Source organism: Coptis chinensis, chromosome 4, assembly GCF_015680905.1.
Source record: "Coptis chinensis isolate HL-2020 chromosome 4, ASM1568090v1, whole genome shotgun sequence".
NCBI lineage: Eukaryota > Viridiplantae > Streptophyta > Magnoliopsida > Ranunculales > Ranunculaceae > Coptis > Coptis chinensis.
Genome location: NC_141459.1, coordinates 103,640,997 through 103,713,085, shown reverse-complemented (window position 1 = coordinate 103,713,085; position 72,089 = coordinate 103,640,997). Strand labels below are relative to the sequence as shown.

Genomic DNA, 72,089 nt, shown 5'->3' with positions numbered 1-72,089 from the left:
ATTCAATGGCGGAGCTAGGAAATTGAGTAAGGGTGAGCCAACCCCGATGTAAAGGTTGTATTTTGGTCAACCTCACTGATGAGAGATATTTATTTGGAGAAGATGTTTGTTTGAGGTTGATTTGACCAAGTTCGTATGAACGAACTGCTTACGTATCAAGTTCTCTCTTTGGGGAGGGGCGACTTAAATCAGGTCAGACATACTTCCTCATCCTCTTTATATAGGCAAGATGCTCACGCCTCCTGCTCTCCCTCATCAAGTCAGGTTCAAGTCTCCTTCCCATTGGCGAACCATGATGGTGAGTTATGAAGAATCAATGAGATGCGTGCCTGAAGCATCGGTCTTGAAAGCTATAATAAAGACATATGTTACAAGCCGTTATGAGATGGGATGAGTGAGCTTTATGGAGGTCATCTTCGGACGAGATCATCTTATCGACTTGAGTCACTTAGACATGAGCTCTTAGGTAGAATAGCTAAGATTGGTTGATCATTGTTTTGGTTGAACATATCGCTTTACCTGAGATAAGTCACTATGAGGCGAGCTCCTAGGTTGAACAACTGAGATCGGTTGATCATTACTTTGATTGAACATATTGCTTTGCATGAGATAAGTCACTATGAAGCGAGCTCTGAGGATGAGGATACGAAGTCGGTTGGTAGTTCTGTATATGCTAGACACGTGTGTGATATTTATTGGATGTGAATATTACTCCCTCACATAGCCCCATCTCAGTAGGTCGCTTTGTGTAGAGGAACGACCTGCTGAGAGAGAACGATATCACGTGTTTAGCACATGTGAGGATGCGAATAGTTGTGAGTAGAAATAGCAACTGCCTCGTTTTGTGGAATTTGAAAAGATGCTACATAAAGGTACGTGTCAGTCTAGGGTTTTAGTGTAATCATGACGTGGCTTGGGAACTAAAAGGTTTTTTCTTGAACAAAACCGTATCTGGAGAACTGGAGAGCCACTGTTTCCTCATTTTTCAGAACTTGCAAAAGGTTTTTAGAGTATCCAAGTTAGTCTCTCTGCCATTTTTGTTTTTATTGCTCTGTAGCCGTTCTCTTCTTAGTAGTGTTGTGTAGAGCTTTGTTGGTAACAAAACCCAAAAAAGAAAGTAACAATATGTCTGATTCAGATGATACACGATCTAATGAGATAGTGGTGGAGTCGGTAGGGTTTGAGAGTGGAGAAGAAGATGTTAGATTTGAGTCTGTAATTGCCATAACGAGTAGTTCAAACTATGCTACATCGTCCTTCTCTAGTGGTCTGCCTCCTAGGATTGTAGATAAGAATGTTGTAAATAGCTTTGTAGAGTTAAGGGAAGCTTGCGGTATAACTGTGAGCGAGCTGGCTATTTACGACCTGAGTCATGTGGAGAACGTTTTTAGTACGGAGTTCGTTCCAAGGGATTACGGGGTGGTTGTTTGTGAGGGACAGCTGAGGGCTGGGATGAGGTTACCATTTTCCAGGTTAACCTGTGTTTTTTTGAATTTTTATGAGAAAGCGCCCTGCCAGTTCGTTGGCAATACGTGGCGTTTGTTGAGGGTTTTCGACTTGTTAAATGAGAGTGGGGAGTATCAAATTGAGGTCGTTGATATTGTGAAACATTTTGCTGTGAAACGATCTACGGCCAATAACTTTAGTTCATAGACATTGACTAGAAAGTTGAGCGTCCTGGATGGGGTTAGTAATGAACCTTGGGAGAAGAGGCCGTTGCTGGTGATTGGAAACTATTGTGCTTCTGGGTTTAGTGTCCATACTAGGATTTGTAATTTTGCTAGTATGTTTCTGTGTTCTTTGTTATATATTGAGAAATATGTGCTATATTGAACTGACTTGTGTAATTGGTTGTCTTGCAGAGGTCGCTATTGCCAGGCGAACTAAGCGTGCAGTGATTGAGAAGTTTGCCAAGCTAAGTCAAGCTCAGAATTAGGCGAGGTTGCCCGAAGTAGCGAACTACTTTGTGGAGAGGGGAGGTTGGGAAATTCGGCTGAAGAGGAGGAACCAGAAGAAAAGTGTTCGAGGCCAAGCTGATAGTGAGGCGCCGACAAAGTCTATAATGGAGAGGGGAAACAGTGACATCGTTACAAGAGAAGAGAGGAACAAGAGTCGTGGTGGGTATGGGCATTTTATGGGCGGGGCCGGGACCTCGGGGTCTGGACGTGGGTCGGTGAGGTGACCTGTCCAAGGTGTCGGTGATGGTGTGGGGGTCACTCCACTAGATAGTATGAGGGAAGGCTCTCCGCTAGACCTAGAGGAGATCGGCTTCGTGACTCGCTGGCCAAGCAGCCTGGCCAAGTCGAAGGCCGATGCACCTGATCCTAGGGCCACCAAGGTGGCTAGGATCGTGGACCGCTCTACTGGGAGTGGGTCTGGTGCTGTGCTTGAGCGAACTAGGGGTAAGGGGTGAGGAGTTCGAGGTCTAGGGGAGGGCTCGATCTGGCCATACCTGACCTGGACAGTTTTGAGAAGGGGTTGGTTTTGACTGTTGATGTGGGGGGTAAAGGGAAGGGGAAGGTCGCTGCCACAGAAGCAGGCAAGACGACCTCCCAGAAGAGTAGATGTGACGATCTAGATCGGAACCTTGTGTATGTGAACCCGAAGTCTGGGAAGAAGCATCTGGTGAAGAGGTCATATTGTAGTTATAAATCTGCTCCTATTGCTGCATGTCTGCTTGCTGGTGTCGTTCTGGATGGTAAAGAACTGGATGAAAATCTAAGGGCGATGGATTTGGCCCATTGTTTGGTACGCCTTTAAACTTTTCTTGTAGTTGGTTGGCTATGTAAGTAGTTGTTGAACACTTGTTGTCTTTGTGTAGCTTCTAGCTGGTTATCAGAAGCTGAAACAGATGGCTCAGATAAGTGAGTCTGAGAAGGGAGAACTGGAGAAAGTGAAAGACGAACTGGCCAATGTGAGGGACGTTCAGGTGGCAGAAAAGAAATAGTTAGATGAGTTGAAGAAATTGTACAATGATACCGTTCTGGAGAAGTTGACCATGAGCGGCTTGATTGCAGAGTTTGAAGAGAAGGTAGCTTCTGTAACTGAGTACGCTAAAACTTGTAAAGCGGTTGCTCAGAGGGCTCAGTAGGCTTATGACGCTTTGGGCCAAGATTTCGACAAACTGGAGCAGATGTATTTTCAATTGAAAGAAGAGCATGAAAGTGGGGCTCCAGGTACACTTGTGAACGGCGTACCTGGAGATGCTAGTAATGCTTCGTCTGCCAGTATTGTCGTTCCTACTGAGTGAACTGAGGAGGTTGTCAATACTCTTTCTGCTGCCGTTCTTCCTATTGATGCCGATGATGCTATTCCTGACGAACTGGATCTGTTGCAGACAGAGTCCTTGAACAATGTTGCCTGCATTACTTCTATGTCTTTGAGATTTGTGAGGTTTTTGTTTGCTTCTTGAATTTGTAATATTGTTTGAAAGTGGTGGAGATACAATGGAGCTAGTTTCCTGGGATTGCCTGGGCAGTTCGCTTTAAAATGGTGGTGGCATGGGCCAGATACATTAAGAGCTGATAACTTGGGGTAACCTGGGCAGTTCGCTTTATTTACTACTTTTATTTTTGAGATTTAAACGAACTGGTTTCCAGGAATGTTCTAGGCAGTTCGTGATGGTGATGTTTGCGTTCTAACCGAGTTGGTTTTCTGGGATGTCCCGGCAGCTTGGTTAGTATATGAACTGGGTTCCTGAGTCTGTTCAGGCAGTTCATTTTTTACATTTATAAAATGCATGCGTGTTTGCCTTATTCCTTTTCCTTCTATCTTGAATGCAATTGCCTACTGTTTTGATATCCGCATTTTATTTGAACTTAAAAGTGTATGTTTTGCAAAATCAGTAAGATTGTGGCTCTAGAGAGATTTAGGCTCGAGTGAACGAGTAGTTGTGTAGTTTTTAGAGTTGGAGTGAGTGTTTTACTCTAGTGAGCATTTTAACCTGTGTAAGCGTGTTGCTTTCAGTGAATGTTCTACACGGAGTTGACCCTAGAAGTGTAGGTTTCCAACTAGTGAGAATTGTTAGAGCTATGAAGCCCTTGAGCTCGAGTGAGCGTTTTATCATAGAGAACGTTTTAGTTCAAGTAAGCATTTTGCTCTTAGAGAGTGAGTTGTGCGTCTGTTTGTTAACATTGATTGACTGATGTGCATTGATGCAAACAAGAACTATGTGTATAGTGATAAGAGTAAGAACTCGTGCAAATGGAATCTTTTATTGGTAAAATTTCTTTAACAAGAATGTATTCCAAGGACGTGGTAATGTTAATCCGTCTTGAGTTTTGATCCAATATGCTCCATTGTCAATGACTCATTCCACTATGTAAGGGCCTTCCCATGTTGGTGCCAGTTTCGAGTCATCCATAGCCTTTTTCAAGACTAGGTCGCCAGGTTAGAAACTTTGAGGGTTTACTTGCTTGTTGTATGTCTTTCTCAGAGTTTGGTGGTAGGATGCAACTCGAATGGCTGTTAGGTCATGGCGTTCTTCAAGTAAGTCGACCTCTCGAGCAAGAATTGAATCGTTATGACCAGATTCAACGATCTCAAAGTGAGTTATTGTAATTGTCAGCTCGGAAGGAATGACGGCCTCAGTATCGTAGCATAGTGAGAACGGTGACTCGCATGTACTAGAGCGAGCTGTCTTCCTGTAAGCCCATAGAATGTTTTCTAGCTGCATTGGCCACTAGCTCCTATTCTTTTCAATCTTCTTCTTTAAGTTCTCTATGATTGCTTGTTGCTGGCTTCTGCCTGACCATTGCTTTGCGCGTACTAGGGGGTGGAGAATGCATGAACGATCTTCCACTTGGCCAAAAACTCCTTAACTGTTTTCCCTTGAATTGGAAGTTATTGTCCATCACCAATGTGTGGGATACGGCAAATTTGGTAATAATGTTGGTCCATATGAAGTTTCTAACATTAGAGTTTTTGACATGAGCCAAGGGGATTACTTCCACCCATTTGGTGAAGTAATCTGTTGCAGCTAGGACGAACTGGAATCCGGTGCTTTTATGTGGAATGAATGGACCCATGATGTCCAAGCCCCACATGTGAAATGGCCAAGGGCTGGCAATGTTGATGAGTTCTCGCGCTGGCTGGATGATATTGTTGAAAAATGCACGTTACACGTATTATTTATATGTCGTTGTTTGTGTTACGTATCTTTTGCAAATCTTACTTAACCTATTAAATATTGATTAGTATAATGGCTAGCAAGGTATCAATCCTACTCTAAATAACTAAGTGATGATAATAGAAATTCCTAATCTAAGTTACTCTAATGGATGCAAGTAAAAGATGTGGATAAGTAATGATGAATATATAGTTGATTTGATTTGAGATGTAAACTAAGTATAAACTAAACTAAATTAAATATATGAATATGAATCAAGAGAGAGAATATCTTGGGAGAGATGAATCCACCAAAATCATAGAATTAGTCTAATAGATCTACCTATCATGCTTAATATAAATCATCAATAGAAACTCACTATACCTACAAACCTTATGCTCATAAATATGATGATAATATGTGGCTTTCAACGTGCTTTCTATCTTTCCATCAAATACTTCTTCAATCTCCAATGATATCTTCTATCTAACCAAATTGTGCTTTAAGTGGCATTCAATATACAACTCTAGGTGCCATGGAAAATCCACATGTGGCATTAACCATACAACTAATTGAGGTGCCATAAATAATCCAATCATCACACTATAACACTAAAAACTAGAAGAAAAGAATCTAAGGTTTGTGGTATTTGGCTCTACACAATTATGAATTACCCTAAGACCTTCTAACCTCCACAGGAGCATTAGATCAATGGATGAATAAGAAGAAACTCAATGAGGGATTTAAACTAAAACATGATAGAAGAAGAACTAAACTAAAACATAGGAAAAAGGCTTCATCTCCCCTCCCAAGAAAAGGGAGATTAGCTCCTCATACTATGCTATGAACACAATATCAAAAGGAATAATCTTTATAGCTATTAATGGTGAAAAGGTCTGAACTTTTTTCTCTCTTAATTCTAGATCTAAGATACAAACACTAAATTTCCTAGATGCTGTAAACTGAGGATTTTGTGCCTTATATATTGGCTTACATGCTTGTCTAGATAGAGTTCCAAATCCTATGTTTATTTGGTGTCAAACTCTCTGTAATCTTTCTAGAAGCAATCCTGGAAAAGCTAGATTCGTTTGCACAAAAGTGAGACATGGCTCACTTTTCCCTGGAGGCTATTCCGCAAGCTGCAACTTCTGACAGCTTTCTGTTTCCTAATTCTTGTGAAACTTTGACTTATTTTCCATGTTCATCTTCTCTTCCTATGTAGTCAAAATTAAGGCTTTGAGATCAGATTTAAGACTCTTCTAACTCAATTATTATCCTCTTTTAGAGTCCAATTAGGCTTGTCACTTATGGAGACAAATATGACGTTTGACTTCTTTTTGACTCCTTTTTGACTTGTTTAACTTCTTTTCCCTCCATATTTCACATTTAGGTTCTTTGACCTGCAAAACCTCAAATTGCATCATATTAGAATATTTAAATATAAAATGGAGACTAACATACACATAATTAGGGATATAAATTATTACTTTTGAGCACTTATCACAGCCCCCAACTAGTATTTTGCTAGTCTCTTAGCAAATATGTGTTATACTAGAGAAGTGTTCAAAGCTAACAATACTAATTAAATAATAAACTAACTCACTTTCGCAGACATCGCAGTTGCATTTACCATATGCAACAAGGCCTTAAACCTTTAAGTTACCCTTAAAGGACGAGTTATAGTTTCGCGAGGGTTTTCAGTTGATATACCCACAAAATCAATTTTACATATGAACTATGGTGAAATCTAGAGAAAACAACTTTTTCAGTTAAAATGTCTAAATCAAAAGGTTATTACTTATCACCCCCATGATCATAAAACATTAGGCTAAGGTTCTATTCATAAAAATAGAAAAGACTGACTAATCATCCTAACTAGAGCTTATTTATTTTTAACCATTTTGATTCCTTTCTCTTTTCCAAGCAACGTAATTTCTACCTCACCTTTGGATTAGTATTTTGACTTCAAATCTCACCATTTCATACACTCACAAGAAAATCTCTCTCAGATAAGTTTTCTTTTTTACCTCCATATGCAAGGAAATGAGTAAAAAGTAGAACATCCCACATATTTAGTCAGAAAGACGGAAATTTGCAAATATATAAATAAAGTCTCATGGAAAGAATGTCAATTACATTTGAAGTGTCGGGTCCTTCACTTTAGCATCCTCTCACCTATTCTACACTTCATATCATATTTTAGTGATAAGTCTGGGTATTAAAATGGGGCATAAGACATGTTAACAAAAAAAAAGGCTAAAAAGGATTCAAAAATTTATGAGAATATACTAAAGACTTTTTACTTTTGACCTTCTTGGAAAATTTCTTCACTTGTAGACTGCAACACTTGAACTCAATCACTACTTTTGCTCAATATTCTCAAAGAAAATCATACTAAAAAGATTTTTTCTTTTTTTCTTTTTTTTTTCTTTATTATTTTTTTTCTTTGAGAAAAAGGAATGATTTTCTTCATTTGACTTTGGTAAAATTTCCTTCAAAATCTTCTTCGTTCTAGTTTTCTCTTTAGTTATTTAGAAATCCTCAGAAATATGGATAAGGCTAATAATATGGGATATACTCCTTATCTTGAGTTGGGTTTAAGATGATTGGTTTAAGAATAAAAAGTGGTTAACATGATAATCCTACTAGGTGGGATAAAGGCTGATTGGTTCACTACTTAACTTATTAGTATGATATTCTGCTTGAATAGACTACAAGACCTAATGGCTATCTCTCCAGTTGATGCCACCTCGTAATTGACCAAATCAAGAATAAATGAGACTACACAACGAATTTAAGCACTGAAAAATGGTTGAGTCAACTTGGACTCAGATTTACGTAAAGACTCTCCAAGAAATTTAAAATTGAAAGGCTCAAGTCTCAAAGGTCAAGTCTCTGTACTAATCCTCTAGTTTGGTAGAAGTTTAAGTTGCTTTTTTATTTGAAATTCCTCTAGTGGTGTATTATATGAACTTACTCTAGACTAAGACTTTTATCAGTGAGATCTATTTATAGTAATAGAAACTTAGTCTAAAAGTTTTACTAATCCTGACTATGACTTATAATTTCCAATTTTCATTAGCCAGTTTAAATGATAAAAATATAATTTTCACCTAGAATCACCATAATTCACATATAAAATTTCTAAATATTGTAATTAAAATATTGCAAAATTTTGATTCTCACCCCCCTAACTAAATTAGGCATTGTCCTCAATGACTAAATAAAATAACTGAAAGCTTACCATAATTTAAATGATTAGAGAATGAGGGATATTACCTTAAATGCGTGCAAAATTACATCAGCTAAAATCTGTAGAATTTATATCCTTAACAAAACAAATAAGAGTGGTGATTCATAAAGATCAATAATTCCTACAACGACTTAATATTTGTCATGTGCTCAATCCGTAGAGTTATACGTCTCCAAAAAAGTGGAGAAAAGGTGCTAGAGTGGAATGTAATAGTCACATGTACAAATGACACGACTAAAAAATAAAAAATAAAAATTAAACAATGAATAATAATAATAATAATAACTTAAATTAATAGTTTCATTGTTGCACAGAATACACGATTTGTCTCTGCCTACAAATAAAAGTGATAAAACCCTAATAGACAATCAAGTACATGAGTGATCATATTATTTATGAATAATACTGGAATACATAAACCTAGATAAAGGATTCTATTTTGATTTTGGACGACTTCTCCTTTGAACTGATGTTTCAACTTTGTTATTCTGGAGTATAAGAATATGTTCCATCAACTCCTTATGTCGCTGAATACTCATCTCCTCCTTATTTTTCTGATAATTATACAATTTGTGCATACCCCTAAATAATGTTAAACCCATGTCTCACACATTTGGATTCATCTAAGCATCAAAGACACTAGTGTTTTCAAAATAAGGAGGTGAGGAATCAGGGTCGTGATGAGCTGGTGTCATACCAAAAACTGGTTCACCCTCGTCTGTCAGTAAACTAGGCTCCTAAAATCCAGGTGGACAGTGTAAAATCTGCCTGGGAATCTGTCCTTCTTTAAGTTCTATTCCTTCCACCTCAACTGTTTCTTCACTAAACAATTCTAACTCACACAAAAGCCTAGTGATAAAAGTTAGAAGGATGAGATACCCATGATTTGCATTCTTCCTCTCCATAATATTCCTCATTATAGTATTTCCCAAACAAATTTTGCTATCCCTTTTCATTAAAATAAATAGGATATGACCACCAGGTTCATAGATTGTAGAGAAATTACAAGACCCAATCACGTTATCACAAATCCAACAATATGTCAAAATTTGATTCACTTGAAGGGAGCAAAATCGAACACGATTTTCATAATCTACTTCTACCTTTTCTCCCAGCACATCTCGATAATCACATGATTGTTTTGCCTTTGTTTGTGGTCCATAGTGTGCTGAAATTCCCATTTTTTCTACTATAAAATCAGGGGTGATGATGGTGGGTTCAGAGTCATTATCCCAATACAATTCCATTTTCCCATTCATCTCTTCATAATCGATTCTGTAGTCGTAGAAACGTCGAACAACACCTTCATGATATTTATCACCCTTAGAATAAAAGAGACAATCCCAACCCCAATTTTCGCATTCTTGTTTAAAAAATCCATTCATGGCATTGTTATCAAACAACTCTCCATAACAGAGTTCTGCGTGAATCTTTTGTTCGGTTGTCATGTCCAACTTCTTGCAAACTTGTCCTTGAGCTGGCGTAATGTGTATGGCCAAACAGAGGGTAAGAGGATATAACGAAACTGCAGGAACAAAACTAAAACTTTAAATACTTGTTCTGTATAAAATCGTCTAGTACAACCTTCTTTCTGCTAACTCTTTTTCAAGTGCAAACTTAAACCAAATACCCAAAACCTCCTTATCAAAAGCGATATCGGATTCACCACGTAATCAAGAGAGTTTACACAATCAGAATCACTACTGTTTGGGAAATCGAATTCACCATGAAATCGGAATCACTACTGTTTGGGAAATTTGTTTACACAATTAAAAATTGGAAACTGATTGTGAACTAACCGGCGGTAGGTCTTGCCGATTAGCAAGCGCTGATAACGATGACTGAGCTGTGAATGCGGCTGGAAGAAGAAGATCGGTCTCTTTTGTTTTTGTTTCTAGAACCCTAGTTGATTGGGCTATTTGTTTATAGTATTCAGGCCCATTTTACTGGATTGATACTTAGAGTAGGATTTGGTTCCGAAACACAAAAGTATTCTACCTCACTTGACCGAAACAAAGAGGAATTTCACCTCACTAGTTCACGCAGTGATCAGATGCATCACATAACACTCTAGGCTCATATAAATTGAATTATTATTCATAAAAAAATAATAATAATCACATTCATAAATTATTGATAAAATAAGAAAAAAAAACAAACAACTAAGCCCATGACAGCAAGAAATAAACTTACTACTACTACTTTCTTCCTAATACTATACTATACCATAAGAACCAAAGATAAATTAATTCTGCATACTCTTGATACTTCATGTTTCTTCCTTAACCTTGTCATTGCTATCAATGTGCTCAAAAATTATCTTCCAAACTTCCTTGTCGGTACAATTTTTGTAAATATCTTCATCACTCCAATAACACCTCGACAACAACTTTCTTCCATATTTGATGTCCAACTTAACCGTATAATCCCAAGCCAAGAGTCTAGAGTGCCTAAGAATGATGTGTAGTGCATTGATTGTTTGAATTGGGATCCAATCTTTGTAGTGATTCTCTAAGCCTGGACACAAGTGACGTACCATCTTGCGAATAAAACGGGGAGCACTAGCTTATTGGTGTTCCTAAGAAAGACGTATACGATTTGTGTTAGCATTCTCTAGAATACATTGTAGAATTCACCGTTCTCCAAAGTCTTTAGTAAGTGTAGGCTATATTTATCAGCGCTTCTGGTGTATAAAGTAAACCAGTCCACTTTCTAACTTCTAGTTGATTTCCGAAGTAATGTCCTAAAGGGTTGTTAAACAAATCTTGGTAGCACTTCTCTGGTATGATCTTGGCATCTGGAGAGAGATTGATTTGGGTTAATTCCATAGTCTAGAATGTACCTAAGTTCATGTAATTCATTGTAGCACATGGTCGGTTTATGATTTGAGAGGTATTTGCGGTGAAAGCGGTGAAATATGGGGAGTATGGGTCGATTTCTTCTGACATGTTTTGGTGATGAGATACAGAACGAAAAAGATGTAGAAAGTATTGAAGTAGTGAATTCAGGAGACGCTACAAAATATAGCTTTATAGGAGAAGTTTTAGAAGTGCTCCACGTCTCTACCAGTCCTAATCGTAAAGCTACAGCTTCCTGACGCTGGGCAAATTCTAACTCCTATTTGAACTCGAATTCCAAAATCTATCACACTCTCCCTTTTTTTCCCTTGCACGAACTGGGTTAGTTATCCTGGTCATATTGGGACTTCCCTAATCCTCTATCATTGTTTGAATTGGATTTGGAGAAAACTAATCATAGTTAGAGATATAAAAATCTAAAGAATCATCAACTCACCGAATTCTTTAGCTTTATATTTTCAGCACAGGTTCAGGTAGGCATCTAATAATAATAATAATAATAATAATAATTTTTTTTTTTCATGAGCTACTATCTATTTAAACTACTTGGGTGGCTTCCCATAAGCGCTAAGTTTAATGTCGCCAGCCGATACAGAGGGGGAAACTTAAGTTTACCCCCCTAACTAAATTAGGCTCATCTTCTAATGTGGTCTGATTTGCTCTATCCTTCGTTTTCTAGCGGCAGAAAATAAGAAATGAATGGAGCTTATTGTAACTGGTTATGCTAGTACAAGGATATAATCTTGCAACACCGTGGGTAGTTTATCCCATAGATTGTTTTCCGGATCAGGTATGTCTTTGTATATTGGTTCTATAAGTAAAGTTTCCTCTATATCTCGTGTAGGTAGCTCTAAAAATGGTTTTAAACGGTGTGCATTTACTTTAAAACTAGTACCTCGTTTTGGATCCTCTAACTCTATTGCACCATAGTGTGTAACGTTTCTTACAAAGTAAGGACCTGTCCATCTAGACCGCAATTTTCTTGGAAATAATTCTAATCTAGAGTCATAGAGTAAAACTTTCCTCCTCTCGAAAGTAGAAATATTTCCTTAAAATTTGTTTATCATGGGCAAGCTTTATTCTTTTCTTATAGTTCTTTGAACTTTCATAGCGCTCTCTCCAGATTTCTTCTAACTCGCTTTAGTCAGAGCTTTCTTTGTTCTCCAGCCTTATCTAATTCGAAGTTCATGGCTCTAATAGCCCAATAAGCTCGGTGTTCTAGTTCGACAGGTAGGTGACAAGTCTTGCCATAGACAATACAATAAGGGGACATAGCTATAGGAGTTTTGAACGCAGTACGATAAGCCCATAAAGCATCATTAAGTCTAAAATACCAATCTTTCTTCGAAGGGTTAATTGTTTTCTCTAGAATATTTTTAATCTCCCTATTCGAAACTTCGGCTTGCCCATTTGTTTGTGGATGGTATGGAAGAGCAACTTTATGTGTTATGCCGTACTTAGACATTAGATTTCCAAATACCCAATTGCAAAAATGCGAGCCATTATCACTAATTATAGCTTTAGGAGTTCCGAACCTAGGTAAAATATACTCTTTAAGAAAATCTACGATCACTTTATGATCAGCGGTCCTTGTTGCTACGGCTTCTACCTATTTGGACACATAATCAACTGCCACTAGGATGTGTAGAAAACCATTAGATTGAGGAAAAGGGCCCGTGAAGTCTATACCCCATACGTCAAAATTTTTACATATGAGAATGGATTGTTGGGGCCATTCATTTCGTTTGGTTATTTTTCCTAAATGTTGGCATCTAGAACAGGCTTTACAATAGGTTATAACATCTCTAAACAAGGTGGGCCAATAAAATCCACACTGTTAAATCTTAGCAGTGGTCTTTCTTGGACCGAAATGCCCACCACAAGCTTGGTCATGACAAAAAGATAGAATAGATTGTTGCTGAAATTCCGGGATGCATCTACGAATTATCTAATCTGGGCAATACTTAAATAGGTAGGGGTCATCCCAAAAAAAATCTTTTACTTTGATAAAGAAAATATCCTTCTCTGGTTTGGTCCAATGAGATGGGATTTGATTGGTCACTAAATAATTTACGATGTCAGCATACCATGGTACTTGTGAAATATTATAGAGGTGTTCGTCAGGAAAGTTTTCTCAAATAGGTGGGGATTCTACAAGAGACTCACACACTAGCCTAGATAAATGGTCAGCAACTACATTTTCCTTTCCTTATTTGTCGTGGATTTCTAAGTCAAATTCTTGTAAAAGAAGAATCCAACGAATTAAACGTGGCTTAGCATCTTGTCTAACTAATAAGTGGCGAAGCGTCGCATGATCAGTATAAACTATAACTTTAGATCCAATAAGGTACGAACGAAATTTGTCAAGGGAAAAGATGATAGCTAACAACTCTTTTTTAGTTGTGCAATAGTTTCTTTGAGCATCATTAAGTGTTTTACTAGCATAGGATATTACATAAGGCACTTTGTCCACTTTTTCGCCTAGAACAGCTCCTATGGCATAATCGGATGCATCACACACAATTTCAAAAGGTAATCTCCAATCAGGAGGTTTGATAATTGGTGCAGTTGTGAGTGCATGTTTAAGTTGTTCAAATGCAGTAAGGCAATCTTCCCCAAATTCAAAATCACTATCCTTGACTAAAAGATTTGTTAAAAGCCATGCAATTTTGCTAAAATCCTTAATGAACCTACGGTAGAAACCGGCGTGTCCTAAGAAGGCTCGAATATCTTTTACACATTTTGGGACAGGGAGTTTAGCTATTAACTCAACTTTTGCTTCTCTATCCACTTCAATACCTGCATCAGACACGGAATGACCTAAAACAATCCCTTGTTTTACCATAAAATGACATTTCTCCCAGTTAAGTACTAGGTTGGTATCACGACATCTTTTTAAGACTAAAGATAAATGGTGTAGACAATCGTCAAAAGTAGGTTCAAAAATAGAGAAGTTGTCCATAAAGATTTCTATGAATTTTTCTACCATGTCACTAAAAATACTCATCATATACCGTTGGAAGGTAGCAGGTGCGTTACATAAGCCAAAAGGCATACACCTATAAGCAAATGTTCCAAAGGGACATGTAAATGTTGTCTTCTCTTGATCGTCAGGATGAATAGGGATTTGGTTATATCCAGAGTATCCATCTAAGACACAGTAAAATGCTTGGCCGGCTAATCTTTCTAGCATTTGGTCTATGAATGGTAAAGGAAAGTGATCCTTTCTAGTAACACTATTTAGCTTTCTATAGTCAATACATACTCTCCATCCGGTTTGCACTCTAGTAGGTACTAACTCATTGTGATCGTTGGCTACCACCGTTATACCTGATTTCTTTGGTACTACTTGTACTGGACTAACCCACTTCCTATCTGATATTGGGTATATAATATTGGCATCTAGAAGTTTGATTATTTCTGCAAGTACCAGTTCTTTCATGTTAGGATTTAGACGTCGTTGTGGTTGGCGAGAAGTTTTGGCATTTTCTTCTAGGTGAATTCTATGTTGGACAACTGAAGGACTTATCCCTTTTATGCTACTTATGGACCATCCTATAGCTTCTTTGTTTTCTCTTAGAATTTCTAATAGTTTAGTTTCTTGTTCACTAGTTCAGTTTGAAGCTATCACAACGGGTAATTCCTTTGCCTCATCTAAAAACACATATTTTAAGTTTGTAGGTAAAGGTTTTAACTCACGCCTAGGTGGTTCCTTTAATATAGGTGGTTCCATTATATCCTGTGTCTTTTCTTTAAATTTATTAGATGCACCTGGAATGTTCTCATCTAGCAATGCATTAACCTGACATCGAAGACTATCCTTTTCATAATCAGTAACTAATTGTGATAGGCACATTAAGAGTGGATCTTCTGGATAGGTTTGTTTAAATGTTTTGGACGCTAATTCCTCAATCATACACATATCATCTACCCCTTCGATATTATCAGGATGTTTCATAAGCTTAAAAACGTTTACTTCCACTTTTAGATTTCCAAATGTTATTGTCATGCTCCCATTCCTACAATTTATTAGAGCTTCTGCTGTTGTTAAGAATGGTCTACCCAAAATGATAGGAATTTGGTTTCCATTTGTAGGTAAAGTGTCAAGAACTATAAAATCAACGGGGTAATAAAAATTAGAGACCTTGATAATCACATCCTCTATTACCCCTCGTGGAATCTTAATAGATCTATCAGCTAACTGTAGTCTAACATTTGTTGGTTTCAAGTCTTTTAACCCTAGTTGTTTATACACTGAGTAAGGTAACAAATTCACACTAGCACCTAAATCCAATAATGCTTGATCAGTGTAGTCCTCTCCTATTCTACACATAACTGTAGGACCCCTCGTGGAATCTTAATAGATCTATCAGCTAACTGTAGTCTAACATTTGTTGGTTTCAAGTCTTTTAACCCTAGTTGTTTATAAACTGAGTAAGGTAACAAATTCACACTAGCACCTAAATCCATTAATGCTTGATCAGTGTAGTCCTCTCCTATTCTACACATAACTGTAGGACTACCGGGGTCCTTATGTTTTACTATGGCTTGGTTCTGTAGAAAGGATGAACAACCTTGTGCAAGGAAAACTTCTTTTGGGATATTTGTTTTCTTTTTTACTAGGTCTTTTATGAATTTGGCTTAGGAAGGCATTTGTTTAATTGCACTTAGAAAATGAATATTGATATGTAGATTTTTAAAAATATTCATGATTTCATTATATTGTGTTTCATTTTTGTTATCTTTTAACCTAGAGGGGAATGGTGCGGGTGGAATTTTTTCGGTTACCTGCTCTTTGGTTTTCTCAGTTTCAAGTGGCTTTTCCTTATCTTTTGTTATAACAACTTTATCAGAATCAGGTATGTCAACTTTGTTATCTACTTTCTTTCCTCGACCTAAGGGTAGATATCGAAGTTAACTCCCTCCGTGGATCTTGGGATGAAGGGTGGTTTCAACTTGATAAACATTTCTACCTTTTGGATTTTGTTCAGGTTGGCTTGGTAAGGTTCCTTTGGGTCTCTCGGCTAGACTAGCTAGTATCTAATTGAATTGTTGGCTTATCTGTTGAGTCATAACATTGAATTTTTGGTCAATTCTTTTGAATTCATTCTCGGTTTTGGTGGCTAAAGCTTTCATGGTTTCATCTATGGTGTTGGGTTGGGTTTGGTGATTAGCCATAGGATCAATAACTAATTCTCTGTTCATGTTTGTTTGTTGTTGTTGATTTTGATATTGAGGAGAAGGTACTACTGTGCCTCTATTTACGTATTGTTGCCTATTGTTCCCTTGATTACCTTGAAAACCATATTGGTTTTGTTGTGGAAACATATTTTGTCTTCATGAATTGTTTGAGTTATTTCTAAGATCTGGGTTATAATTGTTGTTGTTACTAAAATTATTTTGATAACCCTGTCTTTTGAATGTATTAAAAGCACAAACATCATCAATACCTTGAGCAACATACATAGAGCAAACTGAGGTGTCATGATCTGTAGTAAGGCAATTTTCACAAAATTGATTGACACTCATTGCTTGTTGAGGCTGATTATTCCTTAGAGGGTTTAAAGTGAATGAATCAAATTTCTTGTTTAAGTTTTCGATTCCTGTGGTTAAACTAACTAGTGTAGCTTTTAATTCTTGATCACTATCGTTTCTAACCTCTTACATACCTGGTTTATTAAAAATCATCCCCCCATCTACCCGTGCCATGTCCTCATGGTCACTACTATTAGCCCAATCCTTAGAACTCTCAGAAAAGTTTTGTAAAAAAATGTAGGCTTCATCAGGAGTAAGACTAGTAAATCTTCCTCCATTCATTGATTCAATTAACTGACGGTTCATAGGTGAAAGACCTTTTATAAAGTAATGTACGATATTAAGTATGTCAAAACTATGATGTGGATAACGGACAAGTAAATCATTAAATCTATCCCATGTTGTATGAAAATCTTCATTAGGTTTTCTTTTGAAGGTTGAAATAGCCAATTGCATGGCTTTAGTTTTACGTAAAGGGTAATATTGTTTCATAAACTTTTGTGATAGTTGCTCCCAAGTAGTTATAGAATTAGAGGGTAGGGATCTATACCAACATAATGCGGCATCCTCAAAAGTAAAGGGGAACAACCTTAATCTAGTTTCTTCAGGGGAAAGATGAGGTGTTTTAAAAGTACTTAATATGCTCAAGAACTTACTCAGATGATTATACAGTTCTTCATTTGTTTTGCCATAATATCTTGACAACATATTAAGAATGGTGGGCTTAATCTCATAGTTATTGTTATTGTCGGGCATCACTATGCAGTTCGGTGGTTGAACCGCGATAGGTTGAAACAAAGTGCTAAGAGTTCTTTGATCAGCCATGACGGCTAATGGTACTCTCTCTGGTGTATCCTCTAAGTCTACTAGTGGTGTGTGTGTTTCAGATTCAGAATCAGATCCTGAGTTCGATGGTGTGGTCTCCTCCAAAACCAGAATTGGAAAATTGTTACAAGAATTAGCTCTTCCGAAAACGTTTATTTAGATGAATCACGAAACCAAGTTTTCATGCACTAGATAATAAAGCTATATAAAATAATCTAATATGCACTTAATTAACTAAATTATATTATCAAACTATATGATGCTAACTATTAATGCTAATTATGAAACCGTTAACAGGGGATTCACGGTGGAAGAGAAGCACTTACTGTTATAGCAAGCAAAACAAGTCCAAAAATTTTGAAATTTTTATAACAACTATCTGATACGTCCAGGGAGTAGCCTGTAAAATATCAGAGCAATCGAAGCTTGCTAAGTCCCTCTTTTGTACTGTTTAATCCTGCAGAGTCCAGTGAAGAAGTTTTCTGCAGACACTATAAACAATCGATTGAATAAATAAGTAAAAGAGCACTAAAAATCACGAAATTTTTACTGGAGTCTCCTGACGTATCAGGGATGATCTTGTAAAAAGTTTAGATTATTTGGAGTTTTACAGATCCTTCTTCTCGACTGTTCTTCCAGAGACTTTGGTCCTGAAAAGCTGCAGAAGCACATTGAAAACAAGCAACTAGTTAAGTGGTCAAAACAGGTCAAACAATAATCAAATTTTTACTGGAAACTCCTGACAAATCGAGGTTCCTCCTGTAAAAAATTTAGAATTTTTGATAATGTGAAAATAACTCTGCTTGACTGTTTTTACAGATGCTTGTGTCCTGAAAACTGAAAATGGGGTATTGCAAAGACGATGTTAGTTACCCAGGGCCAGGTAAGACAAGTACTAAAAATTTGAAAAAATTCGAATAAATGACCGATACTGTACAAATCAACTCTGTAAAATTTCAGAATTTTTTGAAATTTATAAATATGTTTTCTGTACTATTCTTTTCTGTTAAACAAATACTAAACTTTATGAAAATACTTTCTACTATGCAAATCTAATTGAATTATGCTAAATATGCAATTTAAACTATATGAATTCCTAAATTAAAGTAATCTAAATTAAATATTCTATCACCTAATCAATTTAGAGCGGGCAGCGGCGCCATTGAAAAATGCACGTTACACGTATTATTTATATGTCGTTGTTTGTGTTACGTATCTTTTGCAAATCTTACTTAACCTATTAAATAGTGATTAGTATAGTGGCTAGCAAGGTATCAATCCTACTCTAAATAACTAAGTGATGATAATAGAAATTCCTAATCTAAGTTACTCTAATGGATGCAAGTAAAAGATGTGGATAAGTAATGATGAATATATAGTTGATTTGATTTGAGATGTAAACTAAGTATAAACTAAACTAAATTAAATATATGAATATGAATCAAGAGAGAGAATATCTTAGGAGAGATGAATCCACCAAAATCATAGAATTAGTCTAATAGATTTACCTATCATGCTTAATATAAATCACCAATAGAAACTCACCATACCTACAAACCTTATGCTCATAAACATGATGATAATATGTGGCTTTCAACGTGCTTTCTATCTTTCCATCAAATACTTCTTTAATCTCCAATGATATCTTCTATCTAACCAAATTGTGCTTTAATTGGCATTCAATATACAACTCTAGGTGCCATGAAAAATCCACATGTGACATTAACCATACAACTAATTGAGGTGCCATAAAGAATCTAATCATCACACTATAACACTAAAAACTAGAAGAAAAGAATCTAGGGTTTGTGGTATTTGGCTCTACACAATTATGAATTACCCTAAGACCTCCTAACTTCCACAGGAGCATTAGATCAATGGATGAATAAGAAGAAACTCAATGAGGGATTTAAACTAAAAAATGATAAAAGAAGAACTAAACTAAAATATACGAAAAAGGCTTCATCTCCCCTCCCAAGAGAAGGGAGATTAGCTTCTCATACCATGCTATGAACACAATATGAAAAGGAATAATCTTTATAGCTATTAATGGTGAAAATGTTTGAACTTTCTTCTCTCTTAATTCTAGATCTAAAATGCAAACACTAAATTTCCTAGATGCTGTAAACTGAGGATTTTGTGCCTTATATATTGGCTTATATGCTCGTCTGGATAAAGATCCGAATTCTATGTTTATTTAGTGTCAAATTCTCTGTAATCTTTCTAGAAGCAATCTCTATGTTTATTTAGTGTCAAACTCTCTGTAATCTTTCTAGAAACAATCCTGGAAAAGCTAGATTCATTTGCACAAAAGTGAGACATGACCCACTTTGCCTTGTAGGCTATTTCAAAAGTGCGGCTTCTGACAGCTTTCAGTTTCCTAATTCTTGTGAAACTCTGACTTCTTTTCCATGTTGATCTTCTCTTCCTATGAAGTCGAAATTAAGGCTTTGAGATCAGATTTAAGACTCTTCTAACTCAATTATTATCCTCTTTTAGAGTCCCATTAGGCCTGGCACTTATGGAGACAAATATGATGTTTTTGCCCTAGGCCTTTATCTGTAATTCCCAGTGACTCCTTTTTGACTTGTTTTACTTCTTTTCCCTCCATATTTCACATTTAGGTTCTTTGACCTGCAAAACCTCAAATTGCATCATATTAAAATATTTAAATATAAAATGGAGACTAACATACACATAATTGGGGATATAAATCATTACTTTTGAGCACTTATCAATTGTGGCCAAATGTTTGGCACTTAATGCATTTTAATACATACTTCTTGGCATCGATCTACATTCTTAACCAGAAATATCCTTGCAAGATCGCTTTGAGCCAAAGAGTGACCTCCTGCATGATTTCTGCACTCTCCCTCATGGATCTCCATGAAAATCATCTGACCCTGTTATGGGCATATGCACCTCAGATGTGGTCCTCCAAATGAACTTCTGAAAAAGTTTGTCGCTTTACTAAAGCGATGCTTGACTTGGTATTGAACCTGTCTGGCCTTGGCACAATCTGTTGATATTTTTCCTAGCTGGATATAATCTATGATAGGTTGTATTTATGTTTGACTCATCTAAGAGTCAGAAAGTGGGCATAGGTCGCTTATTTCTAGGACGTGCTCAATTTTGTAAGATGGTTTATCAATTATTTTGATAAGCAGTTTCCTAAGGTCATAGTTTGGTGTTTGGGTAGCGAGGTACGCCAAACTGTCAGCATGGCGATTCTCTTCCTGTAGGAAGTGATGTATGATGGCTTTCTTGAAAGAGGGTAGAATTTGGTGTACAACTTGAAGGTACTTAGAAAGGTTACCTTTGTTGGTGGTGTATTCATTGGCGACCTGGCGAACGACCAGTTGTGAATTGCTAAAGACCTTAAGTTCCTGAACTTTGAGTTCTAACACCATACGAAGCCCCATGATTAGGGCTTCGTACTCAGCTTCATTGTTGGAGGTCGCAAAATCAATGCGAACTGATTTTTCCACCATAGTGCCATCTAGTGACACTAGGACTACTCCGACTCCGCTACCACCTGGATTGCTAGCTCCATCCACGAAGAGTGACCATACTGATGCGTCATGTTGTTTAGAGGTCGATGTTGACCTTTGGCTCCCAGTTCAGGTCGTCAACTGGGAAGTCTGCTAAGAAATCTGCAACGACTTGACCCTTCTGAGATGTTCTCGGGTTTCAATGTGGTGTTCACTGAGTGTTTTTCCCATATTGCCATGCAAGTTGTTTTGTTGGCTTTAAGAAGGATCTTCTTTAGCCGTAGGTCGGTGAGCACTTTGATTGGATGTGCTTGGAAGTATGGTATGAATTTTCTTGATGAATAAAGTAATGCCAATACTGCCTTTTCAATGTGGGAGTAATTCTTCTCAGTTGGCAATAATGTCTTGTTTGTGAAGTAGATCAGTTTTTCTGCGTTCTGTTCCTCTTTAAAGAGAACTGAACTGATAGTGAAGTCAGACACGGCTAAGTATAGCCCCAGTGTTTCACCATCAATTGGTTTTGTCAACACAAGTGGTGTTGATTAGTAGTCCTTGAGAGTAGAGAACGCTTGGTGGCATTGCTCGTTCCATGAGAACTGTTCACCCTTCTTAAGAATTTGTAGGAAAGGTCGGCATTTGTATGATGCTCTCGATATAAATCGGTTTAGAGCTTCCACCATTCCTGATAATTTATGTATTTGCTTCTTTGTTTTTTAATCGGGTATGTCCTAGAATGCTCAAATCTGATCTGGGTTGGCTTCTATCCCTCGCTGTGAGACCTGATACCCCAAAATTTTTCCAGAGGACGCTCTAAAGAAGCATTTCTCGGGGTTCAATTTTATCTGAGCTAGTCGCAGTCTGGAGAACGCTTTTACGAGATGATCTAAGTGATCTACAAATTTCTTGCTTTTGACAACCATGTCGTCTATGTAAACTTCCATGGTATTTCCTAACATGTTTTAGAACATTTCTGTGACAAGTCGTTGGTAGGTCGGTCCAGCATTCTTGAGACCGAACGGGAGGACATTGTAATAGTAAATCCCTTGTTCTATTATAAATGAGGTTTTCTCTTGGTCCTCTTCTACCAAAGGGATTTGGTTGTAGCCACTGTAGGCATCCATGAATGACAAGAGCTTGTGGCCACAGGTTTGGTCTACGAGTCGGTCGATCCTTGGAAAGGGGAAACTATCCTTGGTAAGGTGAAGTCTACACAGAGAGGCGAACTGTGCCATTCTTTTTTGGGACTGCTACAATGTTAGCAATCCAGTCGGGGTACTCTACCTTTATAATGAAGCCCACTTTTTTTAGATTGTCAATTTTGCCATTTATTGCTTTTTAGAATCTAAGGGATAGTTTGCTTGGTCGTTGGCGATTTGGCTTGACATTTGGATTGACATTTAATTTATAACATGCAATACTAGGATCAATTCTAGGGACATTGATGTACGACCAAGCAAAAATATCTTTATTTAATGATAAAAAGCTTACAAGTTGTGCCTTGAGAGTAGGATCAAGATTAGCTCCTACATAAACAAACTTGGGGTTGTCCTCAGTTCCTAGGTTGACTTTCTCCTTGAGCTCAGGCTGAGTTGCCACATTAGTGGGCAGAGGGACCTCAGGGGTCTTCATCTCTTGTGTTGCATCCTTGACCAGAGGAGGTTGGGCGACCTCAGGGGTCTTGGCTTTTGAGGTCGCTTCCTTGACTGAGCCCCCAACATTGGCCTTTGGCAGGTCATTGCGGATAGCTTTATGAAGGGTTTTGACTTTAGCGATGAAGTCTTCTGCCATCTTGGTTTTGGCAATCTCTGCTTTGTTTTTTATTGAAGCCCCAAGCAGGTTGCTGACTAAGAGGATCTGGTTACAATTGTGAGCATTGAGCTGGTTGCTTTGAAGCTCCATCATGCCTCTGGGGCCTAAAAAGCGTAACACTTGATGTAGTGTTGATAGTACTGGTTGCATTTTATGGATCCAAGGTCGTTCTAGGATAGCAGTGTAGGACGAGTTGACATCCAGAACGCTAAAGCTCGTGTTGATGCTGATCTTGTCTTTCGCGCAACCCAACTAAGACAGGTGGAATGATGTCTCCTATTGGGTCAGCTCGAGATCCGTTGAAGCCATAGAGGGGGGCTATTGGATCTATTATAACCGACTTGGGCAAGTTCATCTCCTTGAGGGTCTGGTAGAATAGGATGTCACACGAATTGTCGGGGTCAATCAGGACGCGCTTGACTATCTAGTCGCTGATTTTGACGTGGAAAACCAAAGTGTCATTGTGTGGTAGGCACACCTTGTTATGTTCAGCCTCAGTGAAGGTTATGTCTTTGGAATTGCGGTTAGCTGTGCGTGGGATGGGGGCCGCTTGGGAGGAGAACTAGTAAACTTCCTGGAGAGCTCTTACTCATCTCATCTTCTCCCTTGAGGACGTAACAGAGTTGTCCAGAAATGTGATCATATTGATCGTTCTGTTATTGTCTCTGTTAGACGAATGTTGGCGGCGTTCATGGCGAGATCGCTCCCGGGAGCGTTCTTGGGCTTGGGAACGAGCTCGGTTGTTAGTACCTCGAGCTGGAGTCCAGCTTCGCTCTCTGCGAGCCATCAGTTTGTGACGCAGGTCACCATCGGTGATATCAGTGTAGTGTTTGATATATCCTGCTTCAACGAGATCCTGGAGGTAGTGCTTTAGCCCCCGACACTCGTTGGTCTCATGGCACTTCGCTTTATGAAACGCGTAGTACGACTTTCCTGGGGTGTCATCCGGCTTTTCACCCTCAGGTCGATAGTAAGAAGCTTTTTTGATCTTTTCCAGTATGTAATTGGGAGATCAGGTAAAGGTAGCGAACTCGCGCTTTGTGTGCGTTCTTGTTCCGGTCTTCTGCCCTTGTTGTCTGGGTTGCTTATTGGAGGAGGGGGCTGTGTCTGAGATCATAATGACCTTTTCTTTCTCGCTTTCACGTTCCAGTTCTTCTTGTAGATTGATGTACTTTCCCACGCGGGTGTACAAGTCTTCGAGGTTTTCAGGACGCTCTTTCATCAGTGACTTGGACAGCCAGGTGTGCTTTTGGATGGCGTTAGTGAAGGCTAAGGTTGCGAACGACTCTTTGAGGTCGCTCTCCATAGATAGTAACTCTGTCTTGAATTGTCCTAAGAAAGATCGGATTGATTCATCTTTCTTCAGAGACAGCTGGAAGAGTGAATCGAGGTCAACTCTTTTCGCGAGTGTTGTGGACATACTCGCCAGCGAACTGGTCAGTAAGCTTTTCGAAACTTTCGATCCAATTTGGTTCCAGAGCATAGAACCAATCCAGAGCGCCGTCTTTGAGACTGGCGGGGAACATGCGGCACTGTAGATGGTCCCACTCTTGGGCGCTATAGAGTGCGAGAATTTAGATATAGCGAGCTACGTGTTGACCCCGGGCACGTGCTGCCGTCATACATAGAGAATCTTGGCTAGATGAAGTCCTTTGGTGAGGGTTTACTGAGTACCTCGGTGGTGAATGAAGAAGCCCAATATGTTTTCAGTATCTTCTGGATGACCTGAGTAGCATCCTTCTTCACAATGCTTTGCTCGATTAGTTGGGATAGCTCGTTGATTTGTTAGTTTACTTCGAGGATGTCGTCCTTATTAGTGTTGTTGTTTGGTGTCTGGGATGCAACTTGAGTTTTGAGCATCGCATTTTCATGGCGCAGCAGGGTTATGCTGTCGTTCATTGTTCCCATGCACCATTTGGCTGACCAGATTCTTCACTTGCTCCTGGAGGCTTTCCATGCTTCGTGGGATTGAGATTTAGTTGGTTTGAAGGTTTTTCAAAGTATGAACTATGGTTTCTCAAGAAATCTCCCCACAGATGACGCCAATGTAAAGCTTGTAATTGGTCAACCTCACTAATGAGAGAGATTTAGTTGGAGAAGATGTTTGTTTGAGGTTGATTTGACCAATTTTGTATGAATGAATTGCCTATGTATCAAGTTCTCTCTTTGGGGGACTTGAATCAGGTCAAACGTAGTTCCTCATCCTCTTTATATAGGCAAGATGCTCACGCCTCCTGCTCTCCTGCGTCAGGTCAGATTCAGGTCTCCTTCCTATTGGCAAACCATGATGGTGAGTTATGAAGAATCAATGAGATGTGTGCATGAAGCTTCGGTCTTGAAAGTTATAATAAAGACATACGTTATAAGCCGTTATGAGATGGGATGAGTGAGCTTTATAAAGGTCATCTTTGGGTGAGATTGTCTTATCGACTTGAGTCACTTAGACGTGAGCGCTTAGGTTGAACAACTGAGATCGGTTGATCATTGCTTTGGTTGAACAAATCACTTTGCCTAAGATAAGTCACTATGAAGCGAGCTCCTAGGTCAAACAGTTGAGATCGGTTGATCATTGCTTTGATTGAAAAGATCGCTTTGCCTGAGATATGTGTTTTGACCAAATATGATCAAAACACTAAGTGGTGACGAAAGAGATGAAGAACGTAGAAAAGTAGCTAGAAAAGTGATGGTGATTGGGAGAATGATGAAACTGTACCTTTCGGTTGTCTACGTACCCAAATTATCGATGAGATCAAGTCTCAAGAACGTAGTTCTTTATGAAAAATAGTTTCATATTTATATGTGTAGAGTAGAGACTTCTTGTAGATAAAGTAATTGTAATTGAATATAACTCTTAATTGATAATTATCTCTTTGATAAGAAATGAATCTGGACATGAATTGATGTACATACGTGGCAAGCCATGTGGCTAGGGTTCAGCCCTAGACACATGAGTTAATGGGCATGTACACCATTCTATGGTATTGCAAATTGTCAATTAAACGAATAAAGTGGAGACCCCTACCAATGGACGTTTGCCACATAGGTGGGGGTCGAAACAATATGTCACTATGAAGCTAGCTCTGAGGACGAGGATACAAAGTCGGTTGGCAGTTCTGTATATGTTGGACACGTGTGTGATATTCATTGGATGTGAATAGTACTCCCTCACACCCAACCCACCCCATTTACATCCGTTGTCCAACACAATCACACCTAGAGAACCATATATATGACTAAGAAGAAAAAAATGGGAATTCTAACATGATCAATATTACCATCCCTTTAAAAAAATGATATTATTACTTCTCAAGACCAAAGCTTAATTTGCTATACACGGATGCACAAAATCCTAATTTCAAAAGTTAAGTTTCTGATACAGCTCATTACATGTAGTATCTAACATGCTTCACCTACCTACACAAGCAACAGTAATGAAATTCAGTTCTGTTTCCCTTTAAATGAGAACAGCTTCAATGTTTAAGTTGTATAGTAAGTACTTTGGAGGAATCCAAGTATCTAACTAGAAAGAATAAACTGACAGTAAGTAAGTTTGGATTAAAACAAGCTAAGGTTATATACACCAAACTTGAGATCACATGAGAATAACCATCATGCATATGGATTAAAAAAAATTACATATGAAACGCCACGACCAACACATCCAAATAAGATAGATTCTCATTAAAACAGACTTCAAAACCTGAAACCGTTTTCACAAACATAGTATATATGCTAATAGACTGTGGCCCTATTAGTTACTACGTGTTGTAATGACCCCTTCAGTAAGAATATAATTCACGCCAGGAAAATCTTGACTGAGATGAAAGAAAACTGAAAATAAAACCGTGTAAGGATGTTAATTGTTTGAAAAAAACACCCGAGTAGGCTAGTGGCTTAGTGGGAGAATCTAGAGTGATCAACGACAAATTGTTGTGTGTGTGTGTGTGTTTTTTTTTTTTTTAAGGCATCAAAATATAGCAGAGGAGATCGAGTAGTAAGTATGGGCTTACTATTTGTTTGGGTTTTTTTTTTTGGTTGAGTACAATGATTAAGTCTTAAGTGATAACTATTTATATTTTTTTTATAGAATGTTGAAGGTACGCCAAGGTGTACCTTGGGACACCCCTGGCTCCGCCACTGGGAGTATTAGACTCCCTCAAGAAATTGGTAGTACAAACTTTCTACATCACAAAATCAGATATCCTCAAAAGATTTGAGAACACTAACATATGTGCTGCAAAAAAGAAATGCTTATTAGTTCATCTCGTAAGGGTGCATCTTAAACAATTATCGGAAAAGTGTTAGAGGGAATGCTCACTCGATCTTCAGGTCACTGGTCACTGTAGATAGATCGTCGAGGTTTGGTGTACCAAAGAGTTGACATAGATAAAACCTAATGGTATATACCAATTGGATATTGGGTTAAACTTAGTAGCTTTTCAGTCTGCAATTTTTTTTTTTTTGGCAAGAAGCTGGGGTTTGGCCGACCTTTACCTGATTCGACTAAGTCAAAAACATTCTCACGCACAGTACAATTTGCATCCTCAAGGATGATGATGTGCAGCTCCCTAGGGAGGGGGTCACTAAAATTTAATTCACTTGTAGCGCAGTGCATTCCTTGGAGTGTTAGCTGCTTTATTTGCATGTTTTCCAAGGGATGTCCTTGACATGGAAGGCCTCCATAGTAGCAATGATTGCCTGTAATCGGGTACAACAATATACTTTATAAAATGGGCGGCGGTATTGACACCCCATAAAATGGGACTAGCACCCCTTTGGATGATATAGGTCATTAAATAAGCTGTTCAAGACACTAAATAAGATGCATCAAGATACTATATAACACCCAAAAGGGGTGCTAGTCCTATTTTATGGGGTGCCAATACCGCGGCCCTTATAAAATAAGTTCCTCCTGTCTTCCGCGCGAGTTATTAAACGAGAAAAGGTTGGCACATAAGCCAAATAAGTTTCCAAAAAATTTAATGTTCCTCTGATTTGGTAAAGTGACCTATGCTAAATTGCCGTTGTGTCATAAATTAATTTGTGAATGAGTGTGAAGATTTGAACAACAATCCCTGTGAAAGGAATGGCACTAACACTATAGGAGGTTATTACTGCTCTTGCCTAGATGACTCCAAAGGAGATGGAAAGAAAGAAGGGACTGGTTACGTTGCACTAAGAAAAACAAAGAATTTTCCATATTACCACTTATGCTAGGGAATCATCATCTATCTAAGTGTCTGTTTGTGTGCATGTCACCGAAGAAAGAAGCACCTTATCTTTAGAAACTGACAAAGTTGTGTCACAAAATAACAAACTGTCATATGTGGAAACCTTTTGGATTGGATCACCTCCGCCATTTCTACCTATTATGTCACTCTTTCAAGATCAACTCAAACTCCATAGTAGAATCATGTTCCTATACCACGTTAAGTGTTGAAATCCTTAATTTATAAGAGATTTCACATACCCCTGTCATGAATCAATATATGAGTATAACTTCCTTTTCTCTAAGGGTATAAGAGTAATCTCGCGTGCTTCTTTTCTTCAAGTAGTAAAGTTCTATCCTTGGAACGTTGGTTGCGATAAGAACAAACTCAAAACCTTCCCTTTATGGGGTGGTTTTGATCGGAAACAGCAAGGGGTGTGAGATTTCTCATCTGAGAACATGGATATCTCGGAGTTCGACTGATCTATCGATGGATAATAGTATATCTTCTTTTCCTCCTCTTCTTTCCCATCCAACTCCACTTCCTCAGCCTCCTTGTGCTGGTCCTTCCCCCTCAGCAGATGCTACACCGTCTGAGCCACTTATCTCCTCAGTGGCAGCACCTTCCTCAGCTGGAATTCCACCCGGTTGCCCGATTGCCCTCTTGTATCATCATGGAGTAGCTTATTCCTACAAAATAGAGCGTCTGCTCTTAAAAATACACTAAAACACTTCACTTTACAAGAAGTGAATGGTGTTACTCAGGTACCGATGGATTTGATTATGCAAGGATGTAATGAATGGAGTGACTACATGGTGGGATTATTTATAAAGCAGCACCTCTCATTCCCATATGTGAAAAACGTCGCTCAACATCGATGGAAAGATAAAGAGTCATTTGAGATTATTACAGATAAAGATCTGTTCTACTTCAAATTCTCAAGTAATGAAGATCGTCAAGTAGTTTTAGAGGAAGGTCTAATCTTTATTGGTGGTCGTTGCTTTATCATAAGTCCATGGACTTGAGGTGTTGAAAAACAGCGAGCAATGGTAACAACAATCAGCCCACTGGTACAATTGCCCAGCATGAACCAAATAGCCAGAGTAGTGGTGCTCAAGGGAATGGAACAAAGGTTGAAGAGCTCAATATTGGTGTACATGAGACTAGAACCGATCCTTCCATTCGATGTAGTTCAGCTAGTACTTTATGTGCCTGCTGAGATAACAACTCCTATAGTAAATATGATTGGTGAAACTATGGATATTCCTCATGTGAACACTTTTTCGCAAAGGGGAACTTCAAGTAACTAGAGAGATAAGAATAATATGGTTACACCAATCTAGAGTCAGCCTAGAGTTATTCTGATTAACCAATTGCCATGTAGTAGAGAACTAAACATGTATGAAGGGCTAGTTTCTAGAAATGAGGATGAAGATGATGATCTCTCAGAGAATGAGACTGAGGTCTTTATGGATGCAATATCCCCAACACTTGTTTTGCAAAAGAGCTCATCATGGTATGAAATGCTTTCTAAGGATCAAAATGAATGGACTACTGTGAAGCCAAAAGAAGCAAGCGGATCCAAGAGTGTGCTTTAGGAGAAGTAGAGCCTACGCTGGCAATGATGAAGAAAATAAAGTCGTTACTGAAAAACAAAAAGATGAGAAATCTTGAGGACTACACCAAAAAAAATTTGGATGATACTTTGGGACTCACTTATGTATGTTGTGCTTGTGAAAGTTTCTTTTGCAACTATGAGAAAACGCAGACTCATCTTAGGAAGGATTATCCTAAGATTGTTAAAGAAATCATGAGTAGGAAGTAGGACTACTATCTCTACTTTCTTAGGTTCGATAGGACGACTAGTATGTTATTATGTATGTTAGGCTTGAAGCCTGTCGGTATAGAGTCTTTGTGTTCCTCCTTTTAATGATCTAACTCTTAGGGAGGCTTGTAAGGTTTAACTTTTTGCAATAATAATAGGTGGGGGTCTGCCTTAACCCCAACTTAATCTTTAAAAAAAAAAATCAATTATCTGTCAATACACCTAATAGAGGACGGGTGTGGGATGTGGAAACCTTAACCCTGACCTGAACTCGATCTCAAGTATAGGTACTATAAAATGGAATGCATTGCCAAGGTACAGTGATGCAGTTTACTTTCTAAATTTTGTTTTAAAACCACCGACTATGGTGGATTCTCTCTTCAGAAGGTGGATAAAACTTGCTTATGGTTGCAAGTAAGATCTGCTGACAGTCTTGTTATATTGTTGAGCACCCTCCAAATTTGATTGCTTATGATATTAGTCTTCCTCTTTCCCTTTTCTTTCGAGGACTCACATTTTTCAACACCCAATCAAGTCTTGGATTTTATTAGGTTACTGTTTGTCCTTGTTGGTGGTTCATGGTTATGAGCATAGAGAGTAGAAGGCACAATAAATCGCAGGGAAAAGTTATTTTAAAAGAATGGTGGTTTACTTTTGAAACAACAGCTTTTTTCACATGAAGGTGGTGTAGAATCAACAAAGATCTTTACGGCAGAAGAACTAAAAGTGGCAACCAAGGACTACAGTGAACAGAGGATCCTTGGGAAAGGAAGCCATGGGATAGTTTATAAAGGAATTTTACCTGATCTAAGAATAGTTGCCATCAAAAAATCCAAGATAAATGATGAAAGCCAACTTGAGCAATTTATCAAAGAGGTTGTGATTCTAACCCATATTAACCATAGAAATGTTGTAAAACTTTTGGGTTGTTGTTTAGAAACTAAAGGTTCCCTTGTTAGTTTATAAGTTTGTGGCCAATGGCACCCTCTTCCATCATATACATGAAAAAGGTAGTGCACTAGCCTCCTTTTTTGGAAGCCCGCTTAAGGATTGCAGCTGAAACAGCAGGGGCACTTGCATATTTGCACTCTACAACTTTAGTACCAATCATTCATAGAGATGTGAAGTCTGCAAACATAATATTAGATGATAATTACACAGCAAAAGTGGCTGATTTTGGAGCATTGAGGTTAAATCCTTTGGATCAAACTCAAATAAGCACCTTAGTCCAGGGGACAATGGGATATCGAGGTTAAATTTTTGGTGTTGTTCTTGCAGAACTGTTAACAGGGGAGAAGCCCTTGTCTTTCAAGCGCTCTCAAGAAAAAAGAAACTTAGCAACTTATTTTGTTGTGTTAATGAATGAGAGCCGTTTGCTTCAGCTTCTTGAAGCTGGAAAGTTGAACGAACAAAAAATAGAACAGGTTCATGGTGTAAAACCCCGTATTATTGGGCTTAGGGGTGGTGGCCCATGAACCATGGTTGGATCCATGAAAAAAGAAAAGAAAAGAAAAGGTGGGAATAGTCTCGACCTTCTCTCTCGCTCTCTCTGACTTCGATCTCTTCTTCTAACTTTGATCTCTTCTTCTAAAGTCTTCAAAAGAAAATATTATGGTTTTGTTGTGGGGAAGAGTTTACTCTATTTCTCGACTAGTTGGGTGATTGAAAAACTCTTAATCATCACTATTTCTAAGAAATACAAAATAGGGTTTTAATTTGTGGGGTGTCAATTTGGAGCTATTTCGATGGGAATAATTGGGGGTTTTACTATATTATAGTATGAAACTTAAAGGGAAATCTTTAAAGATTGTAGACTTTGCTTGGAAGGATGCATCTTAGCTTTGGAGCTAATTTCTTAAAGGAGCTTATTCAGTAACTCAAAAACAAGTAAATATTTCTTTTATTTTTCCCGAATCTAATGAGGGATTTGTCATTGACTTTGAGAAGAAGGTTATATATATTTATCATTACTATTTCACATGTCAAGAAAGATATATGTTCGGAATGATTGTTGATTATTTTACTTTAAGTTTGTATTAATATTGAGTGCATAAATAATTTAAGTATATCGATCCATTGTTAATGGTGATGTGTTTCATTATTGTCCTTTCGAACAATTGGTTTAATTAGGATGTTTATCTAGTTGTTTTGGTGTTTGTATTATTGGTTTCAATGGTGTGTTTGGTCTTGGAATTGTCCTTTTAAACAATAATGTCTTAACCTAAATGATTTGGTATTCGGTCACTGAATGTTATTGTGAGTGCTGTGCAATATGAGTTATAATTCATTTTTATGGAAAGATGGTTTATCTGTCGAGTTTCGATATTCGAGTTATTATATCGAACTATTGAGATATAATACTGAACTGTTGATTTGTTCTATGGGTTTGTTGAGTTATAACGTCGATGTGCTATATTTTAGAAGAACTACGTATGACATGATCCCTGAAAGGGTACGTAGGCAGCCACCTGGCACAACAGCTTCTGTAGGTAGATACCCACCCCATAGAGTTATTTTTTTCCAATGTTTGATCATTGTTTTATTTCATAACTATATATGTTAGAGGTGGTTAGTGTGATATGTTTAATATTGGGTCCTCATGTATTTTGCTTGGAAGAACTGATATTAAGTGATTCAGGTTTAATGTTGTACGTATGTCATTTGGTTACGAATAGACAGATGCAACAATGACACTGAGAGTAAGTTTTACTATAAATTAGATATTTATCGCTATGAGTGTCATTAATTCTAGTTGTGTTTGTGTCCACCCGGTTGCTATATTAGAGATATCTTTATTTGTTTAGTTTGTTTAACCGATATTAGTTTGGCACTCAAGTGATTTGGCACTTGTCAAGACTCTTTAGTATCTTTCTCTTTTGTATCTCTTTTAGAAAGTTTTATAGTAAATACTTATTGTTAAGGGCGTAAACTTTTTGATAGTTATGGGACTTAGATGTATGTATGTTAGTTGCACTGTATAATTCATGTATTAGGGTTTATGGGATGTTTGTATATTTATAATTTTATTCTTATTTGAGGATTGGTTACTTAACTTAACTGACATTGGTCGAGATGGTTTAGTGGCTGGTTCTATGAATCAGTATATCTTTTAGTAGTTGAATTTACGACTGAGGTATGAGGTTTTATATTTGGTTTGGATGTATTCTTATTAAATTTTTAGGTTATAACAGGTTATCATATTTATGAAATGTTGAAAATACAGATGAGACTCTGCCGAAATTTTCCAAAAAAGTCACGTAGTTTAGGTATATAATTGTTTGAAATTTGGAGTGTTACACATGGAATCGCTGAACTTGCAAAAAGATGCCTTAATTTGAAGAGTGAACAAAGGCCCTCAATGAAAGTGGCAGCAGAGCTAGAAAGGTTAAGAGGTTTCAAAGAGACATCACCGGTCCGAAGCGAAGAAAAGAATGTGAGTGTAGCGTCTAAAGGGGGTGGACGTCTATGATATGACAGCCATGGTGATTCTTGACATTATAGTTTGGAGAAAGAAATGACATGGTCATTACTGAATGTTCCCCCATAACGATTTAGTAGTTACTTATGGGAAGCCAAAGATGGATGAATGTTCTTATGTTCAATGTGTTTAAGTAGATATACATGTTTGTTATAACTATGCAATAATCTAATATAACAAGAGAAGGAAGTTTTATGACCAACGGCTGGGATTCAGTTTCAACGGGTATAAATCGACGGTCAAAACCGAAGACACGTGTAAAATTAAAAAAAAAAAGAATTAACGAGGGGCAATTAATTTGAGAAATAAATTGCCCGCATAACACTCTTTCTCTCTCTTTCTATCTTCCCATGCAATTAAGTTCCTTTTGCTCTCTCTCTCTCAGCTTTCAAAGAACAACCCCCCCCCCCCCCCCCTTTTTTTGGCATGTACTCCTTTGTAATTCTAAGTGAGTTGGATTAGCAATTAATTACATTCTTAATTGTGAAAATAAATGCAAAACCCTTTGGTCTTCTGCTCCACCTCTCCAAGTTCTCAACAAAAGGAAAAAAACTGATCACTTCCAACTTTGTAAGTACTGAAACTCCTCTTGTGTTCTCTCTCATCCTCAATTCGACTGTCACCGTCAATCTCATGTAAGTAACTCTCTACACTTTCTTCAAGAGCCTTTTGGTTTTTGACGTTTTCAATGATTGTATTGTTCTTTTTGAATGATGAGTTATGTCCGAATTCTATTTCTCCTTTCATCAATCTATTGTATGAATTGATTTCATTACTGGATTCATGGATTCCCTTTTATTATTTCCATTCTTTATTCTTTTGAATGAATTGTGTGTTTCTCATATCCAATGTAAATTTCCCGTATGTTTCCATTGATGATAAGTTTCATTTTGGAAATCAGATTTTCTTTTGTGTTTTTTCTGTCTGTCTTTCTTTAATTGCAATTTTTATAGTTCGATGTTTGCATCAGTGAAACCTTCGTCAAGCCAAGGTATTTCTTTCACTTTTAATATACATTTAATCAAACTACAATCTCATCTACACCATGGAATAATTTTGGTACCTTTAGCAATTATATGTTTTGACTGTGGATCATCCCTTGCAATTTTATTTGGTTTTAGGTGGTGGTATTTCAGTTGGGGATTTTGCTACGGACAATGACTTCAATTCCACCAAAGGAACATATGGTGCAGGTATAACATATGTGAAATAGTAGTTAACCATAATCGTGATTTTTGTGTGTGTTTGTTTATTTACCTATTCAGAGCAAGTAAATTGTTACTCTTAATGGGGAGTGGAGACTTCAATTGTTGAAGACGACAAAGCTTCAAAGTGAAGTGGCAAAGTTAGTCCTAGGTGAGCAATCTTCAGAGCCTAATTTGATGGCAATAATTTCATTGGTCATTCAGCAAGAAGTTCTTAAATTCTCAAAACAAATAGATAATTTTGGGATTTTGGTAGCGTGAATATATGGCCGTTAGATTTGTCGAGCATACTATCCAATTTTGTTATACTTCAAAGTTGGTGGATATAAGGATGTTCGATGTACTTGGTATATTTATTTCATAACCATAGTTGTAAGGTGTTGAAGTGATACGAGATCAATGTGAGGCTAATGGAGGTCAAACCGGGAGCTCAGAATGTCTGAAGAAGAAATATCTTTGTTTTTTAATAAATACTAACAACTTTTTAACATGTCTTAGTGCTAGCCATATCTTGGAAAGAACTGTGATACATGAGTTGTGTAGTTATCTTTATGGGTTATAGTTTCTGTTGGAACTGCTGTGCTATAATTTATTCAATGTATATGGAATTGTTTTGGGTTCTGAGACAAAAGTCGTACATCATGTGAGGTTAATTGGGATGGATTCCTCTTTTTGTTTGGGTTTGTATTAATGCAACAGTGGTTAATTGGGATGATTGAGGATCATCCCTTGCAATTTTGTTTGGATTGGTTTGTAGCTCTAACCTGATTTTATGAACTTCTTTAATTGCCAAAAAAATTTAGTGCAGTTTTGTAGCCCAAATTTTAAATCCAAATGCCAGGCCGGCATCAATAATTTATTATGTTGCCTAGAAATGCCAGGCCGGCATCAATAATTTATTATGTTGCCTAGAAGCGAACACACACAATGGCTGCTTATAGCCATGAGCAACTGATTATTATTGTGTACGTGTGATTTTTTTTTTTTACACAGTTAGGCAACATAATTTTAATATTTGATTTTCATCCCATAATGCTTATGAATTATCCCCTATAGTTTATTCTATATGTGTACTCTGCTATGGCAGACACTTATGGCTGTTGATGATGCTAATTACTTTGCTATGATAAGTTACAAGTTGTTGTTGATGCTAATATTCTATTATGACAGGTTGTTGTTGATGCTAGGTACAACGGAAATAAGGAAGACGCCAGTGATTGTTTCAAATCCTAGCTTGAAAAGTTCAAGAATATTAACTAAACCTGTTGAAGCTTCAGGTTTTGGAGGGTAACCACCCCCATACAGTTTATTCTATATGTGTACTCTGCTATGGCAGACACTTATGGCTGCTATTGATGCTAATTACTTTGCTATGACAAGTGATGTCCCACAATTATTTGCGGTTATCCTATTTGTCTAAACTTTAGCTCCATACAAACTCTACACTTTGAATATTACTATCGGTTTGCCTGAAGTTATACAATAATTTTATTTAGCTTGACATTTCTTTGCTCTATTGTTTGCAATCCACGACCTTTGCTAATGACATTTTGCGTAGTTGTTTTGGGGCCTCCCCTTGGTATTTGGTAATGAAAGACAATTTTTTAGCCTCTTGGATGTACTTATGATACAACTCATTTAATGCCTTTTCACAAAAAAAAAAATGATCTATTTACAAATTATTAAAAAGGCTATCAATGCTATTGTGAGGTTCTTTTTGGGAACAAGGATTTTGAAAACAAATCAAGGATGGTACATAGTGGAACTGAGCTTAAGGGTATCCCACTTCTAAGGTAGCCAATAAGTAATCAGTTGCTATGTGGTATCCTATTTCACTGCAGCGAGTTTTGTTGTGGTGTCATCATTAGCATGGTCATTTCTAAGTGCACTAAAGAACCTCAATTTGGCCGATTATCATTTGAAAATTAGTTTTTGGAGTTCATGTGAAACACATTTTATGTTTAGTCATGAATCCATAATAAAATATGTAGCTTTTTCTTAGCTAAGTTTTAAATCACATAGATGGCAGTAGATTTTGTGTGTGAAACAAATACGACAATGGTTAAGGGTTTCAAAGTGTACGTTGACGTCTTGAAAGTTGAAAGTGTGAGGTAGATGATTTGAATGGTGTAATGATTTCACTTTGGGGCTGATTAAACTTTTAGTAGGGTTATTTCTTAGTATGCAGTTGGGAATTGGTGGTACCGAACACCAGTAAGGCTTGGAAAGATTTCTATTAGAAGATGATGACATGAGATGTGGAAATAGCTTGATTTGGGACTCCTCCTGAATTATAGGTTATTATGTGAACTATAGGTTTTAGGCATTGTTTGCACGCTCAAATGAGAAATATTTTAAGGTGGAGTATTACATGCAAAGTAGCATCACATAATATGTAGGACGTGTCAATGGCTTTATGTGTGTAGTTAAAATACAATAATTACTAAGTGGTATTGAACGGATTTATATTAGTTATTAACTCATCTCAATTGAGTATGCAATTTGTTTGTGCAGTTGAACCTCTTCCTCTCTTGAAATTTGTACAGCAAATGCATGAAACCGTATGGATTGTCGCTTTTTCCTTTAATATATATTATTGATGATGATTGTGTTTTATTAAAAAATGTTTTCTATGCACTGTATTAACAACAATGGTCATCGTGGGTACTTATACTATATCTATCTCTTCAAACAAGTTAAATAACGAACAAAGGGAAAGAAAAAGGTGCAACATGAAAAGCATAGCCGTTTACAAAGGTATGACACAATTTATCAATTGTGTTCTCTTCTTAATAGTGCCCAATTTCAGGGTTTCTCTGCAGGTCTTCTATTACTCGATGAAATAAACAAAGCAAAATTAATTGCCATTAATACACTATTCAGGACCTATATTTGCCATTAATTGCTAATCACATTGTTCAAAAAATGGTTGAATAATATTTGATATTTATCGTTGTCATGTCCAGCACTTACAACCAGTTCTTGAAGAGATGAATGACATATTTGCATATACGAAAACATGTAAATCTTGCGATTATCAATTTTTTTTTTCCCATCACAATAAATAGTAAATGCATGTGGAATTTTAAATGACATTGTCGATGATGCATCTTTATGGAATCCGTGCCGAAGGCACTGGCATTAACTAGTGTAAAACATATATTGGTAAATCAGTACCCTTCTAGTTAATGCACATGTTAGCTGTTTGAACTTGGTTCATGTACAAAATTGCTCCCGCCATCATGCTTGTGAAGTATTTTTCCTATATAAATCATATCAACATTATTAAGGGCATCTCCAATGGGGGTATAAACCGTATAGAGTGGAAATTTTACACCTCAAATGTCAAAAAATTCTTTCCAATGAAGGTGTTATATTGTAGGTAATAGAGTATTAGTTGATAGAGAGGGTAGGAAATTCTTCTTCTCGCTATCAGCTAATAAAAAGCCTGGGCGACACACGAACAGACGTCTGAGTAAAAACAAATTCGGACATCACTTGGAGTGTCGTCCCTATCTATTTCTAAAGTCACGATTTGAAAATTTTAGACGTCCCACTTTAATTTAAAGAGGGACCTCGTTTGAAGTGACGTCCGAGATTAAAATGAACTTTTTTACACTTTTCCATTGGGAACAATAGATAGTGGATATTTATAGACTCTACAATAATTTATAATTGGAGTAGTAAAATCCTAATGACACTTAGATGGCGCCTATGTGGAGGTGTAATTTTACACCATCATTGGAGATGCCCTAACATCAACTATGGATTCTGTCAATCTTTGTGATCAAACATAAGAACAAGAAAAGTATTAACAGATTTAGAAAAGCAGAGATGCCTAGAACCAGTGGAGAGATGTTGCTGAGTACAGGAAATGTAACGTATGTTACACACGAGTGATCAAAAGGCACAACAGGTTCATTGACTTCGTTGGACGCTCAAGTGACTTTATACATCGTTAGTCTGCACTTGGTTCCATGCTTCTGGCGGCGCTCAATTAAAGATCACGATCTAATTATTGCCATTTAGCGTGTGAAAATGTCAGCCATGCTCAGAACGCCATTCACTTTTTACATAACTTTAACACATTCCATTATTCTATATGGAGTCCATTTTTGCTGCAATTTTTCTATGGTTAGTTTGCTTCCGGTCCAGTAAAAAGCCACCACCTGTCAATAAAAACGGACCCAAAACTCATTCCGGTCAATTTTCCTTTATTCTTAGTACTGCCCCTGCTAGCCTATACTAGTATAGCACAATATGACAAAACCGGAAAAAAACAAAATGAAATTAGACAAAACAAAAACTGAATGAGCTAGAAAGAGAATAGAAGGACTTAATTTTTTTTTTTTTTTGTATAACTAGCATTTCTGTTCTAAGTCCAAGGCCAAAATATCGGCCTATATATATATCGGTGATATTTTTATATATATCATTACAAAATGATATTTTGACCGATTTACCAAAAAGAAATATCACATATATATCGATATGTACTTGAATATTTCACCCGACATGGAAATATTGGGCCATACTACAGTCTATAATAACATCATATATGCCAATGTGTTAAGGCCATAGTTCGTTATTTCGAACGGAATCTCAGAATTCAATTGAATATTTTGGTTTTTGAAAAATTTAGAATTTTATGTTAAGGGTCGAAAAATTGCATATTTCAAAATCTACTCTGGATATACTCGAATACCTTCCGAAATCCCGATTTTTGAAAATTTTGGAATTTCAGCAATTTCGAAATATTGAACTATGTCTTAACCATGGTTTAAGATTTCAGAATTTATGGAATTCCGACAACTTCAAAAACTATAGTCCCGATTTTTGAAAAATTCAGAATTTCAACAATTCCGAAATATTGAACTATGCCTTAACCATAGTTTAAGAATTCCGACAACTTCAAAAACTATAGTCCCGATTTTTGAAAAATTCAGAATTTCAACAATTCCGAAATATTAAACTATGCCTTAACCATAGTTTAAGAATTTCGACAACTTCAAAAACTATAGTCTCAAACTATTATAAGTGATACTACAAGAAAAAACTATTATAAGTGATACTACAAGAAAAAATTAATAATAATTAAGTATTAAAAATTGAAAATGGAGGCATGTAACAAGTCTCAAATTTTGACTCTCAACTAGGGTTGGTCAATTGGACTAGGACCTTTGGGCTTGGTTTGACCAATTTAACATTTTTTTTTTTGCATTTTTTTTTTTTAATTAATATTATATTGATATATAATCAAATTACAACGAGAGAGGTGACAAGCTACAAAAGTGCACTTCGAAGTTCCTTTGCAATTGCAAACCCTACTCTAAAAAAACAAACTCATTTGCAAGAGTCCCTTTATTTAAGTTTTTGTTAAAATAATAATATCCAACAAGTATCAGTATTATATTGTAATATCCGACTCGTTTGAGTTTGTGCTTGAACTCGAACTCGTAGTGCAAAACAACTCGAGCTTGAGCCCCATATTAAACTCGAAGTCAAGTTTGATATTCAATTGTTCATATCAAACTCAAATGAAAAAAGATGGTAAAAATTTTCCGAATAAAAAGAATAAGCTAGAAACGATATGATCATAGTTCTTGATTTCGAACGGAATCTCGGAATTCTGCCAAATATTTTGATTTTTAGAGATATCGAAAAATTAAGGTTACGGTCTAAAAATTCAAAATTCATATTCTGAATTTTTCTCATATATTTCAAAATCTACTCGGAATATACTCGATGACCCGATTAGAATTATAGTTTTTGAAGTTGTCGGAAATCTTAAACTATGGTCAAGGCATAGTTCAATATTTTGGAATTGCTGAAATTCCGAATTTTTCAAAAATCGGACTATAGTTAGGGATGTCCATTTTGCCCGAAACCCGCCCAAAACCCGAACAAAATACCCGCACCGAACCCTGCCCGAACCCGACAAAACCCAAATCCAAACCCAAACCGAAATACATAGGGTAGGGTCTGGTCACACTCTTTAAACCCAGACTGACCCGACCCCGACCCGATAATTTAGCCCTAAACCCGTTAAAAGGGCTAAAAAACCCGAAACCGAACCCGAACCCCAAATCCGGTTTCAATTACATACTACTAATTTCATATAAAAGAATGAGTTAGAGAAATATTTGGATTATGATCTCATTCATGTTTACAATGATGAGTTATTTAATATATTGGATTATGAAAAAAAAAAAATGTCGATTTCCAATTTTTTCAAATTGCACGTGATCACGGTCTATAGTTCCGAAGTCTATCTATTTTTAAATCATATCAAATAATTATGTCCGAAAGATAGATGATAATTACTTCCAAGTTCATTAGAAATTTTATTTTGTTTGAAGGATTGGTGGATAGTAGAAGAAGAAAAATAAATTGTAGATATATAAATAAAGTTTCTTATTGTTTTATTTATTCATTTATACCGGGCTTTATCCTATCTAAAATCCTAACCCGAGCCGATGGATACCGGAATATAGGGTTAGGATAGGGTTTAGTCACATTCTTAACAAAATACCGACTCAAACCCGACCCGGAAAAACCGGTGCGGGTTCGGGTAACCCGACATCCGCTCAAAACCCGAAAAGTCAGATTTGGGCGGGTCGGGTACCCATTTGACATCCTTAACTATAGTTTTGAAGTTGTCCTATGGTTAAGGCATCAGCTCAATATTTCGAATTGCTAAAATTCCAAAATTTTCAAAACCGAGACTATAGTTTTTAAAGTTGTCGAATTCCACAAATTCAAATTTTAAACCATGGTTAAGGTATAGTTAAATATTTCAAATTGTTTGAAATCCCAAATTTTTCAAAAACTGGGATTTCTAAGGTATTCGAGTATATCCCGAGTAGATTTTGAAATATGCATTTTTTCGACCCTTAACATAAAATTTCAATTTTTTCAAAAACCAAAATATTCAATTGAATTCCGAGATTCCGTTAGAAATAACGAACTATGGCCTTAACACATTGGCATATATGATGTTATTATAGACTGTAGCATGGCCCAATATTTCCATATCGGGCAAAATATTGAACCAAAAAACCCATACATATATCGGTATATAGGAGATATTTCTCTTTTTGGTAAATCAGTCAAAATATCATTTTGTAATGATATATATCGAAAATATCACTGATATATATCGGCCGATATTTTTGGCCTTGAACTGTAGAACAGAAATGCTAGTTATATAAAAAAAAAATTAAGTCATTCTATTTTCTTTCCAACTCATTTATTTTTTGTTTTGTCTTATTTTATTTTGTTATGTTTCAATTTTGTCATGTTGTGCTAGGCTAGTATAGGGTTATAGGGTAGCAGTGGGCAGTACTAAGAATAAAGGAAAATTGACTTTGGGTGGGAATAAAGAGTGAGAAACGGAATAGCTTTGGGTCCGTTTTTATTGACAGGTGGAGGTTTCTTACTGGACCGGAAGCAAACTAAGCATTGGAAAAATTGCAGCAAAAATGATCAAAAACTATTTTTGTTACCGACGTGCTATATGCTGACTGAAATATCACGCATCCAAACAGATTTTCGTGATCAATCGTGTGTGCCTTTGGTACTGAACACTATTCTATGTGCAATCGGCACTCCAACCTATATGCCTCTGGATCTCTCTATTATTCTACAGGACATGAGGTATATTGTTGATTGTCTCATGAATCATGATTGCTTTCAATATAGTATGTTTGAGGTTGTTTGACAATGCATATTACAGATCTGAATGTGTATTTTCAATAATTCTGGTTTTTTCCATTTGTTAATATTCGGGGTAGTTACCAAAAACAAATACGACGGGGATTAAATTTGTTCAATGTCAAACCAATTTGTAACTTAATTTCTTTGGATTTTGGAAAAAAAAAAACTGCTTCTATATGAATTCAAAATCTTTTCTGGGAAAAGATTTAAATGTAGCCATACCTAACGAGGGGTACGCCTTTTTCAATGGTTGTCATTTGACTGAAAATGTTGGCTTTGGTATTTTTATATGTAGGGTATTGCCGAAGAACAGTGAGAAGTAAGACGTGCCAAGTGCTAACAAATTAAATAAGATTAAGGCTAAGCTGTTAAATAAAATATGTAAGTCAACTTCAATCTTTTATGCTTAACACAGCAAGAGCTCCAGAAATTTAATGTAGCAACAGACATCCCACTTAATATAGTTCTTCTGTTTGCTATGATTGTTGAGATTATTCCACTCCAATTTCTAGGTGTGTCATGTCTATTTCTCTTCATATTAATAGAATTGACCATTCACATAAGTTCGAATTTATGGAGAAATTGACAATTTAACATGGTATCAGAGTTCAGATTTATAAGAGGTTAGATGAAAGTTGCACAAAAAAATAAAAAAATTGTTTACGTCCTAAGTGTGTCATGCAATATGGTCAACGAGAGAATTTGGTTGACGAATTCCAATTTCCATGCTCGATATTCTTCTCTATTTTCCTTTTAAGAACAATCCAGAGCAGTGATACGAACAACATCCATGCTTAAACACCAACTAACCATGACTATAGAGCTCATCCTCTTCTTGCTGTCTTTGCTGGTGTTTGCATCTGCTGACCCAACTATTGAAACTCAAACTTTGCCTGGTTGCCCGTCCAAATGTGGTGACATTGACATTCCGTACCCGTTTGGTTTAGGCAAAAACTGTTCAGTAGAGGAGTGGGCAGACATAAAGTGCAATACCACATTCCAACCACCCAAACCTTTCATTGGTGACCTGGAGGTTTTACAGTTCTTAAAAACTGAAGTTCTCATAAAAAACTACATAGCTTCAAGCTGCTATAATCAAACTGGGGGTTTGATTGCTCAAATTCCTTCCTTGGTAACTTTGACTGGAACACCTTACACATTTTCTTCTACAAGAAACAAGGTCACTGTCCTTGGTTGCGACACATTCGTGTTAATTCGAGGAACTACTGGGCAAAACTTCTCGAGTGGATGTGTATCACTTTGTGGAAAGAAAGAGAGTCTAGTCGATGGTACATGTTCTGGCATCGGCTGTTGCCAGACCTCCATTCCCAACGGACTACAAGAGTTTTACGCATTGGTTGGTACTCTTAACAATTACACCAGTATTTGGTCTTTTGATTCTTGTGGCTACGCCTTCTTGGGTGAGCAAGACAAGTACAGTTTCAAGGTATCTGACTTTTCGAACATCACTTCGCTTGGAGATATTCCCATAGTGCTTAACTTTGCAGTAGGGAATCGAACATGCAAAGACGCTAAAAAGGACCCCGCAACTTTTGCATGCAAGGACAATAGCTTCTGCTATGATTCGGTTGATGGTACTGGGTATCTATGCAATTGCACAGTAGGTTACAGTGGAAACCCTTATCTCAACCAAGGTTGCCAAGGTAAATGACTTATATGAATTGTCAACCATTACTACTTAGAACTGGATCTTCAAGTTAAATCATTTTTACACTCTAAAGTATACAAACTTGATCTATACCAATCAAAATTAAACTCTCTAAATAGTTCTGCTTGGAATATTTAGTAGGAACGAACTCCAACTTTGTCTGAAAGTACTGAAACACAATTCCATAATTTATGACAAAACAGGGTTATACACATACGATCTCGAATACATGTTTACCACGATCTGGAGGTGCGCATCTCGTAAATAAAGACAGACTCTGTTGTAATATTTTTGTGGCTCCCTTTAGAAATTAATCTCCGGGTCATTGTAAAAGAGAATGCTCTAGCTGAGGTGTAGTGGTGTTGGAAATTTGAGTCGGATTCACATGTATGTAAAAGAGAGCTCAATTTAACTTAAGAGTAGGCAGAGGCATGCCTCGATCACAACATAGGATATGCTAATATCTCTAATTCTTTATTCCTAGTGATGGTCTAAACTGAACCCATATTTGCAAAATTGCAACTAATACTCAAGGAAGTTATTACTGCTCTAACTAAACAAGTTTGAAAGTCTTCTCGTTTGTGCTTATTATTATGGCTGTATCTGTATGTTTAGATGTGAATGAGTGCAAGGTTCAGAACAGCAGTCCCTGTGAAGGCAGTTGCACTAATACTCAAGGAAGTTATTACTGCTCCTGCCCAAGTAACTATTACGGCGATGGAAGGAAAGATGGAACTGGTTGCACAAAAAAGAACAAAAAATTGCCAATACTACAGCTCACACTAGGTAATGTATACCTTGCATTTCTCTGTGTGCATGATTGTTTGTCAAGGAAAACGGAAGCATCATAGAGGAAAAGTTTTCGACCACTTGCCTCTCAACAACAATCACCATGTTTAAAAGATTTCGTTAAGAACTTATATTAATTCATCATAAATAGATTTTCATGTCACTTGAAAAACCAATGCAGCTCCGATTTTGTAAGTACGGATCAAATATACGACCACGACGTGGAAAAAAAAACTGCAGCCAGTCCCACTCCCATTATACTAACAAAAATTATGACAGCCTTACATTTGTTGAAATATGAAACACCAATGCTGGAAGACTTGTTTTTGTGTAATACATTGTCATTTATTAATTATTATGCACATTCAGAGACTCACATATTCAGGTATGGATTCAGGTCTCATATTTGGGCTCTTGTTTCTTCTTGGTGGTACTTGTTGGTTATACTTGATCATAAGGAGTAGAGCGCTAAACAAACTCAGAGAAAAGTTCTTTGAGAAGAACGGTGGTTTACTGTTGAATCAGCAACTTTCTTCACATGAAGGTGTTGTAGAGTCGACAAAGATCTTTACAGCAGACGAGCTAAAATTGGCAACAAACAACTATGATGAACATAGGATTCTTGGGCAAGGAGGCTCTGGTACAGTTTATAAAGGAATTTTACCAGATTCAAGAGTAGTTGCCATCAAAAAGTCCAAAATAATTGATCAAAGCCAACTTGGGCAATTTATCAATGAGGTTGTTATTCTTACCCAGATTAACCATCGAAATGTTGTGAAGCTTTTAGGGTGTTGTTTAGAAACTGAGGTTCCCTCGCTGGTTTATGAATATGTGTCTAACGGGACCCTCTTCCATCATTTAAATAAACAATCTGCGACATTGTTGGGCATATCTTGGGACGACCGTTTGAGGATTGCCTCAGAAACTGCTGGTGCACTTGCATATCTACACTCCGCGGCTTCAGTACCAGTCATTCATAGAGATGTGAAGTCTGCCAACATACTATTAGATGACAACTACACGGCAAAAGTGGCTGATTTTGGAGCATCGAGATTGAACCCTTTGGATGAAACTCAAATAAGCACATTAGTCCAGGGGACTATGGGATATTTGGACCCAGAGTACTTCCATACTAGCCAGCTAACGGAAAAAAGTGATGTATATAGTTTTGGTGTAGTTCTTGTTGAACTACTAACAGGGGAGAAGCCTCTTTCTTTTGAGAGATCCCAAGAACAAAGAAACTTGGCTACTTATTTTATTGTGTCAATGAAAGAAAACCACCTCTTTGATGTTATTGAAGCTGGAATTGTTAACGAAGGGAAGGTAGAACAAATCGATGCAGTTGCGCAGCTTGCAAAGAGATGTCTTAATTTAAACGGTGAAGAAAGACCCTCGATGAAAGAAGTGGCGGCAGAGCTAGAAGGGTTGAGAGGTTTTGAGAGACGCCCGTGGATTCAACAAAGCAATGGAAAGAATATGAGCTTAACATCTGATGAGATAGACCTCTATGCAATTCCATCAGGCTGTTACACTGATAGTGCTTCTGGGCTGTATAGCTTGGAGAACGATATGATACAGTCAATGAACGTTCCACGGTGACTGTTTACTGTTTCTCTAGTGTGAATTCAAGGGTAGATTTGTGCACGCTTTAATTATATCAATGTGTTTGGAAGTGAACTTGTAATTGTTAATGCATTTTTACTCAGATCCTGTACGTTTATTTGTATTCTTGTTTGCTAGACTGAGTGTTTTTTTTAATCTCACTAGATGTTTGATGTATTACTAATAAGCCTATTTTGAATACATCTTTTACCTTGAAAGCTAGTTTGTCGTATTTCACTCCTTCCAAATTGTGTATGTTAAGCTTGCTTGCGAGAATTGTTTGTTTAAATTTCTACCTTTGAAATTATATGTTAATCCATTTCCTTTTTCTGTAGGATTTAAAACTGTGCCCGTTAACACCACAGCATTTTAAGATATTCCACCAGATTTTTTTGGAGAAGGGGCAGTCTAAAGAAAAAGGGTTTGACACACTTTCATGAACAGGATTTATATTGGAAGTTGGAACCAACTCCAAAGGATAGAATAATGAGGGAAGGGGTAGACTAATAGTGAGAAAATGCCAAGCCATTTTAGCGTTGGAAATTAACCATGTCTTTTAGGGGAGGAAAGTATTTCCGCCAGGACAATCTTCACAAAGTTCAGGTAACATATGAAGGTTGTGCTTGTGCCTGTAAAAACTTTCACTGTAAGCTTTGAGCTTGAATGGAGTCACATATTGAAGTTTGAACCGAACCAATAGGGGTGATAATTTGGCCCTCAGGCCTTCAACCCGGCCCTAAAAAATGCGCGTCAAAACCCTCAAAAGTTGGCCCTCACAGATTTGAGGGGCGGGCTAGGGTCTAAATATAGGCCCGGCCCCGATTTGGCCCTTCCAAGCCCTCACTGTTGTTTTTTCCGATAAGATATATTTTATTTTTTTACATTATATATATGTAAGGTACCACAATTATCCCTATTTGAACTAAATATTTTCACTACAAATGATGTTTAATAATAGTAGTTTACCACATATCATATGAGGTATTTTGTAATTTGAGTAAAAGAGTTCAAATATAAAAAAAAAAAAAGTGAATTATGATTATTTTGTGTAAACCCAAAATAGAGGTTAATTTATGTATTATACTATATATTTGTGTAAACCCTAAAAGAAAACCATATTTTTTTGTTATTTTACATTATATTTATGTATTATACTATAATTATCTAAATTGTATAAAAAAAATTTATTAAATTAGTTTTCAATAGGGGATAAATTATAACATAATATAATATATGCACTTTTGTTATTGATTTAATGATATGTATATAAGTCATACATAAAACAAATCCAACCTAACAACATAGTTAAGTATTAAAAATGTAGATATTTTAAGAATATCATCTCTTCCACATCTCTATCTATTTTTTTCTAAAGATATAAGAATTAGTTTTGTATAATATACATATCATTAAAAAAAATTAAAAAAAAAAAAAAAAAAAAAAAAAGTGAAAATAATTAGAACCCCCGACCCGCCCTCATTTAACCATCACCCCCTACGAACCATTCCTATTGTTGCTCAAGTATAAATAGTGGTTTTGCATGGCAAACATATGCCTCCTAACCTAAATCTTAGTGTGAAAGTTGACAGGGGAAAAGACGGGGGAAAAGTTGTCCCCTGCAACAGCCTAAGCCTGTGAATGTATGTATCAATTCCTAGAAGAATAAGGTTTGACATCCGAAATAAAAAATGTAAATTTAATTCCTTTGGATTTATAAAAAACTGCTTATATAGTATATACGTATATGACTTTCGCCTTTTTGTTGGTCAAAAAACTAAATATAGCCAATATACATTTTTTTTTGACAAGTGGAAAGTTTTTTTTTTTTTTTTAATGCAGCCATATCCTGATGAGGCCATGAGGGGAGAGTGAGAGACTCATTCTCAGTGGTTGTCTTTCGTATGAATGATGATATTCGACAATGATGATCAGATATATAGATTACTACCAATGGACAATGGAGTAAGACGTGCTAACAAAATTAAATAAAATCCTAAGGCTGACTTAGTTAAAAGAATGCAAGTCAGTGCCAACATCGTAATCCCGTTCAGCTCCCACCCATATATTAATTTAGCATGCATCTTTCGTGTTGCAATTGTGGTTAACATTTAACACAAGTCAAGAGTTCCAGAAATACCTTGAATCAACAACCATCCCACTAAAAACACATTCCCATGTCTCACAGTGCGCCATATCAGTTATATGATGCATGCCACGGCAATTTTAAAATGCAATTGCAAACATTATATTTGAACTGATGTTGTAAGGCTGAAAGTGAGATTGTTGTTCCAAATTATTTCCCGAACTTTCGTGGGTCATATTAAACTATATAATATATACATATATACATTTCACATGAGGCCAACGACAGAATTTAGTTGACGCATTCCAATTTCCATGCTCTACTACCTCTTTTTAAGAACTCATCCACAACAACTATGTATGCTTAAACAAAAAACTATGGCTATAGTGCTCATATATTTCCTGTTTCTCTTGTTTTGCATTGGCCACAGAACTACATATTTAAACTACATATTGAGAGATTTCACTAGGAAGTCACACTTCAACCTAATTACTCTCTATTCCAAATGACTTCTCTTGGAGGTCATACCAAGAAAGTCACTCACCCAAGACTTTGGTAGTTATCACAACTAACAAACTCAATAGAGCAATATAAAAGCTACTACTTAATCTACAAATAATCCATAGCAAACAATAAGTATGAAAGTAAATGCAAAGAGACACAAAATTTAAAGTGGTTCGGTAAATATTACCTACGTTCACACGAGAGCCGAGTTTCCTTTATAATAAAGATTGGAGAGTTTACAAGAGTTAACTAGAATCAAGAACAAACAACCTCATTCAAACCCTAGCTCCCACTTTTCCCTTGAAAATGAATTTCTCAAAAGTTATCTCAATCCTAACCATAAGTTTTTTATATAGGTGGGGAAGAAAATTTTGTGAGAAAATAGATTTGGTTATTGAAATTTCAACAAACCGTCAAAAATTTCAGAATATTTTGTCAAGACGAATTTTGATAAACAGCTGGCTGCAGCTCAGTGGATTGGTCGGAATGTCCTGGGGAAGGAGAAGGTCAGCGACATCGGTTTGAATTGCCTCCACATTTTATGGATATTCCAGGAGCGTAAATCTGAGTTACAGATCTTGGAGTTTTTGCTTAGCATGATTAGGGGAGTAGGGAAGTCTGTTGCACCTCTCCCTGTGTTGATAACCAAGATCATGCTGAAGTTGAGAGCAGCTCAGGCATCTGATAGGATTTACATCACCCTACACCGAAATCCTCGCATCTATAAGGATTGTGTCCAACGAGTTTGTAGGTTGCCTGATGATAGGGTAGAGGACGAGGAGGATGGTGGAAATGAGAATGCCTCGGAGGATGAAGAAGACTTAACTTGTTTTGATCACGGATGCCTTGGAGAGGTCTTTGGTCGGATCTTGAGCGCGCATGGCTGTGATTCATCATGGCATGCGTTCACTCAATACTATCTGCGAAGACCTCCGGACTCGCCAGGCAGCTATCCACCATAATTTCGAGATCCGTACCCAGAGGGAGGACAAGCGGTGGGAACAGATGAGGACTGAGCTAGAAGCTTCGGCGCCCCGATTCGGGGCCGACATGCTTGCACGATTCCCACCTCACGGGGATTACGTTTACGAGGACACACCATCGAGGCACGGCGTCGTCGCCCGAAAAGGCGAATGGTGGCGGCCCATCGGGAGCTCAAGAGCCATCTCCTAAGCGTGTGCCCTCCGCTACCAGCACTGAAGCTAGTGGTTAGGAATAGTATCGTTTGATGTTTTTTATTTATTTTGTAGTTTCATTATTGTTATTTATTTTAATGTTAAGTTTAATTCCATAATTTGAATTTTGTAGTGAAATGTACTTCGAATGAAAATTTTAATATAATGCGGTTATTTTCATTGTGCGTGGTTGTTTAATATTGATGCTACCTTCCCAAATTGTTTGGGGGTGGTGTTATCTATTCCAGCATGATTTTTATATGACCCTCGTATTAGAATTTATTGCGGAGTCAAGGTGAAAATATGGCCGTTTAGGCATATCTATGAATAAGTATCATGGTAGGATGAAATCTCGATTAAATAGGTAGATTCTATCATAAATTCAACCTAAAAGATACTAGGTTTGTTTTAGAATCAAGAAAATGAGTTGTTTCCGTTTTCGGGTTTGAAAATTTTGGTATTTTCGGAAACTGCCGTAAAAACCTTTTGGCAACTTCCCGATCCGTTTTAGGAACTTAAAACCTATATAAACTTCATACATTCTACACTCACAACTCACACTACACCTAACCTCCATCACTCACCTTTCACTCCCACGATTCCCACGTTTCGTCTCATTTTTCGATTTTCAACACCTCGAGGCGCTGCTTTAGGAGGAGGCGCACTTCAGCGCTCTGCAATTTTTTTTTTCAGAATTTTTGTCGAGCGCTTTTCTCGCTTCAAGGTGAGCGTGACCAGCTCAAACACTGGAATTCAAAATCTTCGGAGCTTTTCGCGGCGCGACTTCCGTGGACCAGAAAAATTCCAGTTTGTCTGCGGGTTGTTCCCGGATCATTCGCAGCTATTTCAGAGCATAATTTTGAGATGACATCTCCTATATTGATACCGGAACAGTCTTTCGAAGATTTGTTCCAAAGCACTACTTATGGTGCTTGGTTTTGTGGCGATCATCATCATAATAGGGTGGGAACCGCTTATGGTAAGACTGATGCACTTTATTCTCCAACACTAGCATCTTATTTTTACTGAAAACTGCATTTTCTTTGAAAGACCGGATGGAGAACAAGTGTTCTCCATCAACATTGATAATGAACCAATGGAAATTACCGGGGTTCTTGCTAGCATTTGTTATTGGACTTGCTATGCCCATTTGAAATACAAGACCCATGGTGTTATTGGGTAGATAATATGTATGTCTACACTTATGAGTTTTGCATGACTCGTATGGCTATGAGACATTTTCCGTATCGAGGACCAAGGGGAATATAACATCGCCTTTGGTAGCCTGTCCATGAACATAGGAACTGTTATGTTTTGGATCATGCTAAACATTTTAGGGGAATGGCGTTTTTCTTCTGTGAATGATGCCACTTGCAGCGTCTTCCTTGCTTTAGCCATGGGACGTATGTGTCATGACCTTCCCTGAACCTTGATGTCTAGTTTAGCTCGATCCCATAGCATGAGGCATAAGTACCTTCTTATGCCTGTTCTAATTTCCCGTATTATGCTATGTTTCTTTCCTGTTTTTTGTACATGTTTCACGGATTGGATTACGGCCGCGACAATCATGCGACCCACCAATAGTATTATTCAATCTTTCCGTGCAATGACTTGGCAAGGGTGGAGGATACAACCTCATCGGGTTGCACCCTACACCCGTCAAACCAAGTGGCTCTTAATAGGTTAGCAATAATAGATGATAAATGGCGAAAGCCCGCAAATTATCATGGCATGGCGGAGGCCGCTGAAGGAACCTCACTTCTTTATAGAAGAAGAGGATGAGGAAGATGATGAGTAATCGGGGAGATAAGGTAAGTTTTCATTCTAGTTAGTGCTTGCTTATGTCCCAAGCAATTTCATTCTTGTTAACCCCATAATGGGTAGAACTTCGTATAGAGTTCGTCGGTTTTTCATTTCCTATATTAGTATGCGTTCTAACTTTGTTTTTCGCGATGTTCCTAAATTTCCACGCGTTTCAATGGTATTTTTCCTACCCTCTTTATTTAAAATACTTTGAGGACAAAGCATGCTTCTTGTTTGGGGGGGCATAGAAACACATGTAATTAAGGCATCTGTTAGGATATAGATATGTATAATATGCATTTGTTTTCTAGTCAAAATTTCAAAAATTCAAAAATATAAATAAATAAGTTCATGCTATACACTTAGGAATATTGGTATTGTTTTCCTTCTCTATCTTCTTAATAATCTAGAAGTCTCACGTAGATTTTGCATTAGAATAATTTTTAGAAACTTAGGTTAATATATAGGTAATAATCTTTGCATCTATCTATAAATATATTACATGAGTATCGATGATTGTTAGCAGTAAGTTTCTGAAATCTAGGCTAGAGTACTTATTCTACAAATCCTGTGAGAATATAGCCTAAAGCCTTATATGAGCGAAACATTTGAGAAATAACACAAGGGAGAAGTAAAATCCGGATAGAGAAATCACACGTCCACTTGCTTGATCACTATGCCATATCCTAAGCGAGAATTTAGGCCCTCTTTGGATCGATATAGCCAAAAATTCAAACACATGAATTATTTTCCGCTAGTAAGCCCCTCACGAACCTTTCTTTAGCCTTTCATAAACCACAAATCCTTTACCCTATTACCAAACAAAACAAAATAAAAAATTCAACCTACCCAATTTAGATAAGTCTGAGAGAATAGAATGAGGAAGAAAGAAGAAGAGAAAAAACCATGTATACAAAAAGTTAGTTAATTGCTTGAAAAATAAAGAAAAGAAGTTTCCATCCAAAGAAAATAAAAATAAAAATAGAAATAAAATAAAAACTCCAAAAATAGAATAAAAGGGAGTCAAAAGCCAAAGAAAAGGAAAAGAAAAAAAATATGGCTAAGGATGGAAACAAAGTATAGAAGCAAAAGAAAATAACAAAGTTTTCTCTAAGTTACATAATATGAAGACTCTATTATCTTAGACTTGTCCTTTTTGAATATCCATTTCTTTCCTTCTTAAACCATCTCCTAATCCCCGCAACACCTAATAAAGACCTTTAGCTCAATTAGGAATAGGTTAGTGTGATAGTAAGTGGCAGATGTGTTTGATCGACTCCGGCTTCCTTGTTGTCATTGAGATTGTAAGGTAAAGTGTGCCCACTGCTTGCACCCTTGAGTAAGCGGAAACTTGAGTGGAAAAATCAGTGTTGTATCTTGACTATTATTGTGAGAACCTACTTAAGGGCGTTATTCCGAAGTTTCAAAACTAACACGCTAGGCATTTCATAGTATTACTCATTGTATATATGTTTATTATAGATGATTGATTATTATGCATATATTAGCTTAGGGTTCGACTTGATTACTCTATATGCATTGCTAGTGAGAGGATAGTTAATTTAGAGCATGAATAAAGGAAACAATAGTTTTATTTCTTAGTGGTTGTAGTATAGATGAAGTTTGTGAGTACCTTCATTGGAAAACTCTCACCGAGGCTATAACTTCGTCCCACTAGGGAATTCCTAGTGGTTTAAAGGCCTTGTTGCATATGGTCAATGCAATCGCATTCAAAACGAAACGAGTAGATAGAACTCCATTTTTGGTCACTTATTCTAATTTCTCATCTTTGCTTGAGGACAAGCAAAATGCTGTTTGGGGTGGTTTGATAAGAGCCCAAAACTGTAGTTTTAACCCCTAACCATCATTCTTTTTAGACCCGATGATGTGAGTAATAATTAAGAGTTAGTACTGATTACGTGTTTTTATGCATTTCAGGCTTCAAAGTCCATTAGGTGCAGAAATGTGCCACTTTAGCGAGATAAAGGAGCAAGGGTCGGTTGCTAAGGAGTTCTGTGATTAAAGGCTAAGATTCAAGAAGACAAAGCCTTTCTAAAGCCCAGTTAAAAGCTGAAAAGTCGGCCTTGGGAAATAGCACACAAAGTCAGCAGAATTTTCAAAGGCCGTATCTTTGGACTCAGACCTCGAATTGGGCCTACCTTATGTCAAAACGACCAACTCGGAAAGAGCTTTCCAATGGTCTAAGACTTGACCCAATCAGAGGAGCAAAAGTTGATAAAAAGTCTGTTGAAGTCAACTGCAGCTGAAGATGCCTTTTTGGACTGAAAGAATTGGGTTTTGGGCCTGATTCTCTGGCCCAAAACATGGCTCCAAGCCCATGCATGATTTTTGGATCTGAAAGTATAAAAACAAGAGCTTGATTCTTTGTTAATGGTAGCTAGTTAGACTTAAAACTATATAGAATTCTAGATCTAGTTTTCAGTAGAGTAATTAAGTTTAAGTACCATTTTCAATTCTTGTTTTAGATTAAGTCTTGGAATCATTGTTCTTAATTGATTAGATAAATAAAATAGTTAGTTTATCAATTTCGATTCTTGTCATTCATAATTATGTAGATCTAATTTCCCTTATTACATAGATAGCTAGACTTAGATTAGTTAGATTATTAATTTAGTATTTGAATCATTGTTTTATTATTCATTAGATTAATAAAATAGTGTTCTCCATAAGTTAGTTTCATTTCCATTAATTGTTTAGTTTCAATTAATAGATTCAAGTAATTGTCATTATTAGTTTAATTCAATTATTGCATTAGTAGTTTTGAATTGAGTTTAAACATGCAAGTTTCAATCTTTATATCATGTCTTGTTTGAATTCCATTGGGAATGATAGCGTGATGATTCTCGGCTAAACCTCCATTAGAGGGGGTTGAGAAGCCTTGATGAAAGCTTGATTCCGATTATTGTAAAGTCGTCGTAATTTCCTTTCCACTCTAGAAACGATTAGTTCACCATGAGAATGGGTTTAATCGTTCACATACTAGTTATGAATTGGTAGAAATGCCATATGTAATTAGGGATTAGGAGTAACCATATTGTTACTGCTTGAAGCGATTCAATTCGGATTCTGACGATTAATCTGGATTAGTAGGATTAAGTCGAGTTAAGTTGGAATCAATCCCCCTTTAACTCCTTATCATAGAATCAATGTAGCATTCCCATAGTTGTTTTAATAATCGACTAGTTGCATCGTAGTCTAGTTGCCACTTCGTAAATCTCTCATTAGACTTTAGAGTTAAGAGTACTTATATGTAGAAAACACAGCATGCGGAAGGACTAGGAGTGGAACGAATCATCTACTCCACTATATCTCATAGGATTGAGAGTAGAAATCTTTGATAAATTAGGCACGTAATCATGTTTTGGTTTACGTTTTGAGTTTTATCGTTCATTTCGTAGGTAAACTAACATTTTATGTTTTATCACGTAGTTTTTGAAATGTTTTGTTGGCTCTTCATGCAAGGGTCCTTGCATGGCCTTCTCTCGTACTGACCCTAATTGTCTACTTCTTTGTTATAGCATTACCTTATATGTCTCTCTGTGCAATGGGCTTCATGATTGTGTGTTTTACTCATCCTCCTGAGGGCAACTCAATTTGCCCTTACTTGCCATTCAGAACTACCCTCCGCGGCACCAGTTACTTTGGAGGCAACTCGGCTTGCCCCCATCTCCCTTCAGACCTCCTGCCCGCGAACATGGCAACTCAATTTGCCCCTAGTTTAGTTCGGACCTCATGTCCGCGATGGGGCAACTCATCTTGCCCCTTGTTTTGATTTGGACCTCTTGTCCGCGAAAGGGGGCAACTCAACTTGCCCCGGTTCGAGTCGGACCTCCCGTCCACGAAGGGGTCCTCCCCCTCGCTTTGCTCGGTTGGCTGTTATGCCTTTTGCTACTCGTAGTATTATTCTCTCAAAAGTGCCATTGTACTATATATTTACAGATAGCTCAACTCTCTTGCACTGGACTCATATTACATTCAAGTGTGAAATTTCTTCAACATCTTCATGTTCCATGGCCTCTTTATCACTTTTCCTTCCACAGTTCGTAGCTTGTAAGTGCCAGCCCCTCCAATATCCACCACAATATAGGGCCTCTCCTAATTGGGACCCAACTTTCCATCGCTCATCTTCTTGGTGCTGGGAGTCACTCGATGGAGCACAGAATCTCCCACTTGAAATTGTCGCGGCTTCACCCTCTTGTTATATTGCCTTTGAAGGCGTCGGTGATACTCCTCCAACCTGATGCGCGCGGAGTCCTTTCTCTCCTCGACCAGATTCAAATCCTTTGACAGTATGCCCCAGTTAAAACCTTCCTCGGCAGCCCTGGTTCAGGTTGTGGATGCCACCATTTCCGACGGACTTACTGCCTCAATGCTGTAGACTAGTGAGAATGGAGTCTCTCTGGTGGTTGTCAGCGGCGTTGTTCGGTACGCCCACAGGACATGATTCAACTCGTCAGCCCACGACCCCTTCTTTTCTTCCAGCTTTCTCTTGAGATTGTTCATAATGGTCTTATTTGAAAACTCAGCTTGCCCATTGCCCTCGGGATTGTACGGGGCAGAGAATCCCTGTTTCACATTGTAAGCTTGCAAGAAACTCTTAACCTTGGACCCTGTGAATTGAGTTCCATTATCTGCGATGATGGCATATGGCAGCCCCAATCGACATATGATATTCTCCCACAAGAACTTGATCACTTGCTCCTCCTTTATCTGCTGTAATGGTATATCCTCAATCCACTTAGTGAAGTAATTAGTGGCCGCCAACATGAACCTCCTCTTGCCCCTGGCCATGGGTAGCGGCCCTACTATATCCATTGCCCACATGGCGAACGACCAAGGACTAGATACATTATGCAACGGTTTGGCAGGAGCGAATATCAATTGGGAGAACCTCTGACACTTCCCACATCTCTTGGAAAACTCCACAACATCTCTTTTCATGTGGGGCCAAAAGTACCTTTAAGTCAACAGCCGATGCGCCGTGGTCCTTCTTGCTGAATGACTCCCATAGTCTCCCCTATGCAATTTTGCTAGCACTTCTTAGGCTAATCTTGGACCTAGGCATTTTAGTAATGGCCCCTCAAAATTCTTTCGATACAACTCTCCTCCTAACAAAGTGTACCTCTGGAAAGTCTGTTCTAATCTTCTTCTTTCTTTCTTCTTGGCCACCTCCTTTCCTGACAAGAAGTTTTTGATCGGATCCATCCACCCCCCTTCTCTTCCGCAATATGACACACCTCTTCCGGTCCTTGAGTACTCGGTTTTTCCAACCCTACCTTGATAGTTATCTCTTCTGACCCTAGTATGGCCGCGGCTACATATGCTAGCGCGTCTGCATGTCAGTTCTCACCGTGGTTCAAATGTATGAATTTGATTTTTGTAAACTTCGCCGCTCTTCTATGCAAGACTTCCAAATACCTCGCCATTCGCGGACACCGGGCTGCAAACCCGCCGTTCGCTCGGCATACCACTAAGTTTGAGTTTGAATACACCGTTAACTCCTTCACCCCTAAATCCTCAGCCATTCTCAATCCCGCTATCACAGCCTCATACTTTGTTTTTTGAAACAGTTAGGGGTTAGGCAGACCCCAACCTGTATTAGAAAAACAACTTACCCTCTTTGGTACATCATACCCCTAGCATCCTTCTCCATTATAACATTTAACTCATACGCTAGAGGAGGAATGCTATATAAGGTGCTTTAACTCTCACAAGGACTACATCTACCCATTATAGTACTAGCCTTCGCCAGCCAGTCGGCCACTCTATTTCTCTCCCTAAACACATGGGAGACTACAACAGACTCAAACTTCCTCATGGTCCTTCTGATCATAGCAACTAGTTCTAAACAATACCAAGGACAAATCTCCCTCTCGTTGATCACTTGAATTTCCCTTAAGGAATCTGATTCTACCAAGATGTTCTTACAGTTCATATATTGGGTTGCTAAAAGCCCAGCTTCAACTCCCTTTAGCTCTTGGATAATAACCGATCTAAGATTTGAGTGACCCATATAGGTAATTACTAGAACCCCTTCCTGATCCCTTAGAACTCCACCATATCCCGCTATTTTAGCATTTATTGCCCCATCAGTATTAACCTTTATCGTTCCAAGTGGTGGTTTCACCCATTGTCCTAGTATTGGTGTTCTCTGTTTAGCGATAAGACAATACCGATACTGGCAATGATCTTCCTAGCTTAAGGTGTGTCTTCTGCGTCTTTTATCACTCTCTGGAGGTAATTTCACATCCTTTCAATTATATCACTAGAGAGGGTGTCAGCTGTGTGAGATTCCTATTTGAACTTCCTGCTATTCCGCTCATTCCAGATACCATAAACTGTGGCATAAACAAAAGCTTTGATTATTTCATTAGTCACCGATCTTTGCCTTATACTCTACCTCATTATTCGCTGCTGCAAACCCCATCTTCATAGTTTGTTCTATTATGTTATTATTTGGTGTAACCAACACGACCCCTATGCCGTTGCATGCATCTGTCGCTGATCCGTCCGCGAATACCCTCCATCCATTTCTCTTATCCCATGGATCTGCAAGGTCTTGTTCCACTTCTCGTTTAGGTTCTGTAGGGGATATTTCGTGTATCCCCTGATCTTCCTCTGTGCCTTGTGATCTATGGTGAATAGAGAAAGGATGAGATGATGGTGAGTTCAGGGTTGAACCGTCTGATGGATGCCTACGTATCTCCTTTGTTCTATTGGAGAATCAAACCCTATCTTGCGTAGTTCCTAAGAGCGAATCACTCTGGTTTATATAGGAAGGGTGACAAGGGTCCTAGGGTTTAGGGCTATCTTCACCACTTGTGAGTTCCCTTCCATATTTGGACTCTGCCTTTCTATTAGGATTCCTCTTCTTATGGAAGTCTGAATCTAGACCATATCTTTATGGGAGGTAAGTTTCCTTGTTGATCATAATGTCTCATTCATGTATGGGAAGATTATATCTAACAGGTAACTCCTAAGATATGTCATCATGATTCCTTCCTTATCATCAAAGATCCCCAATCTTCAATTTCCTTATGTTCAGGAACTGTCTGTATCAGTTCCTAACGACTGGGGTAACTATTATGTTTGAAGGCGGTCAGTCATGTGCCTGATACATGTCCACTAAACACTCGTGCTAAGCACGAGATCACTTACTCACAGAACTGATCCGATGGTCATCGTCTCATTCTGGACATCTATAGTCTTAGGTTATTTCCCATACACGTGTCATCTGTTCAGTGATGGGAAATCCCCCTATAGATGCCCCCGCTCGTGCCAGCTAGCACGTGGGCGCTTGAAGTGACTCTGCTTTTGGTGTGAGAATCCTTTTCCAAAACTGTTTGTTGGAACTGCTGACGTACCCAACTAATTAAGGCTTTGAAAAGACGGCTCGAACAAACACACCGTTTCCCAAAAACGGTAATGATGGCAGTTCCATCTCGAAAAGACACACCGCTTGGGCTCATCCTAATCATCCATCTTATATGTATATAAGAGATCTGGGGAGATAACTTTCGTTATCTTTTATGCTACCTTTTTCTACATACTGAACCTTTTGATCTCCCGTTAGGGTTTAACCAAAGCTTGAAATTTTTCCTCTTTCTTGATCATGAATCCCAATTGGTCACTTGTAAACTTCGGAGATCTTTTCTCCCTGGAACTAATCTGCGAGAAATTTCACATCCCTGAAGATATCAGCCTGGAGTGGGGGAGGTTATCTGATGAGTTAGCCTACAAGGAGGTGGCACTCATCACCATTGGTCAGCTTAGGGCCGGACTAACTCTTCCCCTCCACCCATTGCTAAGAGAGTGTCTGATTCACTTCAACCTTGCTCTTGGTTAGGCAACACCCCTGTTTTACAGAACTATTATATATTCTACCCTTCTTGCCAAAAGACATGGGTTTGCCCTAAACCGTTGGGTGTTCGGTTACTTTTATGAGGTCCGGCGTATTCGAGACCAGTCTTACTACTATCTCATGACCAGAGACAAGAATTCTCCAATTGTCTTTTTTGAGGGGAAGCAGAGTGACGAAGGCTGGGATGATCACCACTTTGTGTGTTGGGTGATACGTGGGACGTTCGCCCCTCCGATGCTGATGGTAAGCCAATGGGAATTCCTGTTCCCAGAAAACACACCCATGCTCCAACCAGTAAGTCTTCCTACTCAGGTACTTTATAACTTGATATAAGTCTTTCTCTTGAATATCTTTTGCTATTATTCCTTAGATGACTCTTCTCCCTGGAATTAATTAACTGCGACTGATGCTGCTATGGTGGACATTATCAAGAAGATCCCCAAGGAACAGAGGACACCTTGGATGATTGTTCCTGATCCCACCCGTCTTTTTGAATACTTCAACATGTCTACTGAAGAATTGCTGCAACTTGTTCCTGGCAATTCCCCCTTTGGGGTAAATACTGTGAATTTTGGGCGCACAACACTTCCTCCTCTTGTTGATCAAGATGTCAGACTTCTTCCTCCTCCAGTTCAGGATGAATCCTCTTTGATTACTAAAAGAAGAAGAAACCGCAAGGAGAAGAGTTCGGAGGCCGTCTCCAGTGATGCTGTGACGTCGGGTTCAGTTTAGGTATCGTGATGACGTTGGACAACCAGTTTGTGAACTCCACTTCTCTAATGATTCCAGCTTCCTTAAACTTTGCAATTTCCTCCCGAATCCCCTCAGCATACTTTGGCCTCACACTCTTCATCCTCTGTCTCACAGGCTTCGCGCCCTCCTTCATATGCAGACGGTGGCATGCGAAGCCTAGGTTTAGCCCTGTGATATCCTCAATTCCCCATGCAAAAACATCACTATTCTCTAACAAGCACTGTACCAGCTTACTCTTCCATTCCTCAGGCAAATTGGCCCCCAATGATGTAAATTTCTCTTCCTCCCCCATCCCTAAATTCACTATTTCAACCTCGTCCAGAGTCTTGGGCTCATCTCTAACTCCGCCTCCCCCTCCCCCTCCACTGCGACACACTGTGATTGCTATGCTCGCCTCTTCCTGGGGGTTAGATGACTCTCCTTCCGTTCCGCGGACCATTCCTTTAACCATACCTTGATGACTATTTTTAGGCGGCACTTGATCCCCGTGGACTTCATACATTCCTGTTGGGGTGGGAAACCGGTTTACCTGATAGTAGGTTGATGGTACTGCCTTCATACCGTGGATCCACCTCCTCTCCAGAATCACATTATATTGGGAGTTGGAATCTACCACCATAAATCAGATGATCATTGTCACCGGTAGCAACAATTCTCCTAAGGCGCGCTACGTAATACTCCCATTGAATCCATATAAGTTGGTTTGCGGTGACCTTAGTTGCGTTGGATCAATCCTCATTTCGTCCAAAGCTCCTCTGAATAATAAGTCTACTGCACTGCCGCAATCAATCAATACCCTCTTGACCATGTAATTGCCCATCACCACCGTGATCACCAATGCATCTTCATGGGGGTTATCTACAACTTTTAGGTTCGTGTTGGTGAAGACAATCCGATCCCCTCCCTCCGCCGGCCAAGCCTTGGGTCGCGGAACTCCTATTGCTTCATTGATTTGCTATATACTTGCGGTTCTCCTTATCTTCTCCCTATGAGCGTTATGACATAGAGCCTCTCCACTGAAAATAACATTGATGGTTCCCAATATCCAACCCTGAGCTGGTACCTGCTCCTCATTCGGGACCCCCGCTATAAACTCTCTCATCATTCCCTTCTCTACTAACCTTTGAACCAACCATTTCAATGCATAGCAATCATTAGTCTTATGATTTCGGACTTGGTGATATTCACAGTTTGGCTTTCCGGCATCTCCATGGGCGTGGTTTGCGGCTGATAACTGTAAAATGATAGTTTTACCTATGAATAAGCGATTAAACTCAAATGCAAGTAAAACTAAAGCTATTCTCGATTCTAATTGTTATCAAAGTTTTCTACACTCTCGATGCTATTATACTAAGTGGAGTAGAGAATTCGTTCCACTTCTAATTCTTTAGAATTAGCATTAACTAAGATTATCGGTTCTACTAAAGTCGTGAGAGTAATGATTATGTAACTATGCTAACAACGATGAATGACATAATCGAAATGTTCTAAATACTACGATGGTAATTCAAATTACGGAAATACTAAAGTTCAAATATAGATTAAGAATTAAGGGAATTTGATTCCACCTTGAATTCAACTTAATAAACTAGCATAGATTGTTGTAATCCAATTCTTATGTTCTTACAATAAGAATTGGTCGTTCTAATCCCTAATCATTCATGGCAATCTCTACCAAATAATGACTAGCATGTGAGGAAGTTCAACCCATTCTCATGGCGAATCAACTATCTTCTAGAGTGGAATAAAATCTTACAACTATTTCTACACTATACAATCAAGTTTTCATCAAGGTTTCCTCAAACCCCTCTAATGGAGGTTTAGCCTTGATTCATAAAACTATCATTTCTATAGGAATCAAAACAAGACATTATATAAAGATTATAAATTTGCTTATTTGAATTAAAATGGAAATCTAATCATGCAAGATTGAATTGAACTAGTAATGATTAATAATTAAATCTATGAATTGAAACTAAAATGATTTAATAGAATGAAACTAGATACTAAAATGATTTAATAGAATGAAACTAGATTATGAATAACTAACTAACTTTATTGATCTAATGAATAAATAACAATACTGATTCTAAAATAATAATCTACTTTGTTCTAAAACTAATTAATTGAATGTAAAACTAGATATAAAAAACTAAGTTATTTTCTAATGGATAACTAAAAACTAGATCTCTTAAGAGCTAAGTCTTGTGTCTTCAAATGGAAGAGACCAGATCCACTTTTTTGTGCATGGGTTGAGGAGCCATGTTTTGGGCCGAAAAATCGAGCCCAAAGCCTAATTTCTTCAGTCCACAGAGGCCTTTTCAGCTGGATTTGACTTCCACAAACTTTTTGTCCACTTTTACTCCTCTTATTGGGTCAAGGCTTGACCCATTGGAAAACTCTTTCCAAGCTGGTCGTTTTAACATAAGGTAGGCCCAATTCCGAGGTCTGAGTCCAAAGATACGGTCTTTGGAAGTTCTACTGACTTTTGTGCGCTGTTTCTGCCCGCGTTGACTTTGACTTTTCAGTTTTGACCGAGATTTAAATTGAATCTTGGCCTTTAATCACAGAACTTCTTAGCAACCAACCCTTCCTCATTTATCTCGCAAAAGTGACATCTTTCTGCACATAATTGACTCCAATGCCTAGAATACATAAAAGCACGTAATCAACATTAACTCTTATTTATTACTCGCATAATTGGTCTAAATGTATTATTGTTAAGGGGTTAAAACTACAGTTTTGGGCTCTTATCAGCGGCCCTTCATATCCCTTGAATATTTTTGATCAACGGCAAGATCTCACTTAGTGATCTGTTTAACGGCGCCTGTTCCGGTTCGCGGTATGGCTCTCTCCCTATGCTCTCTTCGAACTCCCTCCCTATTCCTCTCTAGCCGCAATGTATATCCGGGGTATCCACCACTTCCCTTTTCTATTGCCATTGTCTTTCTGTGATCCCCACCTTTTTCTAAAGACAACACTGCCTTCCCCAACCTCCTAGAGTCCTTCTGCATTGTGTCCTCGTACCTTATATATTTTTCCACCCGTGGATATAACTCGTGCAACATCGCAATCTCATTCTTAGCCACGGACTAATGTACACCCGTTCCTAGCCATAGACCTCTTTCGAATGCTATTGTTGTTGTCCTTTCATCCAAGTTCTCTACCTTCAACATCTCGGCTTTGAATCGGCACAGATAATCCCTTACTGACTCCGAGAATCTTTGCCTAACGTTGAACAAAGTTGTGATATCCACAACTTGCCTTTTCTGATGTATGAAATGATCTATAAATGCCAACTCCAATTCCTGAAAATTATTGATGCTCCTCGACGGCAATCGGTAGTACCAGTCCGTCGCCCCTCCTTTCAGACTCGCGGGGAACCTCATGCACTACAACCCATCATACCGAGCTTCCTGCCTGAGAGGCATCAGTTGTCAAAAATGATGAATATGATCCGTTGGGTCTCCTTTGCTGTCGTACCTTTCAAACCTAGGTTAATTGAACCGTTTTGGCACTTCTGAAGTCCTTATAGCATCCGCTAACGGGTTACGGTTTAAGCTAGCCACCACCTGGCTAGCCGCTCCCATTTGGACTTTTGCCTATTGCGGGTTCGCCTCTCAATCAAGGTTGATCATCTCCTGGACTTGCTCCATCGTGAGGCCGGTCACCGGGTTCTCGACAAGGTTCGACCCCTCTTCCTCATGTCAGATTCCTCACTTGCTTCAGCTTTCGCTTCCTCCTCCTCCGTTTCTCTTTCCTTTTTGAGTGCATCATTCTCTTCCCTCAATCTCACAATCTCTTCTTGCATTAGTCGTGTCTCTTCTAAAGTTGAACCAGCAATTGTCCCTCTCTCCTTGATCTCCCCCTTCATCGCTCACCATCAACACCTCAGGCTCCGGCATTACCACCTTTCTCGGCCTGCAAACTCCTCTCTTCCCCACTGTTGCCATCTTCCTGCCGCTTCGCTCTCTCGGTCCCCACAGACGGCCAAATGTTGTAACTCCTCACTATTACAATCTCTGTTTTATCTCTCTCACTATATTACAATCACTCTTTTCTCTCTCTATCACTATTCCCTTCCCCTCTTTCCTCTCTCTCTTCTTACACTCTTTTTCTCTAGGTCTAGCCACATTTTGAATATGAAAATCCTCCTCTCTCTCTCTCTCTCCTCATCTTTCCTCTTTATACCCCACTCCACTCTTCTCCTAGCCGTCCACCTGCACTCCATCTCTCGGTCTGATTCTTTTCACGTGTAGGGTTTCCGTACTGTACCCATGTGATCGCGGTATGATCCTATACACAACACCTCCGTAACGTATATGACTTCTGGCTCATCCCACCACTGATCTCCCATGCCGCGGATCCTGCAACCACACCTATTACAAATCATATAATTTTAGTGTCTATGATAAAACACTGACTTATTTCAAATATATCCTTAACACGACCTCAAAACATAGTTAAAAACAATTATACAAAAAATAACATCACAAAATATATAATAGAAAATGAAAAAAAAATAAAAAATAATGGCAATCAATAATGACAAATATTTTTAAAAAATATATAATACTGAATGAAACTAACGTCAAATAATCGGAAACTAGATACAAATGCAACTTTATCAAATAATAAATCAGAAATCAGAAACTGGATGCAAATGCATTAAACTAATCTTACAGAATAATTAATGGAAAATCAGAAACTGGATGCAAATGCATTGAACTAACCTCAAAGAACAACTAACAGGAAATTGGAAATTAGATGCAAATGTATTGAACTAATCGAAAAGAATCATTAACAAGAAATCAGAAACTGGATGCAACTGCATTGAACTGATCTAAAAAAATAAATAACAGGAATTGGAAATTTGATACAACTGCATTGAACTAACCTCAAAATATAAATAACAGAAAATCAGAAACTGGATACAAATGCATTGAACTAACCTCAAAGCATAGTTGGGTTATATGTTGTGGGAATGTCTCGATAAGTATAGTTTTGCATTTAAAATGATATTTATCTTATCTCTTTTCGTATGATTGGGAACTCCTTGTTATTGGAGTAGTTTCAATATATATGAACTTTACCTTATTAGGCAATCTCACAAAACTTCAATCAAACTTCTATTATTAAATAACAAAATGAAGTTGAAGGGTTTTATCAAAGGAGGGTTTTATCAAAGGTGAGTTTTTTTTTTAATGGAGAGTGAGGTTTTCACATTATAAGAAATTTGGTTAAGTGATCAATATAATATTAATATATAATAGTTCTGCATATTTGCAAATATTTTTCAGAATAATTAATATAACAACACCCGTTCGTAGATAATTTTTGAAGATTCCACATAGTGAGTGATGCATAATTTAATGGGAAATCGGGAACTGGATAATCTTTGATGTTCCCACATAATAAATCAAGCATAATTTACTTTTTATGTCATGTTTGCAAGGACACTACAGATGGATCAGTAGATGTTGGTATTACACACCACATTGGATAATTAAAAGGAAATCGGAAACTGAATTCAAATACATAACTGAGCTCAAAAAGTAATTAACGGGAAATCAGAAACTTTATGCAAATGCAATAAACTAAACTCAAAAAGTAATTAATTAGAAATCGGAAATTGGGTGCAATTGCATTAAACTAACGTCAGATAGTACTAACTGGAAATTAGAAATTGGATGCAAATCCTTGAAAAATATTTAACGGAAAATCGAAACGGTATGCAAATACATCAAACAAACCTTAGATAATAATTAATAGGAAACCAAAAACTAGATGCAAATGCATTGAACTAAACTCAAAAAATAATTAACAAAAAATTAAAAACCGAATGCAATTGCATTGAACTAACTTCATAGAATAATTGGTGGGAAATTGGAAACTAAATGCAAATGCATTGAAATAATCTCGAAAAATAATTAACGAGAAATCAGAAACCGGATATAATTGCATCGAAAAACATAAATAATCAGAAACTAGATGTAGATGTATTGAAATAACCTTAAAGAGTTATTAACAGAAAATCGGAAACTGAATCCAAATGCAATGAACTAATCTCAAAGACTAATTAACGAAACATTGAAAAATGGATGAAACTACACTGAACTAACCTAAATGAATAATTAACGGAAAATTATAAATTTGATGTAACTGCATTGAACTAGCCTCAAAAAATAATTAACGGGAAATCGGAAACTTGATGCAAATGCATTGAACTAACCTCAAAGAACAATTAACATAAAATCAGAAATTTGATGCAACTGCATTTAACTAACCTCAAAGAATAATTAACGGAAAACCAAAAATTGAGTGCAACTGCATTAAACTAAAATCAGAGATTAACTAATGGTAAATCAGAAATTTGATGCAAATGCATTGAAATAACCTCAAAAAATAGTTTACTGAAAATCGGAAGTCGGATGTAACTGCATCGCACATACCTCAAAGCATAAATGTCCATTTTTTAGCCTTCTCACCTGAGTAATTACGAGTAATTAGGAATCCAAAACAAAAGTGAGTTTATAAAACTAGACTATTACATGTATGCAAACTGTATAGAAATTATAAACTATCGAACTAACCTAGAAAAACAATTAACGGGAATCAGAAACTGGATGCAGATGTATTGAACTAACCTCAAAGAGTAATTAATGGAGATTAGAACCTGGATACAAATGCAATGAACTAATCTCAAATACTAATTAACTAAACATCGAAAAGTGGATGCAACTGTACTGAATTAACCTTAATGAATAACTAACGGGAAATCATAAAGTGGATGCAATTATACTGAACTAACCTCAAATAATAATTAACGGGAAATCGAAAACTTGATGCAACTGCATTAAACTAAACTCAAAGAATAATTAATGAAAATTTGGAAATTTGATGTAACATACTACAATAAACTAACCTTAAAGAATAATTAATGGAAAATCAGAAACTTGATGCAAATGTATTGAACTAATAACCCTAAAACATATTTGTATTATATGTAGGGGGAATAAATTTCTCGACAAATATAGTTTTACATTTTAAATAGTGTTTATCATAATTCTTTTATTGTGATTGGAATGCCTTGCTATTCAAGTAACTTCAATATTATCTTCGCCACATTGGGCATTCTCACAAAACCTCAATCAAACTTCTATTGTTAAACCTAACAATAAAAAAAAGTCGATGAGTTTTCTCAAAGTTTGATGCTTTTTTTTATTGAGAGTGGTGCAAAATATTTAAATGAGTAATTAATATAATTTTCATATCTCATAGCTATGCATAGTTGCTAATATTTTTTAGAATATTTTAATATAACGACACCCATTCGTAGGACACGTTCATGTGATAAAACTTTTCAAGTGGGAGTAGTATATTCTTTAAAGATATGGAAACAATCAATCAGTTTTTAGTGATTTGTACACATTATTACGTAAGCTGAGCGGTGATAATTTAATGCTAAATCACCATAAATCTAATAAAACTATTATACAAGCTAGATCGAGTTTATGATAATTCCATTTGAAAATTACGGATTAATATCCTAAACCACAAAGTGAAGAGGCTATCTCAATTTGATCTCTTAGTTTCTAAGTAATTATGCACCATAATCGTTGTTCATTAACGTATTTTAGTTTATTTTCAATAAAAATATATTCTTATTCGAAAATTTGCAGCTAAATCATCATAAATCTTAGAAAACTATTATACAAGCTAGATCGAGTTTAAGACAATTCTATTTGAAAATTATGGATTAATATCATAAACCACAAAGTGAAGAGACTATCTCAATTTGATCCCTTAGTTTTCAAGTACTTATGCACCATAATCGCTGCTTATTAATATATTTTGATTTATTTTCAATAAAAATATATTCTTATTCGAAAATTTGTGTGAGACATTTTGTAAAGCCTTTTTAGAACACAAAATATTTAATAGATCACGGGCGTATGCCCGGGTCCAAAATCTAGTATATTCTATAGGATCAAGGTTAGCTCTTACATAAACAAATTTAGGATCGTCCTCAGTTCCTAGGTTGACCTTTTCCTTCGGTTCGATCTCGGTGGATGTAATAGTGGGAGGGGCGACCTCTGGGGCCTTTGTCTCTTGTGGTGCCTCCCTTTGCTGAGTAAGATGGGAGACCTCAGGTGACTTAACATCTAGAACGAGTCCTTTGGTTGAGCCCCCAGCGTTCTCCTTTGGTGACTTGACGTCTGGAGCAACTCCTTTGGCTGAGTCCCCAACATTCTCCTTTGGTGACTTGACATTTGGATCGACTCCTTTGGTTGGGCCCCCAGCGTTCTCCTTTGCCAGATCGCTCGATGTGGATTTGGCAAGGGATTTCACTTCAGTGATGAAGTTTTCTGTCATCTTTGTTTTGGCGACCTCTCCCTTGTTCTTGAGTGAAGCCCCAGCGGGCTTGCTGATTGAGAGGATCTGGTTGCAGTTGTTGGCGTTGAGCTAGTTGCTTCTGAGCTCAATCATGCCTCTAGGGTCAGGGAAGTGTAGTACCTGATGGAGTGTTGAAGGCACTGCTTGCATCTTGTGGATCCAGCGGCATCCTAAGATAGCAGTATAGGACGAGTTAACATCCAGAACGCTGAAGCGCGTGTTGATGCTAACTTTGTCTTTGTTTGACCCCACTGAGATAGGTAGAATGATGTCACCAATGGGATCAACACGAGATCCATTGAAGCCATATAGAGGGCTATTGGATTGATCATGAACGACTTGGGCAAGTTCATCTCCTTGATAGTCTGATAGAAGAGGATATCACATGAACTGCCGAGGTCGATCAGGACGTATTTGACTGTCCAGTTGCTGATTTTAATGTGGACTACCAGAGCGTCATTATGGGGGAGACACACCTTGTTGAGGACTTGAGGTCGGTCTCGGTGAAGGTGATGTTGCCTGATCTGCGGCTAGTTGTTCATGGAACAGGAACTGCGCTTGGGAGGAGTATTGGTAGATTTCTTGTAAAGCGCCTACTCGTCTCCTTTTTTCCCTGGTGGACATGATAGAGTCGTCCTGGAATGTGATCATGTTGATCGTTATGTTATTTTCCCTATCATATGAGTGTTGGCGGCGTTCATGACAAGATCGCTCATTGGAGCGTCCTTTAGCGTGTGAACGATCTCGTTGGTGGTGGCGTGGAGGAGATTGGCTTCACTCTCGGTGAGCCATGAGCTTGTGGTGTAGGTCCCCGTCGGAAATATCAGTATAATGTTTGATATGCCCAGTCTCAACGAGCTCTTGAAGAAAGTGCTTGAGCATCCGCCAGTCGTTGGTCTCACGACACTTTGCTTTATGGAAAGCGTAGTACGGCTTTCCTGGTGTGCCTTCTAGCCTTTTTGCCTCAAGTCGGTAATAGGCTGCCGTTTTTATCTTCTCCAGTATGTAACTTGGAGATCTTGTAAGGACAGCGAACTCGCGTTGCGATTGAGTCCTGTTCCCAGACTTTTGTCATTGTTGTCTGGGCCGCTTTTTGGAAGATGGAGCATCGTATGAGATTGCTGCAACTTCCTCCATTGGGATGTTATCCTTCACCAGTAACTCCTGTAACTTGATGTACTTGTCCACTCGGTTGTACAAGTCTTCCAATTTCTCAGGACACTCTTTCATAAGCGACTTGTATAACCAAATGCGCTTCTAGATAGCCTTGGTGAAGGCTACCGTGGCGAAGGACTCCTGGAGGTCGCTATCTAAGGACAACAACTTGGTTTTGAACCGTCCTAAGAAGGAGCGGAGTGATTCTTCCTTATCTTGGGATAATAAGAAGAGTGAGTCTAGGTCGGCCTTTTTGCGCCTGTTGTGGACGTAGTGGCTAGTGAACTGGTCCGTTAGCTTTTTGAAGGTGTCGATGGAGTTTGGTCCTAATGAGTAGAACCAATAGAGAGCTCCTTCCTTCAGGCTTGCCAAGAACAAGTGACATTGTAGGTGGTGGAAGTCCTGTGCACTATAGAGTGCAAAGCTCTGGATGTAACGAGCTACGTGTTGACCATGACACGTACTGCCATCATACATCGCGAACCGCGGTTGTATGAAGTCTTGGGGGGAGGGTTTACCAATTATCTCCGCTGTGAATGGGGACGCTCGATAAATTTTAAGTATTTTCTGAACTATTTGGGTGGCGTCCTTCTTCACTATGCTATGGTTGATACGCTGGGAAAAGCTGTTGAGTTGCTGGTTGACCTCGTTGATACCATCTTTTATAGTGGCAGCATTTGGGGTGTGCATAGCGATCTGGTCTTTTAGTGCAGCATTCTCTTGCTGGAGCAGAGTGATGTTGTCATTCATAGTTCTCATTTGGGAAACTAGGAGCTTGACTTGGTCTTGGAGGCTTTCCATGCTTCGTGGGCTTGAGTTTTTGTTTGGAGATTGATTGAGGGTTATGTGAACTCAAGAAATCAAGTCACAGACAGCGCCAATGTAAAGGATGTTTTTAGTGATCCTTACAAATGTAGGCTTGATCAAGGGATTGGATTATTTGAATGGGTTTGACCGAGTTCGTATGGACAAACTGCCTACGTATCAAGTTATTTCTCAGGGGGGAAACTTGAATCAGGTCAGACGTAGTTCCTCATCCTCTTTATATAGGCAAGGGGTTCGCGCCTCTTGCTCTCGCGCGTCAGGTTAGATCCAGGTCTTCAAGTCACTCGCGAGCCATTATGGCGAGTTAAGGAGATTTATTGTGAAGTGTGCCTAAAGCTACGGTCTTGATGGTCGTGATAAAAACATATGTTACTGACCGTTGAGGTGAGCGAGAGTTTGGGAGATCGCTGCTAGGAGAGGTCGTTCGTGTGTAGTGAGTCACTATGAAGCGAGCTCGTGTGACGAAAAACTTCAGGTTGGTTGGCGATTGTTTAGCCAGACCGATTGCCATAGTTGAGTCGCTATGAAGCAAGCTATGAAGACGAGGATCGTAGGTTGGTTGGTATTTGTGTTTATGCTAGACACGTGGCTGCTAATATTAATTGGATGTGAATATTACTCCCTTACAATGCATATATTGCTTTCTTGACGTAAAGCAGCAAGAAATTCATAACATAATCTAATTTATTTTTTCCCCCTCAATAACATTTTGGAGAGATGCCATTTTCATTAGATTTTAAATAGGAGGAAAAAGTAGGTTTGGGCATGTGGAGATTTTTTAAGTATAAAATGGCTGTCGCTGGACACAGCAGGGAAGGAACAGATGGAGCCTTCTTCAGTAGCTAAGAAGCCTCATGCTGTTTGCATACCTTATCCTTTCCAGGGTCATATTACGGCAATGCTTAAATTGGCAAAACTTCTCCATTCCAAAGAATTTCACATCACATTTGTTAACACTGAGTTCATCCATTTAAGGTTACTTGAATCAAGAGGACGGGATTCGCTCAAGGGCTTGCCTAATTTTCGATTTGAAACCATCCCAGATGGTCTACCTCCAACTGATGTCAATGCAACCTAAGACGTCCAAGCATTCTGTGACTCTATTGATAAGAATTTATTAGTCCCCTTTCTTAGTCTTAT

General features: G+C 37.8%; 1 protein-coding gene and 2 pseudogenes across 1 annotated transcript; all 3 read left to right on the top strand.

Annotated features, from left to right (window-relative positions):
• Positions 1–29,485: 29,485 nt before the first annotated feature.
• Positions 29,486–33,382, top strand: LOC147506486 (wall-associated receptor kinase 17 pseudogene; annotated as a pseudogene).
• Positions 33,383–42,973: 9,591 nt separating this feature from the next.
• On the top strand, positions 42,974–46,594 carry LOC147506485 (putative wall-associated receptor kinase-like 16). The gene is made up of 3 exons (XM_086558632.1): positions 42,974–43,976; positions 44,597–44,767; positions 45,168–46,594. The coding sequence occupies exons 1-3, from the start codon at positions 43,103–43,105 to the stop codon at positions 46,367–46,369; spliced, it is 2,247 nt and encodes a 748-aa protein (XP_086414758.1). The 5' UTR covers positions 42,974–43,102; the 3' UTR covers positions 46,370–46,594.
• Positions 46,595–71,772: 25,178 nt separating this feature from the next.
• LOC147506484 ((R)-mandelonitrile beta-glucosyltransferase pseudogene) overlaps positions 71,773–72,089 on the top strand; it is a 1,811-nt pseudogene continuing 1,494 nt past the window's right edge.

What these genes read in the sequence shown, in the direction of transcription:
- LOC147506485 (XM_086558632.1), top strand. Translation starts at nt 43,103, where the DNA reads ATGCTTAAACACCAACTAACCATGACTATAGAGCTCATCCTCTTCTTG. An exon ending in TCTCAACCAAGGTTGCCAAG is followed by an intron (nt 43,977 to 44,596) that starts GTAAATGACTTA and finishes CTGTATGTTTAG; the next exon opens with ATGTGAATGAGTGCAAGGTT. An exon ending in AATACTACAGCTCACACTAG is followed by an intron (nt 44,768 to 45,167) that starts GTAATGTATACC and finishes GTATGGATTCAG; the next exon opens with GTCTCATATTTGGGCTCTTG.